General features: G+C 42.0%; 3 protein-coding genes across 10 annotated transcripts in view; 1 reads left to right on the top strand and 2 right to left on the bottom strand.

Annotated features, from left to right (window-relative positions):
• Positions 1-5,311, bottom strand: part of gsr (glutathione reductase) — a 9,571-nt gene extending 4,260 nt beyond the window's left edge. The window contains exons 1-8 of one of the 2 annotated variants that reach the window (XM_055927191.1): positions 4,905-5,311; positions 4,210-4,369; positions 3,119-3,145; positions 2,809-2,897; positions 1,684-1,753; positions 1,363-1,510; positions 132-186; position 1 (exon numbers count right to left, since the gene is read on the bottom strand). The exon at position 1 is cut by the window's left edge and continues 99 nt beyond it. In XM_055927191.1, the coding sequence (XP_055783166.1) occupies position 1; positions 132-186; positions 1,363-1,510; positions 1,684-1,753; positions 2,809-2,897; positions 3,119-3,145; positions 4,210-4,369; positions 4,905-4,978 (624 nt within the window). In that variant the 5' untranslated portion in view covers positions 4,979-5,311. Of the gene's footprint in view, positions 2-131; positions 187-1,362; positions 1,511-1,683; positions 1,754-2,808; positions 2,898-3,118; positions 3,146-4,209; positions 4,486-4,904 lie in introns of those variants that run through there. The other variant, XM_055927190.1, reaches the window with a different exon arrangement.
• A 2,048-nt stretch (positions 5,312-7,359) lies between these two features.
• On the top strand, positions 7,360-12,392 carry LOC129858168 (uncharacterized). Of its 2 annotated transcripts, none has more exons than XM_055927187.1 (2): positions 7,360-7,575; positions 8,735-12,392. In XM_055927187.1, the coding sequence occupies exons 1-2, from the start codon at positions 7,545-7,547 to the stop codon at positions 10,987-10,989; spliced, it is 2,286 nt and encodes a 761-aa protein (XP_055783162.1). In that variant the 5' UTR covers positions 7,360-7,544; the 3' UTR covers positions 10,990-12,392. The 2 variants fall into 2 exon arrangements, with proteins under 2 accessions (XP_055783162.1, XP_055783161.1); XM_055927186.1 differs by lacking the exon at positions 7,360-7,575 and adding an exon at positions 8,399-8,537.
• A 19,592-nt stretch (positions 12,393-31,984) lies between these two features.
• Positions 31,985-58,997, bottom strand: LOC129858166 (cytokine-dependent hematopoietic cell linker). 6 transcript variants are annotated; one of them, XM_055927183.1, is made up of 16 exons: positions 58,808-58,997; positions 39,345-39,498; positions 37,219-37,271; positions 37,031-37,088; positions 35,245-35,307; positions 34,781-34,815; positions 34,595-34,614; positions 34,402-34,476; positions 34,186-34,207; positions 33,961-33,985; positions 33,798-33,867; positions 33,671-33,696; positions 33,439-33,536; positions 33,180-33,257; positions 32,625-32,792; positions 31,985-32,242 (listed from the first exon to the last, which is right to left on the bottom strand). In XM_055927183.1, exons 1-16 carry the CDS (start codon positions 58,868-58,870, stop codon positions 32,090-32,092), a joined length of 1,161 nt encoding a protein of 386 aa, XP_055783158.1. In that variant the 5' UTR covers positions 58,871-58,997; the 3' UTR covers positions 31,985-32,089. The 6 variants fall into 6 exon arrangements, with proteins under 6 accessions (XP_055783158.1, XP_055783155.1, XP_055783156.1 ...); XM_055927180.1 differs by having other exon boundaries at positions 33,798-33,879; positions 58,808-58,996; XM_055927181.1 differs by having other exon boundaries at positions 33,798-33,879; positions 34,186-34,204; positions 58,808-58,996.
• Positions 58,998-72,089: the final 13,092 nt, after the last annotated feature.

The raw sequence follows: 72,089 nt of genomic DNA, 5'->3' as shown, positions 1-72,089 counted from the left end.
CCTGTTGGGAGGAAACATTTAAAAGGATGAAACACACACTTACACTGCACACAACACAATCTGTCAAACAGTCAAGCCAAGATATCAATATCTCTGATGGAAATTATTGTCTTTAACAACATTAAACTTACTTAGGAAGGCTTTCAAGTTCAAAAAAGCCATCACTGGTGATGCCAAGACTTGCCCCTGGAATTATATGAAAAGTTAAAGCTAGAATCCTTAAAGGATCTCTCCACCCGTTTCACTAAAAAGCTACGGGTTGGGCCTGAGAAATGTATGCACTTTCAAATCATAGACAGCTGTTTGCAAGGGCTGACCGTCCTTAGTGTCACAACTATCGTTTTAACCATGTTTTGAGGCTATACAGTGTTTGTTGACATTTACTTTGTTTACAAACATTGGAGTAAACAAGCTTATATTTTGGGTTCTGACCATTACGGCAGTTAAACTAAGCTCATGAGGCATTTATAAGTTATATTCTTCAAGAATGAATGGGTTTCATTATCATTCATTTATAAGTCCAAAAATGGATGCAGCAAATAAGGATTCTAACTTTAACCAAGCTTATTATTTCATTTTATATTTGAAAAGCACGATTTCTTCAGGATAAATAAAAATTCTGTGAAAATAATTTGATAAAATAAAAAGAATGATCAATGTATACAATTTGAACAGCAACAATGAGCATATAGCAAACGTTTAGGTATAGCAATTTTACATTGTAGACTGCAATACCTTAATCGAAAGATCAGTTATACTTTAAAGCTACAATATGTAACTTCTTGGGGGACCCGACCAAATTCACATAGAAATTTAAGTTATAGATCTGTAATTCTCATTGAAAGCAAGTCTACAAAGCGGTAGATCTTTTCAGTGCTTCCCGTTCTTAAGTTTCATTTTAGCATCTTTTACCAGCTTCAAACAGCTGAAAATACAATATTTAGCGTTATGGAAAATATATTTCACAGCGGTTTAGATGGTAAAAGGATTCTCTACACTACGCTTGCTTGTTTTGTCACAAACTGAAATTTGGCGAACTATTCACATTTTTTAGCAACCAGGAAATGGCAGAGAGATTTCTGCATAGTGCATCTTTAAACTAAACATAACTTTTCAAACTTAACGAAGACTTCATTAACCCTTTCTGAAGATTAAATAGACACAAATTACATGCTAGATAAAGAATGGCAAAAGGGTTGTCACTTTTCACAAATAACTTTTTTAGGTTGTTGTTCATTTAAATATGCACCCTAGGTCATACCGTAATGTTGAGGGAGCGAGCACACAAGGCATTTCGCTGCACCTTTTATACCTGCTGTAAACTGTGTACGTGACAAATACAATTTAATTGTGTAGTCTTACCTGGCACATCATCGTCACTCAAGACAGAAGGGAACCCTCCTGTGGCAATGAGGATATGAGGCGCGGTGTACTTCTTCCCATTCACCTCAACAGTGGGGTCAGGGCCGTCAATGAACCTGGCGTGACCCTGAATCGTTTGAATTTTAGCCTGTGGGAGATGACCAGTTACCATTCCGTTCCAGGTGCAAACATGTGAATAAAAACACAATTGTCATAAATATAGGCTATTATGGTGTATGTCTATGCATGTCAAAACCTGTTTTATGGATGATGAGGGAAAGCTAAATATACACTACAGTCAGTGAACTGGTTTAAGCTTACCTTGTCAAGATTGTTGCGATAGATGTGATTAAGCCGACTAACATATGCATCTCTTTTGGTCTTAATAGTTCTGCACACAAAAGAAAAAAGGAATGATTACAGAACTGGAGACATTTTCCTTTTAATTTGGGCTCTCGAGTGGCGCAGCAATTATGATCAATTACCCCAGTCAAAACTGATATTAATGGATGACATCATTGGTGATAATAATTACTGATGTGCTCCCGAGTGGCGCAGCGGTCTAAGGCACTGCATCTCAGTGCTAGAGGTGTCACTACAGAACCTGGTTCAATTCCAGGCTGTATCACAACCGGCCGTGATTGGGAGTCCCGTAGGGACAATTGGCCCAGCGTCATCCGGGTTAGTGTTTGGCCGTCATTGTAAATAAGAATTTGTTCTTAACGGACTTGACTAGTTAAATAAAAATATATAACTCATTAATTCATTTTATAAACACAAATTTCTAAATATGTTCCAATGTTGCACATAATGTCAAAATGTAAATTTGGCGCGCTCACAGAAAAGCTTGATGGCATAATAATAATTGAAAAACAGCATGTTATGTTGCACATGACGAATTAAATGATATCAGTTTTAACTGGTTGTGGCCACTTCCTTAGTCTACCCTATCAATCCCAGTCACCTGGGTAACAGAATCTGTGTGGAGTTAGTTGCCAAATAGATTAACGCAAAGGAAGGCTAAAGTTGGGCAACACACTGCTATGTAAACTGAGAACTGGATGGGGAACAAAAGGAGCATGACTTGCAGATAGTTCAAATAACAACATCTTAACAAAGCCTCTGACTGTTATCTTAAAGGTCAGTTCATGAAAAATCTGCAATGTCTCATCATGAATCTGCCATTTCACATCAATAGAAATGTGTGGTACCCTTTCACACGCACACCCATGCAAGCACACAAACACCCCCACATGAAAGAATGAGGAACCAAAGAAAAGGCTTGGCTTGTGCAAGAATATCACATTAACACGTCAATGCAAAAAGAAACAAGAAATGGCGTGGGGTCTAACTAAGTTGACAGGATGCAGTAATTTAAGGTGTGAGAGGAAAGGCTGATTTCAGAACAAGTCCGTCAACTGTGGCCACTTCAAGTCAGATACTTACTCCCAGCTGAAGCGAACGTGTCCGCCGTCAAAACCATAGTCAGAGTGATCATGGAGATATTCTGCATGAACTGCAGCATTCCACATAACCTGAGACCAAAAACAAACACTTAATTGCGGGATCACATTCTTCTGGACCTTTTTATTACTGTACCCTACAAATACCCATAAATCGTGTGTGTGTTTAATAAATGTGTATTTAATATTCCACACACACAGCACAAAACTTACTCTACTAACAGTGCCTAGGCTACTTACACATGCCCCCCCCCCCCCCCCCCCCCACCAAGAGGCTGACTATAAAACAATACCTTCTTAGGTACACAGCCGACATTGACCTAAAGAAGAAAAGGACAAAAAGGCGACAAACATGAGCATGACTAAAAATCAAGCGAACACAGATTGGAGAGGTTCTGGTATGTTGTGTGGGAGAGCAATACTTTATACCAGGGACGGGCAACTGGCAGCTTTTGTAGGACTTTTAAAATATTTTTTATATACATGCTTTTGGGGGAAGGGACTCAGTCGGGGTCTCTGCTTACTGTTGAGAGTTAGAATACACAAGATTACATTTTGACATTTGGTTGTGCATCAGCAGTTACTTAATTAGCCCATGTCAGCTAACATTTTTTAGATTGGTAAATTAGTCAAGCTATCTAAACTTGTAGTAAGCATGGTCAAATCTATTGATCGGCAGTTATCATATTCATACACATGGCAAAATGTGTAGAATGGCAGGAAATTAGCTGTAAAACTGCCATTTTTTTCTCTACAACCCATGGCAAAATGAGTGGAATAGTATGAAATGTGTTTAAAATTGCGAAATATTCTCTCCGCCCCATGGTAAAATGGTAGAATTGCAGGAAATGAACTTGAAATTAAAGTTTTCTCTTTGCTGTCACAGTGGAGCTGCTAAAATGTTTTCCTTGTGGCCCCCACCACCATCAAAGTTGCCCATTCCTGCATTATACACTTTAGCTCAAAAGATTGTACAATTCCTTAGAGCTATATAAGGTAGACCAGGCTTTGTAGATGTCAGACATGTTAACTATAATAGCTTATCTTCCATAAACTGAAATGTGGAGAAGGGGGTGATGAACACCTGTGGCCATAACTCTAGTACTGTTAAACAAAATTATTATGTACCAGTAGAATGCTCGTGCGCTGGATCGGTGCCCACTGCTTTTAACTCTAACAAACCACAACATTGTGCACAAAAACATCCCACAAAAAGAGTATGGTCTCGAGGCTTCGCAATGAATCCGTTAACTACACGTGACAACTTTACAGAATATCAGAGACTGAACCGTGGAAATTAGGCCTATGCGATGTCATTTCAGAGTTGCTTTTGGAACTATTCATATAAGTACAGTGGCTATAACCAGGATAACTTTTTACTCACACAGGTACCTCCGAGTTTGTGACTCTCGACCACCGCGGCATTGGCCCCGAGCTCCGCTGCCCTGCGTGCACCGGCTAGACCCCCAGATCCACCTCCAATCACTAGAAAATCGAACCGGGTTGTCGCATCTGAGGCCATACTCCGACGGATAAGTTTGTGTCTGTAGGAGGGTGAAAGCAATCGCCGGAGTGAGAAAAGAAGAACTTGCATCCGGGCAAACGGTATTATTATTGCCATAACCAGGAAGCCCACACACCACCGGACGCAGTTGTTTTGGGCGAATGGGAGGGTCAATCCCCGAAGTGAAAGCTAGTGCTTAGTCATTGTGAATTGCAACAATGGTCTGTAAATCCCAGAAACAATTTTAACATAGTCATGGTGATGTGCAGTCTGTTAGCCTACAATGATAGGCTAATCTCACAATATGTGATATGAGGAGCACTGACAGAATGAATGGCAAAATATAGGCCTACAGTCTACCCTTTTTAATGGAAGGATAATACCTATATAATGTCAGCAGTGAATTCATCCTAAGGGCTATCTTATATGAATAGCTAAAGCCACCACATGGGGGACACAACTTCATTTTCTTTTTGATCATGCACGGGGATGGCTGACAAGTTATTAGTCAACTAACGTTATTCAATGATTCATAGAAAAACAGTTCAAGTTGATTTAGAGAAAAAGAGACTCACCTAGACAGTGCCACTGTCAAAGTCGTGTTCACAGTGCTTGAAAGCGACTGTCTGCATATTTTGACCCACTGCATGTTTCACGGTCTGTAGTTTATTTCATATTAACATATTTTGCTGTGTACTCAGTTGTAACGCGTCTTTAACACATTTAATGGATGGAAACAAAGTATATACAACATGCAGCTTACAAAATAAAGCTACTTCCTGAGCCGTTAGAAAGGACATTCAAAATAAAAGCTCGAAACCTCATAGGCTATAGAAAGATATGAGCAATTTGTTGCCAAGCATATGCGTGATGCTTCACTAAATATTCCTAAATTAGCTATGGAATGGCGTTTTTGGATGATAGCTCCAGTGATATTTCAACTGGATAAACGACGAAAATATAGGACGTATATGTCAATCCCGCTAGGGGTTAACTCGAGTTGATCACGCGTGACCATCGGAGCCAATCAAAATCTCTTTCGACCCGCACGCATTTCCTCCGTAGGCCTTCAGAGCTTTCTTCAACCTGAAACAGTGTTGCCATGTTTGTTTTTTTCCTGCAGGTTAGGCTACTTTGAAAACGATGTCGCGGGTGAAAATGTATTGGTTGCGGGTTTTTGGACTATTTCTAATTTACACTGCGGCCGCCATGGCATTTCTATTAAAACATTTGTATTTCACTGTGACCTGCTGCTGACTGTCAGGGGGGAGGGAGGTAGGCTATTGTGGAGTGAGTGGTGTGTGTGTGTTGAGAGAGCGCAACTGTTATTGGCTGAGTCATGTAGAGGGAGCAGCACGCGCACGTTGTGACAACTTTTTACCATTTAATGTCAGTTTCATTGAGGACTTTTCCCTATAAAGAGAACCACATGAGGGTGTTCCATAACTTCCATTTCAAATTTCCATTCGGGCAGCCCCGAGACCCAAGAACTGAGCATGCATAAATCACTTAACTTGATGCCGTTTTCTTATCTTCATTATTTATTGATGTGCACCAGTTCTAGCTTAATTCATGTTTTACGGGAAAAGGGTTGGAAATAGTTGTCTCCATATTGACAATCTAAATAGCCTACCTATAAATGTGGATAGTGATACATTTGCCTCTGTTGGCTACCCTTTGATACAAAAATCGAAAAAATAAAAACTGTCTGATCATATTCAGTGTATATATATATATATATATATATATATATACTCATTATTTAATTCAATGATTTAAATGATGACCCCAGTAGCCTATTTCAGCAGGCTATTGGGAAACACAGGCACTTCTTACCTCGAAATCGCCTCGCTAGTCATGTTGATTAAAATCGTCTGTGGTAATTTAGCAAGCTGCTACATCGTTCAGTTAACATCTTGCCTACATCTTGTCTAGGCTACTGTAGACTATCTGAAATGAGATGTAGGCCCATCATGGGATAAAGGCTAACTGTCTTTATCTAAGCAAACCATGGCAAAGTTGAATTACAATCATAAACCCAGATTTTAGTCTGTAGCCTATGTCTCTTGCAATGACAAGTCAATCTCCCAACATTTGTTTTTTTTATCTTCATCCAAGTATTTCTTGCTCAGGGATTTTGAGATCCTCTGTCCAGCTTTCATCACTCAAACTCTCCTGTCTGATTTCTCTGTAGTTAAACACATGCACAAAGGGGATTTGTTTACAATTAGTAACTGGGTGGTTCTTACTTACTGACTTTATTGTCCCCATGGGGAAATTTTGTTGCATTGTCATGCACACGTTTAAATACAAAACAAAATTGACAATACAACTTTTATAACAGTTACATACCAATAAAACATTTATTTTTTAAAGACTAGCCTGCTTGCTTTACTGAGTTGATAGGAACATTAGCCTGAGCTATTTAGGGGGGATATCACACCTGGCACAAATGATTGTCTAGTTCTGTTTGTCTAGTTCGAGCCCTGAATGCTGATTGGCTGAAAGCCGTTGTATATCAGACCATATACCATGGGTATGACAATTTTTTGTTTTGTTTTACTGTTCTAATTATGCTGGTAACCAGTTTATAATAGCAATAAGGCACTCAGGGGGTTTGTGCTATATGGCCAATTTACCACTGCTAACAAATGTACTGAGGCACTCCGTGTTGTGTCATGCTTAAGCACAGCCCTTAGCCATGGTACATACCCCTTGTGCCTTATTGCTTAATAATAGCAGTCAAACGAGTTAAGTCGACATCCATTGATGGAAAATTATCTGGCGAATTTAATAAGTTCAAATTGTATTTTCTCTTGAACATATTCAAATTCCTTTATTACATTGTCATAGCTCACATATTATTTTGAGGAAAACCGAATTTAGCTTCTCATGTCGTTACAAGTTACTACGATATGCCGCCTTAATTGGCTCGATAACGTTATGGAAAAAGGTTTTATTGTATAAATGTGCCAACTCCTGTCGTGCAAAAAAAAGGGTTCGTTTTCTGGTATTTTGTGCGGGTTTTGAGTGGTCATTGTAACTGAAATTTAACTTGACCTGGCAACATGACCTGAAAGAATGTGCAGAAAAATAACGGAGAAACGAAACATCGTAACTGCTGAAATTGTATTTGCTGTAAATGTGATTATTTCAAGCATTTGAAATCCACTCGTTGGCGTATGGAAGTCGGCGCGTCCCAAATGTAGCAGAACATGACGGCACAAAGTCAAAATGTCAACAAAGGTTTGTTCACCCAAAATTGGCACATGCTAATGTAGCTAGGCTAACGTAGCATCCTCTGTTGGTTTTAATCTCGTGGAAAACAGCCATGGGATAAACAATTCAAATTATTATTAAACATTTTCAATTCGATAAAGGGGCAATCTGCAGTTCATACAACAACAACGCGAGAAAACGCCAATTTCATGGTAAAAAGAGGGTGGGGCTGGAGAAATGTAACCACTCAAATTCATAGTTATTTCTCGATTCATTGATTTTCTACTTGCTTCCTCAAAACGCTTTGGAGAAGGTCAGCGGCAAGGGTTCTTCTCTTATAAGAGGCGAGGAGATGCCTAGGTAGCACAGAAAGATGAACCATGTTTTGAGACTATAGTTTTTGTTTACAATTACGTTGTTTACATCGTGAAACAAGCTTATCTATATGGATTGTGTGATATGTCCAGTCATCTTAATGTTGACATGTGGTTGCATGATCCCAAATCAAAATAGGCACTAGCCCAATATTAAACCTTTGATTTTAATTATTGCATTAATCTAAGGGCATTCCATAACGATTGCTTTCAAGATAACTCATGGTCCAATGCCTAGCTATTGGCAGCGTGTGTTCCCGAAGCTACATCCATAATCGGTAGACGGTTCTGAATGGAGAATTACCGTTTGCAACACAGAGCAGTGAACAAGAAACTATTCAATCCAGTTTTTAGATGCAGCCCCTGTCTGGGAGAGCACCTGGCTGTTTGGCGGGACTCATTAGCTAACAACAGACAGGTGAACCACCGACAGGTGTGTGCAAAAACAAGTAATTGGCATCCATATTCGATTTTGATTTGGGGAGGGGTAGCATCTAAAAACGGGGTTGAATAGTTTCTTATTCACAGCTCGGCAATTCAAGCTGAGATTCTCCCATCAGAACCGTCTACTGAGTATGGCTGTCGATTTGGACACGGAACACATGCTGCTAGCAGGTAAAGTCATTGGGACATGCGTTATCTCCAATGCAGTTGCTATGGAATGCCCTTAGATCTTGTCTTATAAATTAATGAAATAATTAATCATAGGTCTAATATTGGGCACACATATTTAGAGTACAGTCGTTGTTACTAATAATGTATTTTTGGGGCATAAATCAACACCAATTTCTATTATTCTGTTCTCCACACAGGAAGGAAGAAGACAGCCCAACCTGGAGTAGCAGGTCTGAACAACCTATCAAATGGGAATCCTGCAAATCAAAACACTCACAATTCATTTGTGCAGGATTCAAGAAGGCCAGATGAGTTTGACTTTGAGTGTGTGGTAAATTCCAAATTCAAAAACTCAAAAGTGTGGTTTTGTGAGAAATGTCGCTTTTTGACCACAGATTTTGATGATTACAGCAGCCATATTATGGAGCATGCGGTAATGAGGTTTTACTGCTTCTATTGTAACCATGTCTCATACAGCGAGGCCGAATTAAACCACCATGTAGAACAGCACACCAGAGTACACCCCTTCAAGTGTCAGTTCTGTGATTATAGAGCTGTGAAGAAAGACTATGTTGAAATGCATATGAAGCGAATACACAATGCGCCTCCTGAGAAAGTATCCAGTGCTTTGCCCAGAGGTCCCAAACCGGCCTCTCTCCCCAGTGCTCTGCCCAGAGATCCCACATTATCAGGGATCTTAAATACAAGGGTCGCACCTTTGCGCACTAAGAATATTACAACCAGAGTGGATGAAGGAAGACCTATGGATGGGACACTGGATGCAAACATATTGCCCAAAGTAGAGGTGGAGCTGTTGGCACCTTTAAATGAACCAATTCAACACAACAGGCCTTTGACTGTCTCTTTCCCTGAAGTGGGGACCATCCCCCCTGGCTGCCTTGTTGAACTTGTTGAGGTGAAAACAGTTAATGGGACCAAAGAACTAAAGTTGAGACTTGTCTCACAACAATCTAATGGGTCTGTAATGAAAGCCTGTCGGACCACAACCTCACAAAATGCCACTTTGTGTAAATCATCTATGTCCAACGCCACTCCAACTAGAGAAAAGCCAGTGAAGAAGAGAACTTGCACAGGCAACATATCAACCCGACAAATAAATGACCAGAAACAAAAGGATTTAACAACTGCCCCCTCCACAAATGGCATACAACTGAAAAAACACTCTGAAGAATTGCTGGTGATGGTGAAAGATGTAAATCAGCCATTTGAGATAAAGAAAGAGGAAGTGAAGGAAGAGAACTGTGATTCTGTGCAAAAATCTGAACGCTTGCATTCATTTACAGCTGTCTCGAGTGTGTCCATGATGGGAAACGTCAATGGCACCAAATCACCCTTTGTTGCACCTGCTGCAATGTCGTCTTTTGTATTGTGCAACCCTAGAAGTAGCACCCTGGTCATTCCCACTCCAACAAACCAACCTAAAGAGGATGAGACTTGTCATGTGGCTGACTCAATCACCTCTGGTTGGACTCAATCTGAGAATCCATTAGTAGATGACGTGCCAGGGCCAAAAGGTTTCCCAGTCATTTCAGCTGTATTTTCTCTAAGTAGCCCTCAGCTCTTGGCGGTGGCTCTTCGGACCATAGCTTTGGGTAATAATTCACCCTCTGCAACGGGAGAGCAAGGAAATGTCAAGAATTCTTTGATCCTCACACCTGCTAAGACAACAGCAGTGTGCAAAGGGCATGAACACAAGATAAACCCAGGAAACACTGACATGGCCCCCGAGTGTTTGTCCTCTGTTCATGCACCTCAAATGATTCCAAAAACCTGTCACCAGGTGCAGAGTGCTCAATGTTCTAGACACACCCAATCACTAACAAGTAATCCCTTGAGCACCAAGGGGGAAAATAACAGTGTTACAATAAAGCTTCACAAGAAAACAGTTTTGAATATGAAAAAAAGTCCTCCAAAGGTGGCCAAAAAAACAGTAAACACACGGGACAGTTGGATTGGCCAAATTGACACTGAAAAAGGGTCAGTCCCCAGACACTGGAAAAGTTCAGCAAACAAGCGGGACATTTCTGGCAGACTCTCTTCCTGCCTGAAGCTCTCATTGAAAAGGATACGAGTAGAAGAGGAAAGTAGCCTTCAACGTTGCACACCTGAGTTGAACCAACGAAGGAAGAAAAGAAGACGACGAGACATGGTATCTGGGTCAAAGACTTTCACCCACCTGTTAGATACCACAGGTGACAGGGTTATTATCTGCCCAACTCCACTGAAAGAAGACCAGCTGGTGAAGCAACCAGGCCCAAACCAACCTGTTGTGGTTCTCAACCATCCCAAGCCTCTGGTTCTGAGAGGGAGGTTAGGAATGGAGACGATTCCAGACATTGGTCCAACATGTCACATAATGAAAATGAAGTTGAGCAAAGTAATGGGACATACGTATGAGGTGATTGGATGTACCGTTAAGGCCTCTCCTTAGGGTGATGGCAAATTGTTATGGAAAATGATAGATTTACTTGCTGGGGACAGAACACTAAACATTGAGTTATCAAGAGTCTGATGCATTGCGCCATTAAGGGTTGGCTTGCACTCATTTCCAGGGTCCCTAGATGAGCTTCAGATTAATAATGGATAGACATTTCATACAATTTGTTACTTCATCGATGATGAAAGACTGAACCCCATTGAGAGAAACAAGTGGGCATTCAGGCAGGCATCATATTTTCTTTTTTTTACAATTAGCATTTTTGCTGCAGTATCATTGGTAGCACAGATCTGTGTAAATATGATTGTATATTTGAATGAACTGACATTGCAATTTTTTTCTGATGGACGAACAACTGCTTAAATTAAATGAATGTCAATTATTTTGAATGCATTTTGAATAAAATAATATGTAACCCCCTGGTTACTTTTAGCCGGACTGCATTGAATTACTGTGTTCAACACAAGGCAACAGTCGGACACGAGGGAGAATAGAACACCAGCAATGTTGCTAATTTGATGTTTTGAGTATTTAAGTTGATAACTCACTCTTTAATTAACTAGATAGCTACACAAAAATAGTGTATAGAATGATAGCCATGAGGACAGCAAGGGATTTTTTTTTTTTCAACTGTCATCGTAAGACCAGATCAGGCACATCTCTCTGCCGTTGTCTCTGAAAAAAGCAATTGTAGCTAGAGCTGCCACCCGATACCAGTGTTTTAACATCAAAATATAAATAGTTGTCAATCCTACTACAGAACTCTGAAAATGTTACCACATAGTGAATAGAATGTTCATGCTAAACCTCTTTCCAATGATCACTGACTTTTTGTATTGTAGCTCTGAAAAAAGTTTGGTTATATTATCCAACCTCATCATTCCTGTTTTATATTTTGCATTTATTATGGTTGACTGACTTGACATTAACATTTTAAGTTCCTAGTGGAACAAAGTAACTCAGTGCTACTCTATTGAACCCTTTTCTAGACTTTTACATTTTTAACCATAATTCCAGGTGGTTCCTGCCATCTTTAGCCCTTGTTTTCTTTGGACTTTTTGTCATGGGTTACTGCTGTATATTGCTAGAAGTGTTTGAACTGCTCCCTCAATCATCTGTTTTTCTGTATTTTTTATGTAAAAGTATCAGAGAAAATATTGAGTTGTTTTAGGTTTGACCATAACAATATATTTATCAAAATATAGCTCTTGTTTAGATGTGGTGCAGATCTTTAAATGTACATGTATTTTGGTTTCCTTTGAAATTTCTCTCATCTTTTTAAATGGGAGTTATTTGCATAACAATTATAGTTGTCGTTCTCATGTTGTCAGTGTTTTCTGTCCTCTATATTATGTATTATCTTAATGTGCCATTTTGAATAAAGATCTTTTTTCATACATTCGCATTGCTGTATTTACATGTACAGGGCCTAAAAAAAGTCTACACCCCCTTGAACCTTTTTCACATTTTGTTGGTTTACAAAATGTGATTAAAATTAATTTAGTTGTACTTTTTTTTGTCAACGATCTACTGAAAATACTCTGTCAAAGTCGAGTAAAAATTCTAACATTTCTTTTTAAAGATTAATAAAAAAAATCTAACACTAATATACCTTTATTGGACAAGCATTCACACCCCTGAGTAAATAGATGTTAGAAACACCTTTGGCAGCTATTACAGCTGTGACTCTTCTTGGTTAAGTCTCCTAAGAGATTTGGACACCTGTATTGTGCAAAATTTGCATTTTCTTTTAAAAATTATTCAAGCTCTGTCAAGGTGTTGTGGTTCATAGCTACATGGCAATTTTCAAACCTTGCCATAGATTTTAAAGCAGATTTAAGACAAAACTAACTTGGCCACAGGAACATTCACTGTCTTCTTGGTAAGAAACTCCAGTGTAGATTTGGCTTTGTTGTAGGTTATTGTCCTGCTGAAAGGTGAATTCCTCTCCCAGTCTCTGGTATAAAGCAGACTGAAGCACATTTTCTTCTAGGATTTTGCCTGTGCTCAGCTCCATCCTGTTCCTTTTTGTCCTGAAAAGCACCCTAGTCTTTGCTGATGTCAAGCATACCCATAAGTATGATGCAGCCACCACCATGCTTGAAAATAAGGAGGTTGTTACTCAGTGATGTTGTGTTTGATTTGCCCCAAACATAAGGCTTTGCATTTAGGCCCAAAAACGTATTCCTTTGCTATGTTTTTTTTCTTCTCCAGAATTACTTTAGTGCCTTGTTGCATACATATATGAATGTATTCTGTATATTCTTCTTTTTGGTGCAGCAGGTAGCCTAGTGGTTAGAGCGTTGGACTAGTAACCAAATGTTGCAAGATCGAATCCCCGAGCTGACAAGGTAAAAATCTGTCGTTCTGCCCCTGAACAAGGCAGTTAACCCACTGTTCCTAGGCCGTCATTGAAAATAAGAATTTGTTCTTAACTGACTTGCCTAGTTAAATAAAGGTTAAAATAAATACACATTTCACTGCCATTTGGATCACATATGTTTATTTGATGCAGATTTATGACAACTCAGCAACACAATGGTAGGGATTATCTGAGCTGGTCTTGGGTCATTGATAAGTCATTGTCTCAAAGCAGCCTTGAAATGCGTTTCAATTATGCTGTGGATCATGTATTAAACAACCCGGACACATCAAAGATGCACTTGTCCTGAACGGAGCTGCAGGACAGGAAGGAAACTGCTGAAGGATGTCACCATGAGGCCTTTGGTGATTTTGAAACAGCTACACAGTCCAATGGCTGATGGGAGAAAACTGAGGATGGATCCAAAATAATGAGGTCAGCTGGAGGACAGGAAGGAAACTGTTAAAGGATGTCACCATGAGGCCTTTGGTGATTTTAAAACAGCTACAAAGTTCAATGGCTGATGGGAGAAAACTGAGGTCATTATTGTGGATCCATCCTCAGTTTTCTCCCATCAGAAGGACAAGTGCATCTTTGATGTGTCCGGGTTGTTTAATACATGATCTACAGCATAATTAAAACGCATTTCAAGGCTGCGTTGAGACAATGACTTATCAATGACTTCAATAGATCCGTCCTCAGTTTTCTCCCATCAGCCATTGAACTTTGTAGCTGTTGGGCCACGGGTGTGAAAGATTCAGCAGGCTACTGGCATTACACACCTGGCTAAAAGATTACTGTAGCTCTGTTGGAATAACTTTTATAGATACATTCGACACCTTCTGGAAAAAGAAAATACTCTACAGGAATTACGGAGTCCATCCAAGTCATTTTAGCTCCTGGACTCTGTCCACACATTTCAAGGCTGCGTTGAGCCAATGACTTACAGTATCAATGACACAAGAACAGCTCAGTTAATCCCTACCATTGTCACTGAGTTGTCATAATGCTGCATCAAATATACATTATCCCAGAGGCATTGGTAGACACAATGTAAGTAACTTAATGTATGTCCCCCTAACTGCCCTGAATACTTCTGTTGATCCTACAGCTATTGTATGCAGCAATCATGTGCCTATGAACCAGACTTATACTGTTAGCACTGAGGCGGTGTGCCCTAGTAGGAAGTCCACTGTGTGCATCTCACCCTGCACAATCAGAGGCACTATAAATAACATGAGCAAGTCTACTTCTGATAAGCTTCCCAGTAAAGCATTAAAAACAATCAAGCAACCCAGAAAAGTACATATGTAACCTAAGAAACAAGATTCATGAAGTCAATCACTTGCTTGTAACAGATGACATTCATATTCTGACTATCTCTGAAACTCATTAAGATAATACCGTTGACGATACAGTGGTAGCAATAGATGGTTATAACACCGAAAAGACAGAAATACCAATGGGGCGGTGTTGCAGTCTATATTCAGAACCACATTCCTGTAAAGCTTAGAGAGGATCTCATGTTAAATACTGTTGAAGTAATATGGCTACAGGTTAATCTGCCTCACAGAAAGCCCATTCTTGTAGGAAGCTGCTATTGACCACCAAGTGCTAACAGTCAGTATCTGGATAATATGTGAGAAATACTTGATAATGTATGTGATATCAACAGAGAGGTATATTTTCTGGGTGATTTAAATATTGACTGGCTTCAATCAAGCTGCCCACTCAAGAAAAAGCTCCAAACTGTAACCAGTTCCTGTAACCTGGTTCAGGTTATCAGTCAACCAAGTAGTTACGAACAGCACAGGAATTAAATCATCAACATGTATATATCATATCTTCACTAATGCTGCAGAAATGTGCTTGAAAGCAGTATCCAGAGCCATCGGATGTAGTGATCACAATATTGTAACCATATCTAGGAAAACCAAAGTTCCAAAGGCTGGGCCTAATATAGTGTATAAGAGGTCATACAAGAAGTTTTGCAGTGATTCTTATGTTCATGATGTAAAGAATATTTGCTGGTCTGTGGTATGTAATGAGGAGCAACCAGATGCTGCACTTGACACATTTATGAAATGTTTTATTCCAGTTACTAATAAGCAACGTACCCATTAAGAAAATGACTGTAAAAACTGTTAAATCCCCTTGGATTGATGAGGAATTTAAAAATTGTATGGTTGAGAGGGATGAGGCGAAAGGTATGGCAAATAAGTCTGGCAACACAACCGATTGGCAAATGTACTGCAAGTTGAGAAATCATGCGACTTAACTAAATAAAAAGAAGAAGAAACAATACTATGCAACACCGCCCCCATTGGTATTTCCATCGAGGTCATTCTGACTGGTTGCATCACTGTCTGGTAAGGCAACTGCTCGTCCTCCGACCGCAAGGCACTACAGAGGGTTGTGCGTACGGCCCAGTACATCACTGGGGCAAAGCTTCCCGCCATCCAGGACCTCTACATCAGGTGGTGTCAGAGGAAGGCCCTATAAATTGTCAAAGACCCCTGCCACCCTATTCATAGACTCTTCTCTCTGCTACTGCACGGCAAGTGGTACCGGAGTGCCAAGTCTAGGTCCAAAAGGCTTCTTAACAGCTTCTACCCCCAAGCCATAAGACTCCTGAACAGCTAATCAAATGGCTACCCAGACCCCTCTTTTACGCTGCTGCTACTGTTTATTATCTATGCATGGTCACTTTAACTCTACCTACATGTACATATTACCTCGATCAACCGGTGCCTCCGCACATTGACTATGTACCAGTACCCCCTGTATATAGCCTCTGTATTGTTATTTTACTGCTGCTGTTTAATTATTTGTTACTCTTATTTTATTGAATTTTTTTAACTTATCAATTTTTTTACTTAACACATTTTTCTTCTTAATTAACTTCTTAAAGCATTGTTGGTTAAGGGCTTGTAAGTAAGCATTTCACTGTAAGGTCTGTTGTATTCGGCACAAGTGGCAAATCATGTGATAAATTATATAAAGAATGATAGTAAAACGCTTTGGAGGACCTTAAATTAAATGTTGGTTAAAAAGGCAAACTCAGCTCCATCATTAATTGAATCATATCACGTTCCTGACCTGTTTTATGTTATTTTTGTTTGTGTTTAGTTGGTCAGGGCGTGAGTTGGGGTGGGCATTATATGTTTTGTGTTTCTATGTTTAGGTCACTTGTAATTAGCCTTATATGGTTCTCAATCAGGGACAGGTGTTTGACGTTTTCCTCTGATTGAGAACCATATATAGGTTGGCTGTTCACACTGTTTGTTTGTGGGTGATTGTCTTCCGTGTCTGTGTCTATGCAGCACACGGGACTGTTTCGGTTTGTTTGTTCGTTAGTTGTAGTCTGTACCTGTTCGTGCGTTCTTCATGTTTTATGTAAGTTCTCATGTTTTAGGTCAGTCTATGTCGTTTTGTTGTTTTGTAATTTTCCAAGTGTTTTTCGTGTTCGTCTTCGTCTTTCAATAAATTCATTATGTATTCACAACCCGCTGCATTTTGGTCCTCCGATCCTTCTCTCCTCTCCTCGTCCGAGGAGGAGGAAGAAGTAGACAATCGTGACAGAATCACCCACCAACCTAGGACCAAGCGGCGGGGGAGAGCTCAACAGCGAAACCAGGACTCGTGGACTTGGGAGCAGATATTGAATGGAGAAGGACCCTGGGCTAAGGCAGGAGAGAATCGTCGCTCTCAGGAAGAGAGGGAGGCAGCTAAAGCCCAGGAGCGGTGGTTTGAGGAGGTAGCAAGGAGACGTGGCTGGAAGCCCGAAAAGCCTGTGAGTAAACCCCAAACATTTCTTGGGGGGGGGGGGCTAGAAGGGAGAGTGGCGAAGTCAGGTAGGAGACCTGCGCCCACTCCCTGTACTTACCGTGGAGAGCGAGAGTACGGGCAGACACCATGTTACGCAGTAGAGCGCATGGTGTCTCCTGTACGTGTGCACAGCCCGGTGCGGTACATACCAGCTCCTCGTATCGGCCGGGCCAGATTGAGTATTGAGCCGGATGTCATGAAGCCGGCCCTACATATCTGGCCACCAGTACGTCTCCTCGGGCCGGCTTACATGGCACCAGCCTTACGCATGGTGTCCCCGGTTCGCCTACATAGCCCGGTGCGGGTTATTCCACCTCCCCGCACTGGTCGGGCGACGGGGAGCATACAACCAGGTAAGGTTGGGCAGGCTCAGTGCTCAAGGGAGCCAGTACGCCTGCACGTCCGGTATTTCCGGCGCCACCTCCTCGCTCCAGGCCAGTACCACCAGTGCCTACACCACGCACCAGGTTTCCAGTGCGTCTCCAGAGCCCTGTTCCTCCTCCACACACTCTCCCTGTGGTGTGTGTATCCAGCCCAGTGCCTCCAGTTCCGGCACCACGCACCAAGCCTCATGTGCGTATCCAGAGCCCTGTACGCACTGAGTTTTCTCCCCGCACTTGTTCTGAGGTGCGTGCCCTCAGCCCGGTACCACCAGTCCCGGTACCACGCACCAGGCCTATAGTACGTTTTGAGAGTCCAGTGTGCCCTGTTGTTGTTCCCCGCACTAGCCCGAAGGTGCGTAGCTTTAGCCCGGTACCTCCAGTTCCGGCACCACGCACCAGGCCTACAGTGCGTCTCAGCCGGCCAGAGTCTGCCGTCTGCCTAACGGCGCCTGAACTGCCCGTCTGCCCAACGGCACCTGAACTGCCCGTCTGCCCAACGGCACCTGAACTGCCCGTCTGCCCAACGGTACCTGAACTGCCCGTCTGCCCAACGCCGTCTGAACTGTCCGTCTGCCCAACGCCGTCTGAACTGTCCGTCTGTCAAGCGCCGCATGAACTGCCCGTCTGTACTGAGCCTTCAAATCCACCCGTCTGTACTGAGCCTGCAAAGCCGCCCGTCTGCCATGAGCCTTCAGAGCCGTCCGCCAGACAGGAGCCGCTAGAGCCTTCCGCCAGACAGGAGCCGCTAGAGCCTTCCGCTAGACAGGAGCCGCTAGAGCCTTCCGCCAGACAGAAGCCGCTAGAGCCTTCCGCCAGACAGGATCAGCCAGAGCCTTCCGCCAGACAAGATCAGCCAGAGCCTTCCGCCAGACAGGATCAGCCAGAGCCTTCCGCGAGCCATGACCAGCCAGAGCCGTCAGCGAGCCATGACCAGCCAGAGCCGTCATCCAGCCATGACCAGCCAGAGCCGTCATCCAGCCATGACCAGCCAGAGCCGTCATCCAGCCATGATCAGCCAGAGCCGTCATCCAGCCATGACCAGCCAGAGCCGTCATCCAGCCATGACCAGCCAGAGCCGTCATCCAGCCATGACCAGCCAGAGCCAGCCTGCCAGGATCCGCCAGAACCAGCCAGCCAGGATCCGCCAGAGCCAGCCAGCCAGGATCCGCCCCTCAGTCTGGTGTTGCCCCTCATTCTGGTGTTGCCCCTCATTCTGGTGTTGCCCCTCATTCTGGTGTTGCCCCTCATTCCGGTGTTGCCCCTCATTCCGGTGCTGCTCCTTATCCTGGTGATGCCCCTTAATTTAGGTGGGGTTATTTGGAGGGTGGTCATTGTGAGGTGGATAAAGAAGCGGAGATTTATTATGGTGGGATGGGAACCACGCCCAGAGCCTGAGCCACCACCGTGGACAGATGCCAACCCAGACCCTCCCCTAGACTTTTGGTGGTGCGTCCGGAGTTCGCACCTTGAGGTGGGGGTTCTGTCACGTTCCTGACCTGTTTTATATTATTTTTGTATGTGTTTAGTTGGTCAGGGCGTGAGTTGGGGTGGGCATTCTATGTTTTGTGTTTCTATGTTTAGGTCACTTGTAATTAGCCTTATATGGTTCTCAATCAGGGACAGGTGTTTGACGTTTTCCTCTGATTGAGAACCATATATAGGTTGGCTGTTCACACTGTTTGTTTGTGGGTGATTGTCTTCCGTGTCTGTGTCTATGCACCACACGGGACTGTTTCGGTTTGTTCGTTCGTTAGTTGTAGTCTGTACCTGTTCGTGCGTTCTTCATGTTTTATGTAAGTTCTCATGTTTTAGGTCAGTCTACGTCGTTTTGTTGTTTTGTAATTTTCCAAGTGTTTTTCGTGTTCGTCTTCATCTTTCAATAAATTCATTATGTATTCACAACCCGCTGCATTTTGGTCCTCCGATCCTTCTCTCCTCTCCTCGTCAGAGGAGGAAGAAGTAGAAAATCGTGACAAATCAGATGGCTCATTCATCACAAAAACCACTGATATTGCTAAATACTTTGTTTGTTTCATCCTCAAGATTAGCAAATTTAGGCATGACATGCCAGCAACAAACGCTGACACTACACATCCAAGTATATCTGAACAAATTATGAAAGACAAGCGTTGTACTTTGAATTCTGTAAAGGTAGTGTGGAAGAGGTGAAAAAATTATTGTTATCTATCAACAATGACCAGACACCGGGGTGTGACAACCTAGACGGAAAATTACTGAGGATAATTGCCACTCCTATTTGCCATATCTTCAATTTAAGCCTACTAGAAAGTGTGTGCCCTCAGGCCTGGAGGGAAGCAAAAGACATTCCGCTACCAAAGTATAGTAAAGCCCCCTGGCTCAAATAGCTGACCGATCAGCCTGTTACCAACCCGTAGTAAACTTTTGCAAGCAATGGTGTTTGACCAGATACAATGCTATTTTACAGTAAACAAATTGACAATAGACTTTCAGCACACTTATAGGAAAGGACATTCAACACGTACTGTACTTGCACATATTACTGATCATTGGCGGAGATAAATTGATGATAAAAATATTGTGGGGGATTTTTTGTTAGACTTCAGTGCGGCTTTGACATTATGGAGTAAAGCCAGTGTGTCTATGTATGCAGATGACTCAACACTAGACACGTCAGCTACTACAACGACTGAAATGACTGCAACACTTAACAAAGAGCTGCAGTTAGTTTCAGAATAGGTGGCAAGGAATAAGTTAGTCTTAAATATTTTTTAAAAATTCAATCATTGTATTTGGGACAAATCATTCACTAAACCATAAACCTCAATTAAATCTTGTAATGAATAATGTGGAAATTGAGCAAGTTGAGGAGACTAAACTGCTTGGAGTAACCCTGGATTGTAAACTGTCATGGTCAAAACATATTGATATAACAGTAGCTAAGATGGGGAGAAGTCTGTCCATAATAAAGCACTGCTCTGCCTTCTTAACAACATTATCAACAAGGCAGGTCATACAGGCCCTAGTTTTGTCACACCTGGACTACTGTTCAGCCGTGTGGTCAGTTGCCACAAAGAGGGACTTAGGAAAATTCCAATTGGCTCAGAACAGGGCAGCACGGCTGGCCCTTAAAAGTACACGGGGAGCTAACATTAATGACATGCATGTCAATCTCTCGTGGATCAAATTGGAAGAGAGATTGACTTCATCACTACTTGTTTTTGTAAGAAGGGTTGACATGCTGAATGTTCTAAGCTGTCTGTTTAATCTACTAGCACACAGCTCGGACACCCATGCATACCCCACAAGACATGCCACCAGAGGTCTGTTTAATCTACTAGCACACAGCTCGGACACCCATGCATACCCCACAAGACATGCCACCAGAGGTCTGTTTAATCTACTAGCACACAGCTCGGACACTCATGCATACCCCACAAGACATGCCACCAGAGGTCTGTTTAATCTACTAGCACACAGCTCGGACACCCATGCATACCCCAAAAGACATGCCACCAGAGGTCTGTTTAATCTACTAGCACACAGCTCGGACACCTATGCATACCCCACAAGACATGCCACCAGAGGTCTCTTCACAATCCCCAAGTCCAGAACAGACTATGGGAAGCGCACAGTACAACATAGAGCCATGACTACATGGAACTCTATTCCACATTAGGTATCTGATGAAAGTGGTAGAATCAGATAAAACAAACAGGTAAAAATAGACCTTATGGAACAAAGGGGACTGTGAAGAGACACACACAAAGGTACAGACACACGTATACTCACACAAGCGCTAGCACACGCACTCTACACACACGTACATTTTAATATTGTTGTATGGCTGTATTATAGATTTTGTATTGTTGATATGTAGTGGTGTAATAATGTTATATGATGTACTGTTTTATCTTTTGTTTTATAAGTAATGTAAGTGCCTTAACGTGTTTGGACCACAGGAAGAGTAGCTGCTGCCTTGCCAACAGCTAATGGGTATCCCTAATAAATACAATTACAAAAGTCAGTAAAATCTTTGAAATTGTTTATATTTTTGTTCAGTATAACTTAGGCTTGCCTAAAGAAAGGGGGTGAATACTTATGCAACGACTATATTTTAGTTATTTAATTTGTAGAATTTTCTTTTCACTGACATTATGGAGTATTTTGTGTAGATCAATGACAAACAAAATACAATTAAATCTATTTCAATCCCACTTTGTAACGCAACAAAATGTGAAAAATAGTTGAAGGGGGTGTAGACTTTCTATAGGCCCTGATAGTACAGACCAGGAAGACCACTTATCTACACGAACAGGCAAACACAGAACCTTGAAGGGGGAACACATTTTCTAGAGCAAATATGTTTACTCTTCAGTTAACCTTTCTGTTACCAAGCTCATAGTTACTATCCATGTAGTAACTATAGTAACTATCCATGGAAAAGCCACCATAGATTGTAACAGACAAACTGTGGGAGAGGCAGTCTTTATATCTGAATTATGTGATGTTAATCCCCATAGAAGGCCCACAAGGAGCTTTGGCTGCAGTTTCTCCTCTCCAATGCAGAAAGCCTGGAGGACAGATCCTAATGGTCGGAGAAAAGGATCTGACTTTTTGTATTAGAATGCTAACATTAGCTTGGTTCTATGTAGCCAACTCCAGTCATTCTAGGTTTCTCCGGAAAGTTTCTCAAGACATTATCCAACAAGATTACAATTTTGAGGTCTGGTGGTCCTGTGAGAAGTTGTTTTCTGTTTTCTGTTCTCCATACCCCCATAATATTAACCACTAGAGGAGGTCAGTTCATAACTTGTTGGTACCAGCACCCATCCTGTGAAGAGAGAGGAATAAGGCACTGAGTTAAAGGCCCTAAAGAACTCATCATCTCCACCAGTACCTGTTAGCTCTGTTTTATGCACAGTGCTCCACTAAACAATGTTGCAAGTCGTATTTGGACAATATATCATACTTTTTCCGCACATGAATGCACTCACATGAATGCACAGTGGAATTATAGATAGAATTAGCGGCATTCTTTGGTGTCCATTTTCTTCATGGTGAAAAAGATTTGACCAAGAGTTGTAAGACTGGTTACCTGGACACAGATTACACCTATAGTCCTGGGCCTGGTTTCCCATCCCAAAAGCATTTTAAAGCTAAGTTCATCGTTAGAACCTTAGTAGGAATATCGTTAAATCTCCAAGCTGTTTCCCAAAAACATTGCTATTAACGTTGCACTGAAACTCTTGCAAACTAACGCCTGCCTCAGACCACTCGTAGAACAGCTAAGTGCGTTGTTAGATGCTTTTTTGCTCTCCAGCACCACTTTATACACAGAAGATCTCCACTAGACATAGATTCACTGTGTTTATCCATCTCTTTGACCACAATAACATCAAAATTAAGTTGACTACAAATACAAAGTTGCCTTACAAACAAGCAAAGGATAAAAACATGCTTCAAATAATAATGAAGATGACTGCATTAAAATATAAATGTTCTACCTACAGTATATGCCTATATATAATTCAATTTAGTTTTATTTAGCTATTTGTCTAATGTCCAATTTTTGCCTTAATATATTTCATGATGTGTAGCCTAACATGAGAAATTATGTGCCAAATATTGATGTAGTGCAGTATAGAGTAAGCACTAGAATAAGCAGCCTCAATGTTTGCAGCCATAGGTGATATCACTCTAGGAGCTGATTGGTCCCTGCTGAACCCCCCCCCCCCCCAGCATAGACCAGCATACATTTCAAACTGGTCCATGCTGGTAAGATGCTGGTCAAGCTGGTCTGTCAGAACAGTTCACAATAAAACATTTTTGAACAGTGCTTGGGCATAACAATGAGGACATTGATGAAAGAATGGGAATGAGGAAATACAGAGGTAAGGTAGTGGCAGAAAGGCACTAAACCACTCTTTTTAAAGGTGTTTAATAACCAAGTCATATGTTTCCAGGTTTTTATTTTGCAACTTTGTATTACAGGCTATATAACCATCACAGCATTACATACAATACACTGTTTTTGACTTCTCTAAAACTGATTAACATGGTTAAATTTAGCTGACAATGTCAAGGAGCTGTTGGCCAAGGCCAGGAGGTCCACACTTGAAATTAGGTACCAAATACCTTATCCCTGTATTCACTGCTTCTAAGAGACTTTATTGCATGTTACAAATAGCTGAAGTAAAAATGTATTTTCTGTACAGCACTTCGAGATATTATCTGATGTACGAAGGGCTATATAAAATAAAATTGATTGATTGATTGATTGATCTTTACAATGTAATAATTAAGGTTTCACTGTAGAAACATAATGTAAATGGATTCCTTCTCCTGATGAAAGAAAAATAAACTGCAAAAATAAGCACTTTGTTGTCGTGCGCTACCCTGAAATCTCCCTAATGATGATTTATTAAACTTCTATGGCTGCTTTTCATAACAGAAAGACATCTCAAAGTGCTTACCCTCCTAGGCCCTTAACACTCTACTTTCTCACAGGCTAATGTTAGCAAGTTTAAGAGAGCTGGTGGGAATGTTTTGTGATTTCAAAATCATAAAAAAACACAGTATTTGATTTAAAGACATATCGCACACACATACCAAAACAATGAAACAATAAAAATCTCACTAGAAACTAGAAATCACGAAACCTGTGATTAACAACAGTTGCACACTGTAAATCCAGGTGTTTACATAACTTAACACATAACTAAAAAAAAATCTGTAACACTTTAAACACTTCAAGGTATTTATCATTTCAATAAAAAATGCACAGTGTTTAGATTGTAAACACCAGAACATATTTATTTGCTAAAACACTTTTTAAACAAATTAACACAATATTTTAACACTGCAGGGTTCGTGTAAAGCCGTACCTGTATATTTCCCAGTATGCCTTAAAAGTGAATATGAGTGACACCCACCCATGCCTATGTTTGTTAGTGGCATAGTTAAGATTGATGTGTTCAAGAACTTCCAATACTTAAATGTTTCTGACTTTACTGTTTTATCAATTAAAGGCGAACCCCTTTTTGACCATGTTATACATTTCATAAGGCCTTTAGTTATGGCCTAGTTATCCTCGACATTGTGGTCTGAAAATCCTGTCTCATGGGCCAGATCAGACCTGCAAGTCACAATACACTGATTTATGAAATGATTTACTTCTTCTTATTTGAATCCAACCAGAATTTCCAACAATTAGACCATTTTATCACCCACAACCTGCACTCAAAATGAATGCTATAGTGAAAGACCTACAGTTGAAGTCGGAAGTTTACATACACCTTAGCCAAATACATATAAACTCAGTTTTTCACAATTCCTGATATTTCATCCTAGTAAAAATTCCCTGTCTTAGGTCAGTTAGGATCACCACTTTATTTTAAGAATGTGAAATGTCAGAATAATAGTAGAGAGAATGATTCATTTAAGCTTTTATTTCTTTCATCACATTCCCAGGGGGTCAGAAGTTTACATACACTCAATTAGTATTTGGTAGCATTGCCTTTAAGTTCGTTTAACTTGGGTCAAGCGTTTTGGGTAGCCTTCCACAAGCTTCCCACAATAAGTTGGGTGAATTTTGGCCCATTCCTCCTGACAGAGCTGGTGTAACTGAGTCAGGTTTGTAGGCCTCCTTGCTTGCACACGCTTTTACAGTTCTGCCTACAAATTTTCTATAGGATGAGGTCAGGGCTTTGTGATGGCCACTCCAATACCTTGACTTTGTTGTCCTTAAACCATTTTTCCACAACTTTGGAAGTATGCTTGGGGCCATTGTCCATTTTGAAGACCCATTTGCGACCAAGCTTTAACTTCATGACTGATGTTTTGAGATGTTGCTTCAATATATCCACATAATTTTCCTACCTCATGATGCCATCTACTTTGTGAAGTGCACCAGTCCCTCCTGCAGCAAAGCACCCCCACAACATGATACTGCCACCCCCGTGTTTCATGGTTAGGATGGTGTTCTTCGGCTTGCACGCCTCCCCCTTTTCCCTCCAAACATAACGATGGTTATTATGGCCTATTTTTGTTTCATCAGACCAGAGAACATTTCTCCAAAAAGTACGATCTTTGTCCCAATGTGCAGTTACAAACCGTAGTCTTTTTTTATGGCGGTTTTGGAGCAGTGGCTTCTTCTTTGCTGAGCGACCTTTCAGGTTATGTCGATATAAGACTCGTTTTACTGTGGATATAGATACTTTTGTACCCGTATCCCCCAGCATCTTCAAAAGGTCTGTTGCTGTTGTTCTTAGATTGATTTGCACTTTTCGCACCAAAGTACATTCATCTCTAGGAGACAGAATACATCTCCTTCCTGAGCGGGATGACGGCTGCGTGGCCCCATGGTGTTTATACTTGTGTACTATTGTTTGTACAGATGAACATGGTACCTTCAGGCATTTGGAAATTGCTCCCAAGGATGAACCAGACATGTGGAGGTCTACCATTTTTTGTCTAAGGTCTTGGCTGATTTCTTGATTTTCCCATGATGTCAAGCAAAGAGGCACTGAATTTGAAGGTAGGCCTTGAAATACATCCACAGGTACACTTCCAATTGACTCAAATGATGTGAATTAGCCTATCAGAAGCTTCTAAAGCCATGACATAATTTTCTGGAATTTTCCAAGCTGTTTAAAGGCACAGTCAACTTAGTGGTTGTAAACTTCTGACCCACTGGAATTGTTATATAGTGAATTATAAGTGAAATAATCTGTCTGTGAACAATTGTTGGAAAAATGACTTGTGTCATGCACAAAGTAGATGTCCTAACCTACTTCCCAAATCTATAGTTTGTTAACAAGAAATTTGTGGAATGGTTGAAAAGCAAGTTTTATTGACTCCAACCTAAGTGTATGTATACTTCTGACTTCAACTGTATAATGCAACACTACCTAAATTATCTAAACTGGAACAACAATCTCAGTAAAGGGTGGAAGAAATATAACCCCTTATAGATTGGATTCGTTTTGAAAAATGTACGTTATTTATATAGTATAAGATCAATTAATCAATCAATGTGCATGAGGTGTCACGCCCTGGCCTTAGTATTATTTGTTTTCTTTATTATTTTAGTTAGGTCAGGGTGTGACATGGGGAATGTTTGTGTTTTATAGGTTTTGGGTGGTTATATGGTAAAGGGGGTGTTGGGTGTGGTGTATGGGTTTGTGTTGAGTGCATGTGTCTAGTTGTGTCTATGTTGGTGTAGTTGTCTAGGAGAGTCTATGGTTACCTGAATGGGTTCCCAATTAGAGACAGCTGATTTCTGTTGTCTCTGATTGGGAGCCATATTTAGGGTGGCCATGGGCTTTCATTTGATGTGGGTAATTGTCTATGTTATACGTTTGTAGCCTGTATGTGCACTTCGTTCATAGCTTCACGATCGTTTTCTTGTTTTGTTAGTGTGTAAGTGTTTCTGTTTCGTTTTTGCCTTCGTATTCATTAAAAGGAATATGGCTTATTTTCCTACTGCTGCGTTTTGGTCCGTCAATCCTCCACACGATCGTGACAGAATTACCCACCAATATAGGACCAAGCGGCATGTAAAGCGGCAACAGGACCCACCTACACAGGATTCTTGGACATGGGAGGAGATACTGGATGGTAAGGGGCCGTGGGCACAACCGGGAGAATATCGCCTTCCTCGTGAAGAGCTGGAGGCAGCTAAAGCCGAGAGGAGGCGATATGAGGAGGCAGCACGGAGACAAGGCTGGAAGCCCGTGAGTACAACCCAAAAATTTCTTGGGGGGGGCCTTAAAGGGAGTGTGGCGAAGTCAGGTAGGAAACCTGCGCCTACTCCCTGTACTTACCGTGGAGAGCGAGAGTACGGGCAGACACCGTGTTACGCAGTAGAGCGCACGGTGTCTCCTGTATGCGTGCATAGCCTGGTTCGGTACATTTCAGCTCCACGTATCGGCCGGGCTAGACTGAGCGTTGAGCCGTATGTCATGAAGCCGGCCCAACGCATCTGGTCACCAGTGCGTCTCCTCGGGGGGCCGGCGTACATGGCACCAGCCTTGCATGGTGTCCCGGTTCGCCTACATAGGCCGGTGCGGGTTATTCCACCTCCCCGCACTGGTCAGGCGACGGGGAGCATACAACCAGGTAAGGTTGGGCAGGCTCGGCGCTCAAGGGAGCCAGTACGCATGCACGGTCCGGTATTTCCGGCGCCACCTCCCCGCCCCTACCCAGTACCACCAGTGCCTCCTCCACGCACTAGCCCTATGGTGCGTGTCTCCAGCCCTTTACCACCAGTGCATAAACCACGCACCAAGCCTCCTGTGTGTCCCCAGAGTCCTGTGCGTCCTGTTGCTGCTCCCCGCACTAGCCCTGAGATGCGTGTCCCCAGTCCGGTACCACCAGTTCCGGCACCACGCACTAGGCCTAATGTGCGCTCCCAGGGTCCAGTATGCCCTGTTCCTGCTCCCCGCACTAGCCCTGAGATGCGTGTCCCCAGCCCGGTACCACCAGTCCCGGCACCACGCACCAGGCCTACAGTGCGCCTCAGCCGGCAAGAGTCTGCCGTCTGCACAGCGATGCCTGAACTGCTCGTCTACCCAGCGCCATCTGAGCCATCCGTCTACCCAGCGCCATCTGAGCCATCCGTCTACCCAGCGCCATCTGAGCCATCCGTCTACCCAGCGCCATCTGAGCCATCCGTCTACCCAGCGCCATCTGAGCCATCCGTCTACCCAGCGCCATCTGAGCCATCCGTCTACCCAGCGCCATCTGAGCCATCCGTCTACCCAGCGCCATCTGAGCCATCCGTCTGCCCCGAGCTGTTAGAGCCGCCCGTCTGTCCCGAGCCGTCAGAGCCGCCCGTCAGACAGGATCTGCCAGAGCCGCCAACCAGACAGGATCTGCCAGAGCCGCCAACCAGACAGGATCTGCCAGAGCCGCCAACCAGACAGGATCTGCCAGAGCCGCCAACCAGACAGGATCTGCCAGAGCCGCCAACCAGACAGGATCTGCCAGAGCCGCCAACCAGACAGGATCTGCCAGAGCCGCCAACCAGACAGGATCTGCCAGAGCCGCCAACCAGACAGGATCTGCCAGAGCCGCCAACCAGACAGGATCTGCCAGAGCCGCCAACCAGACAGGATCTGCCAGATCCGCCAGCCAGCCATGAGCAGCCAGATCCGCCAGCCAGCCATGAGCAGCCAGATCCGCCAGCCAGCCATGAGCAGCCAGATCCGCCAGCCAGCCATGAGCAGCCAGATCCGCCAGCCAGCCATGAGCAGCCAGATCCGCCAGCCAGCCATGAGCAGCCAGATCCGTCAGCCAGCCATGAGCAGCCAGATCCGTCAGCCAGCCATGAGCAGCCAGATCCGTCAGCCAGCCATGAGCAGCCAGATCCGTCAGCCAGCCATGAGCAGCCAGATCCGTCAGCCAGCCATGAGCAGCCAGATCCGTCAGCCAGCCATGAGCAGCCAGATCCGTCAGCCAGCCATGAGCAGCCAGATCCGTCAGCCAGCCATGAGCAGCCAGATCCGTCAGCCAGCCATGAGCAGCCAGATCCGTCAGCCAGCCATGAGCAGCCAGATCCGTCAGCCAGCCATGAGCAGCCAGATCCGTCAGCCAGCCATGAGCAGCCAGATCCGTCAGCCAGCCATGAGCAGCCAGATCCGTCAGCCAGCCATGAGCAGCCAGATCCGTCAGCCAGCCATGAGCAGCCAGATCCGTCAGCCAGCCATGAGCAGCCAGATCCGTCAGCCAGCCATGAGCAGCCAGATCCGTCAGCCAGCCATGAGCAGCCAGATCCGTCAGCCAGCCATGAGCAGCCAGATCCGTCAGCCAGCCATGGGCCGTCCCGTAGTCCGGAGCTGCAGTCCCTCAGTCCGGAGCTGCAGTCCCTCAGTCCGGAGCTGCAGTCCCTCAGTCCGGAGCTGCAGTCCCTCAGTCCGGAGCTGCCGTCCCTCAGTCCGGAGCTGCCGTCCCTCAGTCCGGAGCTGCCGTCCCTCAGTCCGGAACTGCCGTCCCTCAGTCCGGAGCTGCCGTTCCTCAGTCCGGAGCTGCCGTTCCTCAGTCCGGAGCTGCCGTTCCTCAGTCCGGAGCTGCCGTTCCTCAGTCCGGAGCTGCCGTTCCTCAGTCCGGAGCTGCCCCTTAATTCAGTGGGGTTAATGTGGAGGGGGGTCATTTGGAGGAAGCTAAGGAGGCGGTTAGTGACTATGGTGGGGTGGGGACCACGACCAGTGCCGGAGCCGCCACCGTGGAAGGAAGCCCACCCAGACCCTCCCCTAGACTGTGTAATGGTGCGCCCGGAGTTCGCACCTTAAGGGGGGGGTTATGTCACGCCCTGGCCTTAGTATTATTTGTTTTCTTTATTATTTTAGTTAGGTCAGGGTGTGACATGGGGAATGTTTGTGTTTTATAGGTTTTGGGTGGTTATATGGTAAAGGGGGTGTTGGGTGTAGTGTATGGGTTTGTGTTGAGTGCATGTGTCTAGTTGTGTCTATGTTGGTGTAGTTGTCTAGGAGAGTCTATGGTTACCTGAATGGGTTCCCAATTAGAGACAGCTGATTTCTGTTGTCTCTGATTGGGAGCCATATTTAGGGTGGCCATGGGCTTTCATTTGATGTGGGTAATTGTCTATGTTATACGTTTGTAGCCTGTATGTGCACTTCGTTCATAGCTTCACGATCGTTTTCTTGTTTTGTTAGTGTGTAAGTGTTTCTGTTTCGTTTTTGCCTTCGTATTCATTAAAAGGTATATGGCTTATTTTCCTATTGCTGCGTTTTGGTCCGTCAATCCTCCACACGATCGTGACATGAGGAAACATTTAGTTGAATTCGGAAGTTCAAAAAGCCAAATACTATTGGCTTATATTGGGATAGTCACATTTAAGCCGCTCATTTAAATACACAGACGGTAACATCTTATTCTCTTACCAAATGTAGGGCTCTATTCAATCTGTATCACTGGTGTTACAGATAGAATGCTAGAAATGTGAAGGTCATTTCCAATTGAGCTGACACCTGCAGTGGATTGAATAGAGCCCTTACATAAGCCTTAACCATAATCAAATGTTCACATGGTGTTGTTTACACAGGTAGCTAGTCTACTGGTGCTAAGAACTGTCAGTCAAGGCAAGCTTTTGACTGGAAATGTAATTATCACATTATAATGCTTTATGAAGCACATGGGTTTAGTGTTCTATAGCAGGTTTTCTCAAACTCTGCCCTGCCCCCCCCCCCCCCCACCCCCTGGGTGCATGTTTTTTTTCTTCCTCCTAGCACTACACAGATGGTTTCAAATAATCAACTCATCATCAAGCTTAGATTATTTGAATCAGCTGTGTAGTGCTCGGACAAAAACCAAAACATGCACCCGAGGACTGAGTTTGGAGAACCCTGCTCTATAGTAGGTTCTCATTAGGAAACTCTAATTCCACTGTGCACCATTTTATGCTCACATGTGCAGAACTCTGAAGAATTCTGGGATTTGGTTATACCCCTCTCGACATTAATAGTAGAATGACCCAAGATAATGAAATGAGAATAATATTTAGAATTGTGCGGAGGTGTAAACTGCTCCAGTGAGAATCAGTAGAATCACGGAGTAGTTCATCTCTGAACTCATCTTTGTGTTTGAGAGAGCACTGCAAATTCTAAGTCACTAGGACTCTTAGTCCAAGTGATGCAGCCAATCAGGATATTCATTTTATTCTTACATGACTGTGGCCAAGTAGACCAGTGTTTCCCAAACACTGGGGTGTGCCACAGCCCCAAAACATGTTTATATATATACACGGAACTCAGTCCAGCTTTAAATGTACTCTTGAATGTTGAAATAGTAGATGCACAAGCTGCAATTTCAAAATTGGGTAGTGCATCATCAGTTCCTCTTGTCATGTTAGCCATTGCATTACTTACAGTGCTATTTATAACTTGTTTGATATGTCCAGATCAACAAGCCCATGTCAGCGAACGTTTTTTTTTTATTTTGGTTTTTCAGGCCATAGATATTGTTTTAATTTTAGTCACTCAAATATCACATTAATACACATTAGACATGGTAAAATGTATAGAATTGCAAGAAAATTTGCTTTAAAACAATCAAATGTTCTTTGCACGCCATGACAAAATGTGTAGAATTGCAGGAAATAAGCTTTAAACCTGCAAAGTTCTCTCCACCAACAAGAGGGGCGTGAAAAATTTGTGTCATGAACAGTGCTTGTGCCCATAGAAATAGACGTGGTGGGTGCTCAGTTGATGAGGCTGGTAACTCATCAACTGAATGGACCTGTTGGTATTCATGCATAAATCTTTGTTAGATATCTATTGATTTGTTCTTCACACAGAAGTGTGACACAGAGCAATTGCCTTCCTGGTCTGTATTAGCAGTGACTCCTTGATTTATACTTGAATTATCTGTTCTACTTTTGCAACATAAAAAATAATTTCTACGTCAGTCTCAATGCTTCCTTAAAACCTTTTATTTAGGCAAGTTTACATAATGTCTATACAGTACATGTACTCAGATGCAAGACAAATGTGATAGTTATTGCTTGGGCACAGTAGGCCTTTCATTCCAACAGTTGGTTGACAACCTCTTTTGTGATTGGGTATGTCAACACACAGTTCCCCTGATATCTATTAGCTAATTGGTTCCTCCCATTGATCATGACTACAGGGAATATGGAGTGAAATCTGACGATGTCTGCCACAGAATCAAACATCTAGGGAGAAAATAAAGCATTAATGAAAGCCATGTAAGGATAAGCTTGATACTAAAAGTGTGATAGAGTGATACTTAAAGAAACAATCCATATTGGTGAAACTGCCACGTCCGTTTGCAGTATTACAACAACAAAGATGTTACTTTAAAACAACAAACACAGTTTTTGTTCATTGCAAGTGGGGTAGAACAGCAGGGTATATAGGCCTACTACCATGTTTTTTTTACTGTGATGCTGGAGGCTCATTTCCTCAAAATAAAAACAATAACAAAGCTGCCTGGGGCGGCCAGTGGCGCTGTTTCGGCCATGGCTGATCTCTGCTTTAAAGTAAAGTAAAATCTATTCAAGTAAAGTCTACTTTAAGTAAAGTACTCTTTCTTACTTGTCTACTCACATCATTGGCACTTTGCCCAGTCCCAAGGACGTACTTGGAGGTGCTATCAATGAACCGAATTTTAACGTTGAAAACTCTCTTGTCATGAAACACTGCTAAGACAAAGGGTTCGCTCTTCGTGTTCCTTGAGCAATTCCGCACCAAAAATGCCCCATCCTGTTAGGGAGACATTTGGGTAAGATTTTATTTAAAGAGTACATATACAAGGACTTCATAACACAGTTACAACCCATACATAACACATTCATAAGCAGTACGTAATAATTTTATATAGATTGTATCATTAATATTACTTAATTACTACTGTACATTAAAATATACAGTGCTCACTAGGATCACATCCATTAATACTTAAAGAAATACCTTGTAACTCTGCTGTTGGGATTGTTCTAGCTCTTTGCATTTCCATTCATTAAGATGATTTCATATTATAAACTGGGTGGTTCAAGCCCTGAATGCTGACTGGCTGACAGCCATGGTATATAGGCCATATACCACACCCCTTTGGGCCTCATTACTTAAATAACACCTCACATTACAAACCTTATTCACCAGGTGTAAGGCATGTTCAGCCTCTGCTCGATCACAAGCTCCTATGTACCAGTCTTGTTCATTGTACGTCTGGAAAAAAATTAAGCATATTGTAATTTCATAAACGGGCCAATCATGTAAGCTACAGTACATTGGCATTTTCTGTCATAGTTTTGGTTCTTTCATCACTTCCAAGTAATCTTCAAGCACATCATTGTCCTGGTGGATATCACCCATTTGGAGATGTACCTGGTGTATTCAGGCTGCATACCTGACAAGGTCTTTCCTTGGGGACAAAGTCATGCTGCTCCACGTCATCTTTGGTTTGAGGCCACTCATGGTGTTGTTGACGCTTCACTGAGGACTCTTCTACATGGCATAAAATAAGACAGGCTTTCAATTGCATTCATCATACTCGACACAGAAGTTTATTTTCTATAGGTAAATTGGAGATCAATGCAATTAAACTATACAAAATGTTGAGATGGCAAGGTCTTATTTACCTGGGGTATTGTGGCTTTGTTGTAACCTAATTCAAGAAACAAATAATGTGTTATCATAAATATAGAAAAATACTCATGAACTATTGTAGTGGTTTTAAAGAACTTCACAAAAATTCCTCCCATGTACCTTATGTCTGTGTTGAGTTGAGATTCAAGGTCCAGTGAATATCTTTGGCTTTGGATAGTTTGCTCTCTCCCTAAACAATTACCTAAAATATGTTAACATTTCTATTATTATTACAACCTTAGAATGTTTAGTTTCTTAAATATGGAATTTAAATAGTACTCACTATTTGAGGGTGTATTGCATTCCACCTATAATTAATATGAAGCATACGTTATACGTGATGAACTTGAAGCAAACATCCTTAGTAGCTATTCATTTACTGTTTCTGTTACTCAGTTTTAGCAAGAACGTTTCATGGACCGCTAACACTGCATCCATGTTGATAGATTCACCCAAAGATAGACGTTTAGCAAAAATTAGGCATACAATATGTGATTCAACCTCTTACATTTTGTTGTCTTCTCTGTCTGCTGGAGGGGAAAAGAGACAGACCCATTTTACAATTCTCTTTCAATTGGAAATATAACTATAGGTGAACGTAATTTCTGAGATGGGTCATGGTGGAATCACATTCAACCAACAGGTGGCACTAATACTCCATACAACATTGCATTAGTGTCCCTTTAATGTCCCTATGGTGTTAGGTAGATGGACAATAACTCACTCTCTCCTGCAGGGCCTCTGGAGGTCCAGCCCAGACAGCTTGTTCATTAGGTCCTTAGGTAAGGACGGTGGGGACCTGGAACCAAACAATATTAAAGTCTCAACAAAGGTTTCAAAACGAACATACTGGACTTAGAAACATAGTACTAATACCAGTGTCATGAAATGTATAAAGAGATTAGAGGGACTATTACCTTGGTGGGACTAGCATGTTCTGGAAAGAGGAATATCAAGAGGAATATATTTTACATTTGGCACTCTTTTCCAGTTTGGAAAATGTTTTTTGTTTGTAAATCTTAAGTGTCAGCCTCTTGGTCTTTCCCAGAGCTTTTGTTTGAAAAGCTGAATAGTATTATTTTTTAACAGTGTAAAACATTTACCTGTTTTGTAGTCTCCATGACTTGTGCTCTCTCATCTGTAAAACAACAACTCTTGAACTGGATTACCTTTGCTGTGCTATATCACCATCTTGACATCATCATGTTTATGAATTGGAATAAATGCAGTCATTTTCTGCATACACCGATTAGGATCAATTATCCCAATCAAAACTGATATTAATAGATTACATTATTATCACCAATGATTACTGATGTGCCCCGGAGTGGCGCAGCAGTCTAAGGCACTGCATTTCAGGGCAAGAGGTGACACTCCAGTCCCTGGTTTGAATCCAGGCTGAATCACATCCCACCGTGATTGGGAGTCCCATAGGGCGGTGCACAATTGGCCCAGCGTCATCTGGGTTTGGCTGGGGTAGGCCGTCATTGTAAATAAGAATTTGTTCTTAACTGACTTGCCTAGTTAAAAAAAGATAAAATGACAATTCCTGTTTGGTGATTATTACCTAACTGGGTCCTCCTTGGTTTTCTGGGCTTCAGTTGGCGGTTGACAGAAGGTCTGGTATTTCCTATTCAAAACAATGCCATGGATCCATTGACCAAACTTGAAACATGACCAAGGAGTGTCTGTATTGGAACTCTCTACCAACTCTTATACAGTGGGGCAAAAAAGTATTTAGTCAGCCACCAATGGTGCAAATTCTCCCACTTAAAAAGATGAGAGAGGCCTGTAATTTTCATCATAGGTACACATCAACTATGACAGACAAAATGAGAAAAAGAAATCCAGAAAATCATATTGTAGGATTTTTAATGAATTTATTTGCAAATTATGGTGGAAAATAAGTATTTGGTCACCTACAAACAAGCAAGATTTCTGGCTCTCACAGACCTGTAACTTCTTCTTTAAGAGGCTCCTCTGTCCTCCACTCGTTACCTGTACTAATGCCACCTGTTTGAACTTGTTATCAGTATAAAAGACACCTGTCCACAACCTCAAACAGTCACACTCCAAACTCCACTATGGCCAAGACCAAAGAGCTGTCAAAGGACACCAGAAACAAAATTGTAGACCTGCACCAGGCTGGGAAGACTGAATCTGCAATAGGTAAGCAGCTTGGTTTGAAGAAATCAACTGTGGGAGCAATTATTAGGAAATGGAAGACATACAAGACCACTGATAATCTCCCTCGATCTGGGGCTCCACGCAAGATCTCACCCCGTGGGGTCAAAATGATCACAAGAACGGTGAGCAAAAATCCCAGAACCCCACGGGGGGACCTAGTGAATGACCTGTAGAGAGCTGGGACCAAAGTAACAAAGCCTACCATCAGTAACACACTACGTCGCCAGGGACTCAAATCCTGCAGTGCCAGACGTGTCCCCCTGCTTAAGCCAGTACATGTCCAGGCCCGTCTGAAGTTTGCTAGAGAGCATTTGGATGATCCAGAAGAAGATTGGGAGAATGTCATATGGTCAGATGAAACCAAAATATAACTTTTTGGTAAAACCTCAACTCGTCGTGTTTGGAGGACAAAGAATGCTGAGTTCCATCCAAAGAACACCATACCTACTGTGAAGCATGGGGGTGGAAACATCATGCTTTGGGGCTGTTTTTCTGCAAAGGGAACAGGACGACTGATCCGTGTAAAGGACAGAATGAATGGGGCCATGTATCGTGAGATTTTGAGTGAAAACCTCCTTCCATCAGCAAGGGCATTGAAGATGAAATGTGGCTGGGTCTTTCAGCATGACAATGATCCCAAACACACCGCCCGGGCAACGAAGGACTGGCTTCGTAAGAAGCATTTCAGGGTCCTGGAGTGGCCTAGCCAGTCTCCAGATCTCAACCCCATAGAAAATCTTTGGAGGGAGTTGAAAGTCCGTGTTGCCCAGCAACAGCCCCAAAACATCACTGCTCTAGAGGAGATCTGCATGGAGGAATGGGCCAAAATACCAGCAACAGTGTGTGAAAACCTTGTGAAGACTTACAGAAAACGTTTGACCTCTGTCATTGCCAACAAAGGGTATATAACAAACTATTGAGATAAACTTTTGCTATTGACCAAATACTTATTTTCCACCATAATTTGCAAATAAATTCATTACAAATCCTACAATGTGATTTTCTGGATTTTTTTTTCTCATTTAGTCTGTCATAGTACCTATGATGAAAATTATAGGCCTCTCTCATCTTTTTAAGTGGGAGAACTTGCACAATTGGTGGCTGACTAAATACTTTTTTGCCCCACTGTATATGCTTCAATCAGTAATTGTTTGGGTTTCAGTTACCTGGAGAGGTACAAGGGAGGCCTCTTATGGGATGCCGTGGGGGTATGATAGGGCTGCTCTACAAGCAAGACAAAACATGGTAATAAACATTAATATCATGTTTAAATAATGGCTTTTAAACTCACGGTGATTGGATGTAAACTGGCAAATTGTGTGATGTAAAAGAAGAACTGAGGAAAATCACGTACACTTGAAGTGGAGCTGATACTCTGAGCGTAGGAGGATCTGGAAATGTCCCTATCTTTAAAGAAAGAATATAATTATTATTAATCTCAATAGTTTTGGTTGATGTGGCAATTGCAAGTTGTTCTAGTAGATGGAAGTATAGAGTGTTATTCCACATACACAACAAAAAACATCTTACCGTATCCATAGTAACACAGCCGCTGGGGCGGCAGTGTAGCCTAGTGGTTAGGGCGCTGGACTAGTAACCGAAAGGTTGAAAGATCAAATCCCAGAGCTGACATGGTACAAATCTGTCGTTCTGCCCCTGAACAATGCAGTTAACCCACTGTTCCTAGGCCGCCATTGAAAATAAGAATTTGTTCTTAACTGACTTGCCTGGTAAAATAAAATAATAAAATAAATAAAAATAAAAAGTAGAGCAGCTGTGGGGCCCCTGACTGTAATATTACAATATAGCAGCTGTGGGGGCCCTGACTGTGGTATTACAATATAGCAGCTGTGGGGCCCCTGTGCTATTACTACAGAAAAGCTTTGGTGCCCCTGACTGTGGTATTACTACAGAGCATCTGTGGGGCCCCAGACTGTAATATTACTACAGAGCAGCTGTGGGGCCCCTGACTGTGGTATTACCACAGAGCAGCTGTGGGGCCCCAGACTGTAATATTACAATATAGTAGCTGTGGGGCCCCTGACTGTAATATTACAATATAGCAGCTGTGGGGCCCCTGACTGTGGTATTACAATATAGCAGCTGTGGGGCCCCTGTGGTATTACTACAGAGAAGCTGTGGTGCCCCTGACTGTGGTATTACTACAGAGCATCTGTGGGGCCCCAGACTGTAATATTACCACAGAGCAGCTGTGGGGCCCCAGACTGTGGTATTACTACAGAGCATCTGTGGGGCCCCAGACTGTAATATTACAATATAGCAGCTGTGGGACCCCTGACTGTCATATTACTACAGCACAGCTGTGGGGCCCCTGACTGTAATATTACCACAGAGCAGCTGTGGGGCACCTGACTGTAATATTACCACAGAGCAGCTGTGGGGCACCTGACTGTAATATTACAATATAGTAGCTGTGGGGCCCCTGACTGTAATATTACAATATAGCAGCTGTGGGGCCCCTGACTGTGGTATTACAATATAGCAGCTGTGGGGCCCCTGTGGTATTACTACAGAGAAGCTGTGGTGCCCCTGACTGTGGTATTACTACAGAGCATCTGTGGGGCCCCAGACTGTAATATTACCACAGAGCAGCTGTGGGGCCCCTGACTGTGGTATTACCACAGAGCATCTGTGGGGCCCCAGACTGTAATATTACAATATAGCAGCTGTGGGACCCCTGACTGTCATATTACTACAGCACAGCTGTGGGGCCCCTGACTGTAATATTACCACAGAGCAGCTGTGGGGCACCTGACTGTAATATTACCACAGAGCAGCTGTGGGGCCCCAGACTGTAATATTACCACAGAGCAGCTGTGGGACCCCTGACTGTCATATTACTACAGCGCAGCTGTGGGGCCCCTGACTGTAATATTACCACAGAGCAGCTGTGGGGCACCTGACTGTAGTATTACTACAGACCAGCCATAATCCATGAGGAGTTTACTCACACAACTCATGCTATTCTCTCCCCCTTCATTTCAGGATAATTGTATCTCTCCCACAGTGTGGATTTGATTGGCCTACAGATGGCTCTCGAGCTCGACACAGAGGCCTCTCTCAGCAGCATGAGATCTCACTTACAGCTCCGCTTTCTGTTTCACATTGGGTTTGGATGTCACACTTGTTCTTGCCTACACTTTATTTTCTTCCTTCTAATTAGACTGGTGCACAATGGAGCTTCTAATATAGTATAAATCTACTTTGTGCTTGAATGTCTTAAAACGTCTCGTAAAATACACAATGCAAAGTAAACATTTTTTTTTTTTTACATATTACATTTTAAGTTTAATTATAGATATACAGTATGTTAATTATAGGTACTTTGTATTTGTCATGTGTGGATAGCTAATCATACTTTTAATACAAGATGGAAGAGCAACTTCTCTGTTTTGTACTTTTTACCTGCTATAATACTATAATTCTATCTAATAGATTGTCAGGGACTAGAGTTCGTACCTGCATAGTCTCTGTCTGACTCAGGGGCTCTGGCAGGAAGGATGTGCACCAAGAACTCTTCTTCATGGTTATCAGGGACATGATACTCATCCTTCTCCATGTTGCTATAGCGACCATATCTCTGTTTGGTCATGTTGCCTCTCTTCCAAGGTTCCTGTGGAGAATGAGAAGGAGCTACTTCAATGTGAGATTCGCACACACTGTAGACTTCACACAAACTGCATGAAACTGGTGACTCGTTACCTAATAGTTTGTTTTTGTCTGGTGTATATTAGAGTCATCATTAGCTCCACATAAAGTACCATCAGGATGTTTCCCCTGAAATCAGTAAAACCTTTGCACTCTAATCAGCAATGTCTCAGAAACTTCATTATTCATTTACTGTAACTGAGTCTACTGTGGTGTGAGTGCTGGTGCTGGGCCATGTTTTAAAATGAATGTACTGCAACCCAGAAAGAGACAATGCCCTCTTCACGCGGCCCACCACATTAATGCCACAATGCTAAACTAGCCACAATGTGACAGATGGTGGAACTGGCAGCGTGGGTGGTGGAGGGTTGGAGGGCAATGGACATTAACAGAATTTGAGAGCCCTTGACCGACAATACAGTGGTATCTCTCACACGTCTGAAAATACATGTCTGAAATGAAATGGGACTAGACAGACAGACAGACAGACAGTTGGTAAGAGCGACAGACTGACTGACAGGAGAGAAGAGATGCATAAGGGAATTTACACTATACATTCACTCTCAAAAGTTGTTGAATGTAGTACTTCACTGAGGACCTATCAGTAAAGACCTACAGCTGAAGTCGGAAGTTTACATTCACAGCCAAATACATTTAAACGCAATTTTTCACAATTCCTGACATTTAATTAATCCGAGTAAAAATTCCCTGTCTTGGGCCAGTTAGGATCACCATTTTATTTTAAGAATGTGAAATGTCAGAATAATAGTAGAGAGAATGATTTATATCAGCTTTTATTTCTTTCATCACATTCCCAGTGGGTCAGAAGTTTACATACACTCAATTGGTATTTGGTAGCATTGCCTTTGAATTGTAACTTGGGTTAAACGTTTCGGGTAGCCTTCCACAAGCTTCCCACAATAAGTTAATTGTGAAGGCTTGGTCGCAAATGGGTCTTCCAAATGGACAATGACCCCAAGCATACTTCCAAAGTTGTGGCAAAATGGCTTAAGGACAACAAAGTCAAGGTATTGGAGTGCCCATCACAAAGCCCTGACCTCAATCCTATAGAATATTTGTGGGCAGAACTGAAAAAGCGTGTGCGAGCAAGGAGGCCTACAAACCTGACTCAGTTACACCAGCTCTGTCAGGAGGAATGGGCCAAAATTCACCCAACTTATTGTAGGAAGCTTGTGGAAGGCTACCTGAAACGTTTGACCTAAGTTAAACAATTTAAAGGCAATGCTACCAAATACTAATTGAGTGTATGTAAACTTCTGACCCACTGGGAATGTGATGAAATAAATATAAGCTGAAATAAATCATTCTCTCTACTATTATTCTGACATTTCACATTCTTAAAATAAAGGGATGATCCTAACTGACCTAAAACAGGGAATTTTTACTCGGATTAAATGTCAGGAATTGTTGAAAACTGAGTTTAAATGTATTTGGCTAAGGTGTATGTAAACTTACAACTTCAACTGTATGTTTTATAGGCTCCTCAGTACTAGACTAAGCCAATTTGAGCATCATTCCCATTTGCCAACGCTAAAATTAATGTAACCTATATACATTGTTTTTGCAAGCTTGCGTCATAATTTTGTCTCACATGCCGAAAACGCAGCCTTGTTGATTAGATTTTACACTTCGCGGCCACCGGAGTTTAACATGTGACTCCAGTTTGCATTGAATTGTGGGTCATATCAGCCCCACTAGTGATCAAAGTTCTTCACTCGCTCCCTCGACCCGAGTGGGCAACGTTTGTGAATTGGACCTCTACTTAAGATGGCAATCAAACTGCATCCGGTTTTGACGTGGATTCCCCAGAGGGAAAGTTGCTTACGCAAGGGCTGAGGAGGTAAAATTAAAGTGTTTGGACTATTGCCCTAATAACAGGAAGGGTTGCAAGCTCTAAAACTGCCCACCCCCCTCCCAGGTTCATTGAAGTGGAACCAACAGGTCAGCCATTACTAACCATAATCACAGCAGACTCATAGCTGGTCCCTCTCTTCAGCTAACGTTGAGGCCAAACACATAATTAGCTTGGCATTTAACACAAGGCTGCACGTTCCAGAACAGCCGGTCCTTGGAACCTTTCATCCACTGACCACATGCAGAAGTACTGTCGGTATGTCCCAAATGGCACCCGCACTATAGAGGGAATAGGGTGCCTTTTGGAACGTATTATTTATGTTTGAAAGAGGACTTTCATAGGCCTCGTGCGTGTTTCATACCATCTTACATTCCATACCTTTATTCTCTGTATAAATTCCAAACGACAGACACTCCGCCCTATGGTGTGTAAGTGGTTTGACAAGTTAAGAAATTAGCATGAGCACCTTGAAGTGGGGCTCCTGATGGAATAAAATAGGTGACACAATGGCTGGCAAGACCATTTCAGAGAACACAAATATATATTTATTGTGATATTAAGCAATGTTCAGATGGAGATGATATTAGTAGATGTACATCACAACAGACACAGTCGACTGAAGGCTACAGAGCTGGTCTGATCAGATAAGAGGCACTATACCATTAAATGTTATAATTCAACCATGTAAAAAAATATATACATTTGTAATATTAGTTTTTTTTTGTTTTCGGTTGGGTAATAATTACTATAACAAATGCATGAGTAAAGCACTGCAAATGCTTTATAAAATGATTTATTAACACATACTGTAACGGGCTTCCTCCTTCTCCTCATCCGAAGAGGAGTAGCAAGGATTAGACCAAAATGCAGCGTTGTGATAAGACATGATTTTTAATAAACAAAACAGAAAACACGACGAACACTTGAATAATTACAAAACAACAAAACGACGTAGACAGACCTGGACGACGAACTTACATGAAACACGAAGAACGCATGAACAGGAAAACTGACTACATAAAACGAACGAACAAACAAAACCGAAACAGTCCCGTGTGGCGTAACATACACTGACACAGGAGACAACCACCCACAAACAAACAGTGTGAAAACACCTACCTTAATATGGCTCTCAATCATAGGAAATGAAAACCACCTGCCTCTAATTGAGAGCCATATCAGGTCACCCTATTACCAACATAGAAACACATAACATAGACTACCCACCCAAACTCACGCCCTGACCGTCAAACACATACAAAATAACAGAAAACCGGTCAGGAACGTGACACATACAAATAGGTATAAGCAAAACAACTCAGAGGAGTTTGCAAACACATTTTTAAAAAACAACTATGGGTCTTACAGTAAACATTTCACTGGCATATTTTGCATAGCACTCACATACTGTAGATGTCAGAGCATTTGCTTTCCAGTTAACAAAAAAGTTAAGGATGACATTGCTCAGATATTTCCAGTCACGTTTGGTATCAACAAGCGATCACTCAATAAATCTGGCTTCCTGCGCACTGAAATAAACCCTAATCACCTGACATGGAGTTCATTGAATGGGGAACAGATGACCGCTACATTACAGCCTTGTTTTTTTTTACTTTCGTCGCTAACCTCAAGGGAGAAAACAAACAAATAAAAGGTGTAGCTAGTTGAGAGTTAGACCTTCACTGGGCAACCTCAATTTGAGTTGCAGAGATTTGGTCATAAAAAAACATTACCTGGAATGTTCAACAATTAGGACAGAAATAAATACATTTGTGTGTTTTATTTGATCTTCACTCGCCGTAATTCATAAAAGGTCAGTATCTGTTCCTCATAATTCCTCATCATGTGCTAATATGCTTTTTCTGAAGCTAATACAATAAACAAGTGACTTATCATTTTTTAAAGAGCAAAATATAGAAATAGCCAGTGGTGCATCCTCCAACAGTGCTATCATCAATCATCAACCAAACAGAGGATAAAGTATGCATAACCATTGGCAAAATAATCTCACTAAATATCAGTCACAGCCAAATCCCCATGAAGGGATGAACCAGAGCATGTTTGCTTATATAGTACAGGTGATTGAGATGCTACATCCACATCACACTAGAAAATTGCATACGGAGGGAAAAACACAGCCATTTAAAAACAAGCAACACTTTCAGGAGATCTTGGCTACTAGGCTCTTAGAGTCATGTGTTTTCAAAGCCTGCCTGTTCTCTTTGTTTTCACATTTATTTTCGACTCGAGCCTATCAATTATCTTTGGCTACTGATGCTGTTGCTTTTTGCATGTTCACCAACTGAGACAGATGCTGAAATGAGAAACAGAGAAGAGAGTGGATGCCATGCATTTACTCTCAAAGACAAACTACCTTGTCAACATGTTTATGCCACAATTGTAGAACAAGCCCAATAAGGGTTTCACAGACTTGTTACTACTCTGTAACCAGTAACATTTAGTACCCACCAATGTTTTTTTTATGTGGTATTACCACCATTCCTTTAGTTTTTCCCGGATGTCATTGCACAGAAGTCTACTTGGCTAATTTTAGCCTTGCAACAACCAAAAATGACTTCCTGTGTTGGTGAGCAATGAGCATCAGCTACAGCTACAGCAGACCACCCATGGCTTTCTGACTTCTTCTTCAAGCGATTGTGGTCTGGCTAGAGAGATTTGGCCTCAATAGTGTCAGCTCAGAGAACAAACATCTGCACAAACATACATAAATGCCCTATGAGTATTCAAACTGAAAATACAGATTTATTTGCTTTTGACCTGACATTTGACTATCTGATTGATCTTCCATTTTGGTGAAGTAGCTTCAGTTAGACATGTTCTCCACTTGTTTGATGTGGATGTGGACTTGAACTGGTATAAATAAATTCAGGTATGTGCTTGTTCCTTTTACATCCCTTTTCATGTGCAGTATTCTCATCATGCTGCCGCCCACAGCGGAGTTTCATGGTTGCAAAATTGCACATTGAAAGTAACTGTGGAGCACCAATAACAGGGCTAGATCGACAATCTGTGAAACCAATTTACCATCTGAAACAGAAGCCGGGGAGACATGTTTTCTACAGGGAGGATTATTCTCCACTCATACATTTCTCAGATGATATTTCTCATCACACAGAACATTCAGTAATTTGGGTTAAAAATAAATGGCCTGCAGAAGCCTTCTCTTAACAGGTATTGCTCTTAATTTAAGCCTGAGCATCGTGACATTTCAACATCTGCTCTCCAAAGTGCAAGGGTGGTGTTGTGACATTTACTTTTTTCTCATTAGATTAACTCTCCATCTGTGCCTACGTCTATTTCAGGAGCGTCAACTCGCACCCATTTATGAAGAATAGTATATTCAAGCCCGGAGATGAACTGCTTGTAGGAACGGGATTAAAGTCTTGCAAAAGTGTTTGTAAGCAGGAATTGTAGGTTTAAATTTAGCTCATAAATACAAGTTCCCACATACAAATCTGGGTTAACTTTTTACATAAAGGTACCAAAAATAAATAGGCTGATCTTCCAATCAAATGGCTTTATTGTTTATGCCTCCATCTTAAAGAGAAACCAGGAAGGTGTTACAGAAATGCTTACCTTATAAGTAGAACGCAAAATATTGCGCCTTTGTCCACCCACAGTACAATCCAGGCCTCAGTATGGATACTTTAGAACTTTTTGGCCCTGTTTTTGATGAGAACAGTTTTAGGACACCACCATGTCTCTGTGTCTGTCTGCAGTGTAACCCGAAAGCTCTGCAGCAGCAGTACAGGTGCACAAGGTCAGCCTCTTTCCTGTGGTTTCCTTTGCGATGGTATAGTCTCATTTCCTCTAAAACGATTACCATCTGGCCTCTCATATTCTCACTGATGCTTATCTGTGATCTGTGAGCTACACCTCCTCCCTCCTCCACGACACACACCACCCTCATCTCCCTGTCAATCTGGCACCTCATCCTTGTGCCAAGAACCCCCCCCCCCCCCACCGTGCTCCGAACCTGTCACTGATACAGAAGATTCAGTTACCCAGCCTGGGAGGGGCTGAGGTGGTGGAGGGGGGTGACGGGATGGGACAGGGGACGGGGGGGTGGTGGAAGGGGGTGAGGTGATGGAGGGGGGTGAGGTGGTGGAGGGGGGTGGGGGTGAGATGGTGGAGGAGGGGTGAGGTGTTGAAGGGGTGTGAAGTGGTGGAGGGGGGGTGAGGTGCTGGAGGGTGGTGAGGTGTTGAAGGGGTGTGAGGTGGTGGAGGGGGGGTGAGGGGGTGGAGGGGGGGTGAGGGGTGGAGGGGGGGTGAGGGGTGGAGGGGGGGTGAGGGGTTGGAGGGGGGTGAGTGGTGAAGGGGTGTGAGGTGGTGGAGGTGGGTGAGGTGGTGGAGGGCTTATGCATGATACCACTCTATCAGGCTGTTACAACTCAACAGGATACACTGGATGTGTTTGATGAAGGTGATAAAATACACGCACCAATTGAAGATGAATGTATAGATATGCAGAGACTTCTTAAGAGTACCAGCTCAACTCTGTGGACTCACAACAAGTGAGTTAAGGGCTGGTTGTCAATTAAATTGATGCAAGGAGGATGTGTAATTGAGCTGACATTTCAGTAACATTTACAGTGTATGCATGCTTTGGTCGCTTTGGATAAAAGCGTCTGCTAAATGGCATATATTATTATATTATAGATTTATTAAAGAATCCAGGAATACTGCTTTATAACTTGTTATAAACCGGGTGGTTTGAGCCCTGAATGTTGATTGGCTGAAAGCCGTGATATACAGTTAAAGTCGGAAGTTAACATACACCTTAGCCAAATACAATTAAACTCAGTTTTTCACAATTCCTGACATTTAATCCTAGTAAAAATTGTGTCTTAGGTCAGTTAGGATCACCACTTTATTTTAAGAATGTGAAATGTCAGAATAATAGTAGAGAGAATGATTTATTTCAGCTTTTAGTTATTTCATCACATTCCCAGTAGGTCAGAAGTTTACATACACTCAATTGGTATTTGGTAGCATTGCCTTTAAATTGTTTAACTTGGGTCAAACATTTTGGGTAGCCTTCCACAAGCTTCCCACAATAAGTTGGGTGAATTTTGGCCCATTCCTCCTGACAGAGCTGGTGTAACTGAGTCAGGTTTGTAGGCCTCCTTGCTCGCACACACTTTTTCAGTTCCGCCCACACATACAGGTTTGAGGTCAGGGCTTTGTGATGGGCACTCCAATACCTTGACTTTGTTGTCCTTAAGCCATTTTGCCACAACTTTGGCAGTATGCTTGGGGTCATTGTCCATTTGGAAGACCCATTTGCGACCAAGCTTTAACTTCCTGACTGATGTCTTAAGATGTACCTTCAATATATCCACATCATTTTCCTACCTCATGATTCCATTTATTTTGTGAAGTGCACCAGTCCCTCCTGTAGCAAAGCACCCCCGTGCTTCACGGTTGGGATGGTGTTCTTTGGCTTATAAGCCTCCCCCTTTTTCCTCCAAACATAACGATGGTCATTATGGCCAAACAGTTCTATTATTGTTTAATCAGACCAGAGGACATTTCTCCAAAAAGTACAATCTTTGTCCCCATGTGCAGTTGCAAACCGTAGTCTGGCTTTTTTTATGGCGGTTTGGAGCAGTGGCTTCCTCCTTGCTGAGTGGCCTTTCAGGTTATGTCGATATAGGACTCGTTTTACTGTGGATATAGATACTTTAGTACCTGTTTCCTCCAGTATCTTCACAAGGTCCTTTGCTGTTGTTCTGGGATTGATTTGCACTTTTCGCACCAAAGTACATTAATCTCTAGGAGACAGAACGCGTCTCCTTCCTGAGCGGTATGACGGCTGCGTGGTCCCATGGTGTTTATACTTGCGTACTGTTGTTTGCACAGATGAACGTGGTACCTTCAGGCGTTTGGAAATTGCTCCCAAGGATGAACCAGACATGTGGAAGTCTACAATTTTTTTCTGAGGTCTTGGCTGATTTCTTTTGATTTTCCCATGATGTCAAGCAAAGAGGCACTGAGTTTGAAGGTAGGCCTTGAAATACATACGCAAGTACACCTCCAATTGACTCAAATTATTTCAATTAGCCTATCAGAAGCTTCTAAAGCCATGACATCATATTCTGGAATTTTCCAAGCTGTTTAAAGGCACAGTCAACTTAGTGTATGTAAACTTCTGACCCACGGAAATTGTTATACAGTGAGTCATAAGTGAAATAATATGTCTGTAAACAATTGTTGGAAAAACTACTTGTGTCATGCACAAAGTAGATGTCCTAACTGACTTGCCTAAACTATAGTTTGTTAACAAGAAATTTGTGGAGTGGTTGAAAAACGAGTTTTATAGACTCCAACCTAAGTGTATGTAATCTTCCGATTTCAAATGTATTAGACCGTATACCACGGGTATGAAGAAAATTGCTTTTTAATTACTGTTCTAATTACTTTGGTAAGAAGTTTATAAAAGCAATAGCCATACTGTACAACACACCTTCTAGGGCCTTACTGCTCAAATTACAGCATGTAGGAGCCGTCATAATGTCTTAAATTGAGGCTTACGATATGTTTATCATTGTGTTTCTTAATGTACCGTTTCAACTATCTAAAACTTGCTGTTATTTAGTCGAATCATAATGAGATGGTTACAAGACATTATAAAGGGGTCAAGACTTACAATGTGTTACAACTGCATCATGATCCATTATGCCTGGATGTTTTATGTAAAGTGTTACAGACCCACACTGTAAACATGTATCTTAAACGTGTGCCTCAAGTTGCTGGGACTTGGCTTGTGTAAAAAGGTTTGTGTGAAAATGACAGTTAAGTCCCACAGGAAACTTGGGGTTGCTAGTGAGGTGACGTGTCACAGGTGGGAGAGGTATCATTTTTACCTTACAAGCTGTCCAGAAGCCCTCTATTCCCCACTCCATCGCACTCTGAGAGAGAAATTAGTTTGGATGTGTGTGTGTGTGTGTGTGTGTGTGTGTGTGTGTGTGTGTGTGTGTGTGTGTGTGTGTGTGTGTGTGTGTGTGTGTGTGTGTGTGTGTGTGTGTGTGTGTGTGTGTGTGTGTGTGTGAGAACCGGGCAGGGAGTCTGGCCAGTGGGTTATCTCCCTGATAAGACTATTTGATTCAGCAGCGTTAATAATTAACGCTGTGGAGATAGAGATCTGTAGACAACGGGCAGGAGGCTGTTGGACGGATAACAGGGAGGGGGTGGTGGTTGTGGCTGGAGCAGCATTACTCTGACCTTTAGTTAGATAGCAGGAAATTCTTTGTGAATATCTGCAAGAGATATTGTTGCTATCGTTTGTATGTTTATGAGGTCCGAGATCGTTATTGTAATCATGGTTTCACACAATAAAGAATTCAGCATTCAGATTGGTTTTTCATCAAAGTAAAAAATAAAACCGTCTAGGATTGAGGGTCTGAGGTAATTGGATCGAAGGTTTCAGGTAAAAGTGCACTTCCCCTGTGCCAGGGCGTGGCTGTTGTTGTGGAGGCCATACTTCAGGAGGAAATATCCCATATCCTGCTGAACTGTAAAGTGGTACCTGGATTCAGTGTTTGAAATGATGTGGTCCTTTCCGTCAAAAGGTAGTAGTAAAAACTGGCAGTAAAAGCTACTATGTTACTCCTGTGTTCAGACGCATACCTCATTTAGCTGTCTGAAAGCACCGTGAACGTGTGGGTGAATGACTCAGGGTAGCTAAGGTATCATATTTTACACAACAACAGACTTGCTCTCTACCCATGGACAACAGACTTGAGCTTTAGCCCTATCCCATCTGGACAAGAGGAATACCAATGTAAAAATGCTGTTTATTGACTATAGCTCAGCATTCAATACCTTCCAAGCTCATCATTAATCTTGAGACTCTGGGTCTGAACCCCACCCTGTGCAACTGGTTCCTGGACTTCCTGACGGGCCGGCCCTTGCGGTGAAGGTAGGAAACATCACAAGGGTGCATGCTCAGACCCCTCCTGTACTCCCTGTTCACCCATAACTGCGTGGCCAAGCACACAAGAACTCAATCATCAAGTTTGCAGGCAACACAACAGTAGTAGCCTTGATTACCAACGATGACGAGACAGCCTACAGGGAGGAGGTGAGGGCTCTGGGAGTGTGATGCCTGGAAAACAACCTCTCACTCAACATCAACAAAACAAAGGAGATGATCGTGGACTTATCTAGCTTACCCCCTATTTACAACGACGGGACCGCAGTGGAGAAGGTGGAAAGCTTCAAGTTCCTTGACATACACATCACTGACAAACTGAAATGGACAACCCACAAAGACAGTGTGGTGAAAAAGGCGCAACAGAGCCTCTTCAACCTCAGGAGGCAAAAGAAATGTGACTTGTCACCTAAAACCCTCACAAACTTTTACAAATTCACAATTGAAAGCATCCTGTCGGGCTGTATCACCACCTGGTACGGCAAATGCACCGCCGGCAACCCAAAGGCTCTCCAGAGGGTGGTGCAGTCTGCCCAACGCATTACCGGGGGAAAACTACCCGCCCTCCAGGACATCTACAGCACCCGATGTCACAGGAAGGCCAAAACGATTATCAAATCAAATCAAATTTATTTATATAGCCCTTCTTAGATCAGCTGATATCTCAAAGTTCTGTACAGAAACTCAGCCTAAAACCCCAAACAGCAAGCAATGCAGGTGTAGAAGCACGGTGGCTAGGAAAAACTCCCTAGAAAGGCCAAAACCTAGGAAGAAACCTAGAGAGGAACCAGGCTATGTGAGGTTGCCAGTCCTCTTCTGGCTGTGCCAGGTGGAGATTATAACAGAACATGGCCAAGATGTTCAAATGTTCATAAATGACCAGCATGGTCAAATAATAAGTAGTTGTCGAGGGTGCAGCATGTCAGCACCTCAGGAGTAAATGTCAGTTGGCTTTTCATAGCCGATCATTAAGAGTATCTCTACCGTTCCTGCGGTCTCTAGAGAGTTGAAAACAGCAGGTCTGGGACAGGTAGCACGTCCGGTGAACAGATCAGGGTTCCATAGCCGCAGGCAGAACAGTTGAAACTGGAGCAGCAGCACGGCCAGGTGGACCGGGGACAGCAAGGAGTCATCATGCCAGGTAGTCCTGAGGCAGGGTCAGGTCCTCCGAGAGAGAGAAAGAAAGAGAAAATTAGAGAGAGCATACTTAAATTCACACAGGACACCGGATAAGACAGGAGAAGTACTCCAGATATAACAAACTGACCCTAGTCCCCCGACACATAAACTACTGCAGCATAAATACTGGAGGCTGAGACAGGATGGGTCAGGAGACACTGTGGCGCCATCCGATGATACCCCCGGACAGGGCCAAACAGGAAGGATATAACCCCACCCACTTTGCCAAAGGACAGCCCCCACAACACTAGAGGGATATCTTATCAAGGACATGGTTGATGTCCTTATTATCAAGGACATCAACTACCCGAGCCACTGCCTGTTCACCACGCTATCATCCAGAAGGCGAGGTCAGTACAGGTGCATCAAAGCTGGGAGCGAGAGACTGAAAAACAGCTTCTATCTCAAGGCCATCAGACTGTTAAATAGCCATCACTAGCACATTAGAGGCTGCTGCCTATAGGCATAGACTAGAAATCACTGGCCCCTTTAAGGAATGGAACACTAGTCACTTTACAGTTTTTTCCAACTGCCTACACACAAAATCTTTTCATGTCACACGATTTTTGAAACCTCTCACTCAAAGTGCAAAACTACACACCAAATATCCAATACCATAAGCAATTTCTCAGCCTTTGACTCAATTGTCAATTGCATAAAACACTTTTTTCAAAACACTACACACAATTCTCTACCTAAAACACAAAAATCTAACAGGAAGTGACTTGCTTTCCTTTTCCAAACACAACCAATCAAAATGCTACACTTATTCACCAGGTCACAAACACTAACTGCTTTACTGTAGTATAGGCCTATAAATAGGTCAAAGGTCAGATTACCTGTTTTGAACAATGGATGCCAACAATGGACAGAGAGCAAGAGGAGTAGGAGGGAGAGGAAGAGGAAGAAGAGGACGATGGCAAAGAAGAGAAGGAAGGAGAGCCATCTCTGATGAGATTAGGGCAACACTTGTTGATCATGTGATCAACCACGGTTTGACCATGAGAGAGGCTGGATTGAGAGTCCAGCCCAACTTGAGTCGATTTACAGTGGCGTCCATAATTCGAACCTTCAGAAATGAGAACAGGTATGCAACTATCTAATGACTATTTTAGCATTACAGTAATGTACTGTAAAATACGTATGACTGCATAGTATTGCATAAACATTTGTAACTCTAAGCCATCCATTTACTGCACTGCATTGAATGAATGAGGTTGGTTATCATGCTGTACTACATTTTTTGTACATTGTTTACAGTTCCTATGCTGAACACATACTGTGTTTGAATTCTGTACAGAGTGGAAAGACAAAGACATCATGGAGGACGAGGACGCTTGTTTACAGATGTAAAAGAGACTGCAATTATAAATATGGTTTTGGCCAACAATGCAATTAGGATTCGAGAGATAAGAGAGCATATCTTGAATAATGACACCATATTTAACAACATCAATGCTGTAAGCCTGTCGACCATACAACGCATCCTCCAACGGCACCGAGTGACGATGAAACAACTTTACAAGGTGCCATTTGAGAGAAACTCTGACAGAGTCAAGAATATGCGACATGACTTTGTAGAGGTATGTATGCAACACTACTTCCAGTACTTCAGACATACCATATTTACTCATCTGTATATCTTTTTGTCTGTTACAGAGAGTATTGGAGCTGGATGCCCATGTAACTCGCCATGAATTTATTTATGTGGATGAGGTTGGCTTCAACCTCACCAAAACCAGGCGCCGCAGAAGAAATGTAATAGGACAGAGGGCAATTACCAATGTCCCTGGACAGCGTTGGGGTAATATATATAACTATGTGTGCTACCATCACTCAAAACGGGGTCCTCCATCACAATGCCACACTGGGTCCGTACAACACCAGCCATATGCTCACTTTTCTGGATGCAATTTACACAATGCTTGTCCCTGATCCAGATCAGGAGCCTGCTAGATTTGTGGTTTTATGGGACAATGTTAGTTTTCACCGGGCTGTTCTGGTCCAAAACTGGTTTGCCACCTATCCACAATTTGTAGTTTTGTACCTACCCCCATATTCACCTTTTCTAAATCTCATAGAGGAATTATTCTCAGCCTGGCGCTGGAAAGTGTATGATCGCCAACCCTATGCCTGCATGCTTCTTCTCCAGGTAACGGAGGACGCATGTGGGGACATAGAGGTTGCCTCTGTCCAAGGTTGAATACGCCATGTTAGGAGATACTTCCCTCGATGTTTGGCAAGAGAAAACGTATCTTGTGATGTGGACAAAGTATTGTGGCCAGACCCAGGCCGGAGAAGAGATGGCGCGTAGCTTAGCACTGGTGACTGCCCCCCCCCCCCCTCCTCCCCCCCCCTACCAATTCCTGGACTGCCCCCCCCCGGGACCCCACACACACAATTGTGTTCTTTACTGTATTCTAAAGAATATACTTTTGGTTTACATATGTTTATGGTTTTGTTGTATGCTACTGTATACAACAGTAATGTTTGGCCTAATAAATATTTTCTGTTTCTACATTGCATTGGTGTTTACAGTGTACTTGTTACCCCTCAGCAGATTACTTTCACTGTAGAACATTGTATTGAAATGTAGATATAAGCCTATGAAAGACCAAAGAGCTTTAGATTTAGAACAACAGTGTTTACATGGTATATCCAAAAATGTACTATTATGAAAGCAGTGTTTGCCATTTGATGCAAATGCTTCATTCTGACATGAGTTTATGGCATTTTGAATGCAGTGTTACATTTTGAAGGAGATGTGAGGTATTTTGCATTTTGTGTGTGCAGTTTTGGGAATTGTGTGTAGAGTTTTGAAAAAAGGAGACAGTTTTGAAACCGTGTGTAAGCAGTTGGAAAAAACTGTAATAATGTTTACATATCTTGCATTACTCATCTCATATTTATATACTGTTTTCTATACTATTCTGCTGTATCTTAGTCCATTCCGCTCTGACATCGCTCATCCAGAGGTACAGTATATAGTTTTAATTCATTCCTACTTAGATTTGTGTGTATTGGGTATATGTTGTGCAATTTGTTAGATATTACTTGTTAGATTTTACTGCACTGTTGGAGCTAGATGCACAAGCATTTCGCTACACCCGCAATAACATCTGCTAATCACGTGTATGTGACCAATAACATTTTATTTTATTTAGCCATGGACAACAGACTTGACCTCTAGCCATAGACAACTGACTTGACCTCTAGCCATGGACAACAGACTTGACCTCTAGCCATAGACAACTGACTTGACCTCTAGCCATGGACAACAGACTTGACCTCTAGCCATGGACAACAGACTTGACCTCTAGCCATGGACAACTGACTTGACCTCTAGCCATGGACAACTGACTTGACCTCTAGCCATGGACAACAGACTTGACCTCTAGCTATGGACAACAAACTTGACCTCTAGCCATGGACAACAGACTTGACCTCTAGCCATGGACAACTGACTTGACCTCTAGCCATGGACAACAGACTTGACCTCTAGCCATGGACAACAGACTTGACCTCTAGCCATGGACAACTGACTTGACCTCTAGCCATGGACAACAGACTTGACCTCTAGCCATGGACAACAGACTTGACCTCTAGCCATGGGCAACTGACTTGACCTCTAGCCATAGACAACTGACTTGACCTCTAGCCATGGACAACAGATTTGACCTCTAGCCATGGACAACAGACTTGACCTCTAGCCATGGACAACAGACTTGACCTCTAGCCATGGACAACAAACTTGACCTCTAGCCATGGACAATAAAAAAAACCTCCAACTGCACCTGCTCCACATAAAAAAAACACATGGACCTTAACACATGGAAACTAGCATTCTATTCAACATTTATCCCACAACACATGCATACTCAGGCGTCGCCATACAGTGCAGGGCCTACTACACCATTCGTCATTGTGGTGGGGGCATTGTGGTGGAAGCCTACACGCCAGTGAGGGAGCCTGAATTCAGGTCAGATCGCAGTCAGAGAAGTCTCCCAGATTATGCTTTGTTTACCCCAATCATTCCTCCCGCTGTGGCGCGGAGTCCCTGGAAGATGTGCCTGGGAAGAGCCAAGCTAATGATGTGAATGCTTTACTGCTGATTACTAGCAGGATAGTGTGATCTACGCTAAATGTTAGCACTCATTTAAATATTATGCTTAAGCGTCTGACTTAGCTAGCGCCTCGAGGCTAACATCTAAACTAATCTCAGTGTAATGCTAACTGTTAGCACTCATTCAAATCAAATTTAGAGTATCTCACTTGGCCTTATGTCAGCGCTAGCTGAATTTAAAGGTCTGATGCAGCCGTTTTTATCTCAATATCAATCATTTCTGGGTAACAATTATGCACCTTACTGTGATTGTTTTCAGTTAAAATGGTCAGAAAGAAACAAAAATAGCTTCTTAGCAAAGATACATTTCTCAAGCAAGAATTGCGCTAGTACTAGCTATTATTGACAGAGAGGTTTGGAACTCTACTTTCTTATTGAGGTCTATTAACTAATTTACCGCCTGGTGAGGTCACCAGGCAGGCCAAAACTCCATACCGCCAAAACAGGCTGAAATTTCAGGCAGGCTTTTCAAACAGCTCTTACACTAAAAGGGCATTAATATAATTTTCACAATTTCACAGTATTATTCCAACTTCATAGTATGAAAATATGTATACAACACATGAATTCATGTGTTTGACTGCACTGGGCCTTTATTGCTAATGCAAGCTAGCTTTCCATAAATGGTTTGTGTTTATCATATCACCTGGTGCCCGAAGGTCAGCTCCAAGGCTGAAAGGGTATGCTTTCAGCACCAACAAAGTAAGCTAATTGACAGAGAAAGGAGATGTCTAGACTGTAAAATGTCAAATGCATCTCTGGAGGAAATGCACAAGGTTTTGTTATGACAGAGTTTAATTTCCTCTCTCTGCACTTAAAAAGATGGGACTTGAGTAACAATAGATACATACATTCAAAATGTTAAGCTTGCTATGCTGGGCAGAGATGTCAGCAGGATCTGGTTTTCGGAGCTTCAGCCCCCAATGATTTTGTGTCAGCCCTGAATCTTTTGCGTTGCTGGAATGGTGTAAAAAAAGTGTCCTCTGAAAGCGTTGCTTAGTTCATAGAGCTGTGGTTACCTGAAACTCCCAAAGTCATCCAAGCAGCGTACTGCCACTTACACGTTCTTGGAATGGTGCTATGTCTTGCAAGATCACTTTATAATTAATTAGTAATCTACAAAACAAATTTAATATAATAGCATGGATAATGTTAGGCTACTGTTATACCAAAAACAGTACGTCATTTATTATGACAATTTAGGATGATTGTTCTGAAATATAGCATTTTTTTTCTCATGTGGCCAGAACTCAACAGCAGGTGTCATATGTCTAAAATATGCTGTGATTAAGTGGCTGTGTTGAACTCCATCTGCTCTAACATTAGATTAAACAAGTAGTTAGACTACTTAGCCTACATCATTCAAGAAGATTGAAATGCATATTCCCATGAAACTGATTGGGATCAAACGGTTGGCATGCATGCAGCATGGACGTTTCAGCTGTAAAATGTGAATAATTATCATTCACAATTGACAGCGATGGCCTAATTTACAATAAGGCAGGCCTAATTTGGTGTTTTAGGATTAAAAAAAATATAACATTTTCATTGAGCCACTTATGTGTAGGCATAGGCAACTGTGCAATTTTAATGATACATTGTACGTATATTCAAAAATTATTTTATACACTAGGCTACATGTTGGTACCAACTTTCATTCAGAAATGAAGTAATAATAATAAAAAAAATGGTGCTATGGTAGGCTACCTAAACAAACAGCACTTCACCACTGGTTAGAATAAGTGGAAAGCATTTGCCATTTGTAGTCATCTGATAATTCCAGCTCTGTTTGATTGAGCCAGTGTCATTGTGCTGCAATGAACAAGCACTGGAACTAGTCTTGATAAATCAATCAATGTCAGATTTTTGTTTTGAATGAATCTCCGTTTGGATATTTGGTTACAATTAGGCTAGGAAATGTTAAGGTGAGTGGTCATGATCATTAGTCTAGCAATTGAAAGCAATGCAGATCTTCTCTATCCGCAAACATGTTAGGCATATAGCTTACCTGATGAGCTTCCCTGATGAGCTTACCCGATGAGCTTCCCTGATGAACTTACCTGATGAGCTTACCTGATGAGCTTACCTGATGAGCTTCCCTGATTTTTTTCTGAACTTTCCAATACATTTCTGATGCAAATTCACATGTTTACACTCTTCCCATAGGCTATTCAAGTCATTTGACATATTTTCTTATCAGTTAAAAAGGTCATAAGGCCTACATTGTTTCAATAACAATATAGCTGAAACCACTAGCCTATTGGCTTCATTGAATTACTGAATTTATTCTCTTGTAATTTTATTATTTAAAATATTATTGTAACAGTAGGCCTACCTACACAATAACCTCATATGGGGTTACTGACTAAAATCCATTTGAATTAATAATACGAAGTTTTGATTATTTGGCCTTGGGGAGAGCACAGTGCATGGAAGAAAACATAACACAAAAAAAGATTTGCCAAGTTATATAATTACTAATGTATCTATAGAAATAAATGAAATATTTGAAAATACTACACCAGAGAGCATATTTTATCCACAGAGGATCAATAGCTTATGAAAAAATTTGCTGTAGATTGTGTTTTGTCACATTAGGAGCGTATAGGCCTACAGTTGGGAATCCCGCAATTGGGGAGCCTGCACGGCAAATATCAAACAGCTGATTGTTGAGTTGTGGCTGTCAATGAACAGAAGGAGAAGCTAAAAGGTATTTTGCAATATCACTGAAAAGCTGGTGGACTATAATTTCCTCATATTGTAGGCCTAAGATCTGTGTATCCCCACTTTCATTGGCCTATGCTATTGGTTGCATTTAAGACATGGATCGTTCATTTTATTGATCTCAGTATGTCAATGTCAGAGTAGCTTGTCATTTTGTGTGGTATAAAAAAATATTATTTTAATTTCTCCAGTCATGTAAAATGAAGTAGAATTGCAGGAAATGATTTTCTCAGACACGCCAACACCTCAGCTCCTGGTATTCAGCACTGAGCCCAGAATGTTATGACATTCTGGTGAAGGCCCTGATGCTAGGTCAAGTTGATTCCATCTGTGGTTCTTTAAAATAGAAAATAGGGACTCGGAGTGAGGCTCTCTGAAAGTGGGGAAACAAACCAACAAACCAAACCTTAAGAAGAAAAGATCCACTTCCCAAAACAGCTTTTTCGGAGGCAAGCAAGCCCTGTTCTGTTTTAAACATTTATATCCTCCTTTGCATGCAGTACTTGGTAAACAGCTTTTGAGTTAATTTTTTTTCTACTCAAATTGAGTAAGCAGAGACATAATCAGCTGAATAGCTCTAAATAGGGGAAAACAGTCAACAGATTTGCACAGAAAGAGAGAGAGAGATATACAAAGCTAAATGATAGCATTGTGAATACTCAAACAAACAAAGCTCTCGTACATTATTCAACCATAAACACAGCATGTACCCACGCACTTCCCTATCCAGCCATCACTATCCACTTGTCCCACATGAAAAAATACTATAGTATACTACGGTATAAATACTATAGTATTCACTGTAGGGTTTTTGCAGACTTTACTGTAGTACATACACTGTAATGTTTTTGCAGACTAAAGTCAGCAAAAACACTACAGTGAATGCTGTAGTATTTACCATAGTATACTGTAGTATTTACAGTTAACTATAGTATAAATACTGTAGTAAAATAAAACTGTTGTATATACTATAATCATTAATGTATTGTTTTTAGGATTGTAGTATACTGTAGCAATTACTGTAGTGTATTTGCAGAGAGAACTGTAGTATTTACTATTGTCACGAATCCCGTTTCCTGAGTCTGGTTTTTGCCTGTGTTCTGTTCTGGAGTGTTTTTCCGGTGTCCTGGAACGCACCCTGTCTGGTTGCCGGGCGTTTTAGCTAGTTGGGAGATCTCAGATTACCCGCACCTGTTTCCCATCAGCTATCTGTGCACCTGGTCCTGATCATCATCTCTCCTCTTCATAAGCCCGGACCTGACATCCATTCCCTGCCGGATCGTTAGCCATGAACAGTATGTCGTGCCAGCGTATCAGCCTCCTGTTTGATAGAATTTGTTTTGTTGTTTTGTACGTCTTGCTTGCCTTAAACTTACCTCCGTTTGTTCTGTCTTCAGTTATTCACCCGGATCACTTACCCCATTCCTGCCTGGTCGTCGGAGGTTTCCGCTACTCCCTTGGATCCACCTATTCACTCCCATCAACTCACCGCCGCTGCCCGCTACGCCACCTGGATATTTCTACCTCTACATATTCACTTGTAAATAAATACTCACCTTCTTCCTACTCTCCTTGTCCTGGTCTGCTTCTGGGTTTGATTTTGAAAGAACGTGACAACTATAGTGTTTTTATTTTATTATCTTTGACATAGAAGTGGAGGCTTTCTCCTTCAGGAAACCTACTGGAGAAAAACTAAAAAAGCTATTTTTCCATGACCTGTAGGAACGGATATCTCATTACTTACAGTATACTACAGTAACGTACTATACTATAGTAAATTGTAATATGTTTTCATGTGGGGTGAGTGACCTGCTAAAATAATAGTCAAGTAGAGAGTGCTCAGCTTCAGTGGCTTCCAATGAACAGATATCAGCTGTAATTGATGGAGTCTGAGGCCCAGGTTAATTACTTAAGATGCATCCCAAATGGCACCCTATTCCTTTTGTAGTGCACAGATCTCTATGGCCCTGGTCAAAAATAGTGCACTCCTAAGGGAATATAGGCTGCCATTTGAGAAACTCTATAGTACCTGGACCGTTCCACTCTGGTCTTTACCAGCCTGACCACATCCCCCCTGGGCTTTACCAGCTTGACCATCTCTGGTCTTTACCAGCCTGACCACCTCCACTCTGGTCTTTACCAGCCTGACCACCTCCACTCTGGTCTTTACCAGCCTGACCACCTCCACTCTGGTCTTTACCAGCCTGACCACCTCCACTCTGGTCTTTACCAGCCTGAACACCTCCACTCTGGTCTTTACCAGCCTGACCACCTCCACTCTGGTCTTTACCAGCCTGACCACCTCCACTATGGCCTTTACCAGCCTGAACACCTCCACTCTGGCCTTTACCAGCCTGAACACCTCCACTCTGGCCTTTACCAGCCTGAACACCTCCACTCTGGCCTTTACCAGCCTGACCAACTCCACTCTGGTCTTTACCAGCCTGACCAACTCCACTCTGGTCTTTACCAGCTTGACCACCTCCACTCTGGTCTTTACCAGCCTGACCACATCCCCCCTGGGCTTTACCAGCTTGACCACCTCCACTCTGGTCTTTACCAGCCTGACCACACCCCCCCCTGGGCTTTACCAGCTTGACCACCTCCACTTTGGTCTTTACCAGTCTAACCACATCCACTCTGGTCTTTACCAGCCTGACCACATCCCCCCTGGTCTTTACCAGCTTGACCACCTCCACTCTGGTCTTTACCAGCCTGACCACTTCCACTCTGGTCTTTACCAGCCTGACTACCTCCACTCTGGTCACATGTTAAATTGACTGTGGGGAGTTAGTTATCTGTCTCCCGACGGTGTTGTGTTCCAGCTCTCAGACTCTACTGTAGCATCCAGTATAAGTACCACTGCATCACTCTGGTCCCAATCCATCCACATTATCTTCAGCAGGGAGAACTTCTTTCATCACCACTCAGTGTCTGAGAGCAGGACAACCATTCAATCCACATAATCAATGGTTTCATTATGGGTGGCCCTATTTAGTGTACTGTAGTATGTACACCTCTAAGAAGGAGAGGGTATTAGAGAATATAAATGAATGGTTAGGAATGTGCTTTTAATTCAACAGGCATAAGATGGAGGGTAGCCATTTGTGGGATGTACAGTGTATTACAATAATAATTTGTGAAATTACATATTGACTTAACAGTGATAAATGAAGTCTCAAAGAAAGTCACGGTTGGCAGTATGCCCTGGAACGTTTGTAGGGCACAGACACCTGGGCTGGAAGTGTCTCTTAAGATGTATTCTATCAGATCTGGCCAGAGAACATCCTCTGACAGGTAATATTTATCAGGATCCTGTTAAATCATGTAACACCATAGAAATAGAATAACTAGAAGCGCCAAAGCCCCTCAACCACGGCAATCTGAACGCTAAACTTCCTGCATTTATTTCCTGCTTTACTCCTATGGGCACAATAAATATATCTGCCAGTCCACCTATCACAGAAATGTACTGTAAGCTGTGATCATATCTGAAGACCTTCTCCATGATTGTAGGCTGAATAGTGAGAGAGAGGGGTTAGGCTGAGCAGACTCACTCAACTTCATCACTGTAATGAGATGCGGTATCTTGAAAGAAGCTTGGACAGTGGCATTGTTTGATCTCGCGTTGGTTCACTACTCCCTACTACCACTGGGTGGTGTTCATTTACAAGTCACTATTCCTTCAGTTTTCCTTGTCATAAAAGGGGAAAGTCTTATTTTGGCAACATTTTGACAGACATAAATATTTAGATGTGGTCGTAGTAGACATACTTATCCTACTGATATGTCTGTTTCAAACATTCCAAAGCATTCCATCAGAATTCTGAGGCTGAAGCCTTGAGCTACCATACAAAAGGATATTTGTTGAAGTTTGGTACAAAGCTAAAATCGAACATTATAAAGGTGGACAACACAGGGTGATAATGACATAAAGCTCTTGTAGAAAAAAAATATGCCATAGTGGGTCAATTTAGGGCTTATGGATTTTAGGAAGCTACAGGCACATGTGTGTCTTCCTCCCCAGGCTTTGTCTGTCTCAACATGATGAGAAAACAATTCAACTCCCACAATTCACCCTATTACAGTTGAATTACATAGAACCCTGACCGTAAGCCTCCAAAGTCATATAGACAAACGTTAAGAATGTCCCATTTGAACCAGGCTGTTGTGAGGTTTTGTAAGCCAGGATGAGGCCTTCTTTGAATTGTGGTGTTCAGAGTAAATTGTGATGAAGAGACTCTTCCCCTGGAAGAAGAAGAATGGCTTGTGGTGAGCACCATTAGATGGGGCAAACACACACACACACACACACACACACACACACACACACACACACACACACACACACACACACACACACACACACACACACACACACACACACACACACACACATACACACACACACACACACACACACACACACACACACACACACACACACACACACACACACACACACACACACACACAAAAAACTGGAAAAGAAGTTCGAACTTTTTTGCCCTTACCGACAGTTTTGTCAACTTTGAACAAGGTGATGTATTTGGAGCGCTATTGTGATTTCACAATGGAAATGTTTTGGTGTATTTTCCCTTTTCTCTGTAGTCTCCTGTGGCACAACTCAACCACAAAGTTTAGATGGATATGTCTAAAACCAAAGAATATTAATACTTTGAACTAAGCCCAGTCTTGGATGCTCTGCCACCCTAGGCAAGACAAAAAATCACTGCAAAACTGGTATAGTGTATAATGTCAGCAAACCAAGCAATTTTATGAATGCCCATCAATGTGGTACCGTTTGTAAAACATGCATTTGCATTGGCTTTATTAGTTGTGATTCCTGACAAAGGCTTAAGACTGATCAATTTGGCTATTTAAGACCTGAATATCAGATACCCACATTTATCAGGAGTTATCTTGACCCTATTTGCAATGAGAGTCAATGTGTTTATACAGCGGGAAATGCAGAAATATTATCGTCTTCGGTATGATCTGCTCGTCCAAAATGTACAAATACAAACTTGAGATCACTGATTATCATGACAATTTAGCACAGAGTGAAACTCCTGGAAACCAGTCGTGGGTAACCTAATTTCATTCCATATTGTCCATGTCATTTTGACCTGTCCTGTTTTTATGATATGGTGTTAGTTAACATGCTAAGTCATATTTCCATTGAAGTGCATTTTTATTTGATAGGATACCATTTAGGCCAGAGATCATCAATTAAACGGATGGTATGGGGGCCAAAACAATAATTGCAAATAATTTGGTGGGCCGCCAGTTGGGGAACCCTGATTTAGGCTATTTGATCAGAGACAAGTGCATGATGTAAAAACTGTCTGTCTCATTACATTATCATAAATTTGGTCTCCAGTCTGAATGGCTACAGAAAAAACACACACTGAAGGCTACTACTCTTTCTATTGTAGGCCTATAGGATTCATTATTTATGTTAGATGACTTTGACGGATCATTGGTGGAGGCGCGTGGCAACTGGACATGGATAAGCTAAATATTTAGCGCCCCTGCAGAACTGCTTATAATGTCGAGCCATCAGTGCTCACCTAAATAGCCCATATCCCAATGGGTGAGAGAAGTTATCATTGTTTTTAGGCAGAATAATGTGAGGTGTTATGTGCTGTTGGAGGTGCATCTTGGTCAGTTTAGCTCGGAAAATGCCGCCCTCATCAATTTGCCGCCCTGCGCGGAAGTCTAATTCTTCATAATCCTGCCCTGTTTTTAACGCGGATCATTACAATCTTCAACTCTTACCCAAATAACTACTATCCCACTCAATATTCCAAATGTAGCCACCTTCTATACTTCTATACAAGTCAACTGTTAAAGTTTGAGACTTATATAACATGGCGGCATCACAAAAGCTATAAATGGTACACTACATTTGATACACAAAGCTACACTTTTTTCCAACTTCTTTGATCCTGAAAATGTACATGGTTTCATAGACCTACAATGGACAAATTAAACGCTCTTCATTTATCTTGCTTGTTGTTGCATGTCTGAAAATACCATGTCATTTTACTGAGATGTACAACATGGTATGTGAGAGAAGGATGGGTTTTGAGGCTATACAGATAGTGAGGGTTTCCAAGCATAACATTATCCTTTCAATTTGAATCCTCTCGGAGCAGAACTGTGAAATTATTACATCAAGTTTAATGCATTTGAAAAACATACAGTGAACACGCTTATGTTGAAGGAACCATTAAATGATAATGCCCTTTCGTTCCAGTACATGTCATAATACATATTGCCTCATCCCGTGCTTCAATGATTATTGGATGTATCTATGATCATATTCTTGAGGCCTCACTCATTCAAAAGGTCGAAGGTTACCACCACAAAAATATAATTATTGGAATGTCGAACATCCTGCTTGTCTTCCCTAAATACGCCTCCCACCTATCACAGAACATTGACTTGAATGGGAATGTCCATTCTAGTAATTCTGTTTCTATGGTTACTGCAACAACACCTCCCCTTTTATAACAATTCAATATTTACATTGAGTCATAGCTCATATAGACACTCAACAGCATGGATCTCCGACTCTTGTCCTGGAGAGTTACTGGGCAGGCTTTTTATTCCATCCCGGCACTAATCTTAGCCTCAACAACCAAATCTTGTGTGCACCCACGGCAGCTATTCAATTCATATGTCACAAGAGGCTATGCCAGAACTAACACACCTGTTTCAAATCATCAACTATTGATGGTCTCCAGTAGCTGTCCAAGACCAGAGTTGGAGATACCTGCTCTAGTTGGGGGGAGACCCCTGCTTTACAGTCTGACTCTGGTCTGGTTACATTCAGTTCTAACACACAGCAGAAGTAGAAGCACTGCTAAACTACGGAATGGTAAAAATGTGAATCTTTGAAAGGAGAAAAGCGAAGACTTTAACAGAGCTCTCCCTAACTCCCTCTGCTTTCTTAATCCAGAGACCCCGGCCTTTCATCTCCACTCCCCATCACAGTACCACTGGAATTCCAAATAGGTATGAATTTTTATCCGCCCGCTTTTCTCTCAGTGGAGTATTAACAATCGCGCCCCGTGTCGCAAATGGCATCTCCGAGGTTGGCGCGGACCTTAATTCCTCTGCGAAGGGCACACGAAGTAAATCCATTTCTCTGGCGACGCGGTTCACTGAATAACAAATCACGGGGGCAGACACTGCTTTCCCTCCTGTTAAAGAAGCCGATTGCAAGGAGCTTCTCCCCTCACAGGAGGCTGGGCCTGTAACAGTGTGGTTTATCACTGGGAGAAAGAGAACACAAACACAGGGGTCATGCTGCCTGAGGGGACAGAAAGAAACATGCACACACGCACACACATGCATACACACGTGCACACACACACCTTTGCATTCCAATATGCTCCCACTTACGCTTTGGTTAAATATATGGGTATTTGCACACCGTGAAGTCACATATACACCAAAAATCTTCAACTGAATAAACTGGAGATGCTTCTGATGGGAGAACATGTTAATTTCACCATTCAACATCATCATGACCTTGACATTTTCTCAGTATCATCAGGGAAAACTCCCAACACTACTTCCTCCTCATATCTCAGAGTGCAAAAAATATAAATTTCCTTCTGTCTCTATCTAAACCAAATTATTTTGATGGAATACCAGCCACTTGTCAGAACCTGTGAAGGCAGTTCATATTTTTATAAAAACAGCTTATCTGGTTACATGACCAGCGTAATGTTATTTATACCCTGCAAACAAAATGACTACGGTGTTTTCGATCCTGATAAGGGCTTCTCTTCCAAGGAAATAGTGACAGAAACCTTATTACAACACTGTGATTTACCTTATTTATTACTATGACCTAGAAAAAGTGGTGTTTCAATCCACTGTGCTGTTCCATGCACAGACAATTTGATTTACTATGTTATCTGCAATGGAGTGAATGTTCCTAATGCATCACCGTATGGTTCTCTTCCCTGTATGGGTCTGGGTGGATTTTCCCAACAGGTAATACAAACAAACAACACCCTGCCGGATCTGAGAAGGAAATGCCAATCATCGCATGATAATGTAAAGTAGCTCGAGTGCCATTCTCTCGCTGCGTTGGCAAAGTCTTTTGTTGATGTTGTCGAGCCAAACAATTTTGACTTTGGCAAGGCAGCGATGTAGAGTGGTCGACTGCTGGAACAGTCATGCACTCAGGATAATCACGGAGTCTGTTAGTAACATTCTCATAGGGTTATCAAATCTCCCACTTTGGTGAGAAATCAAGGCAAAACTCTATTATTTTTTTTGAGCGAGGTGACCATGTTTTCTGTCTGAAACCTGAAAAGTGTGTGAGACTAAATACGTAATGGAATAGTGGAGGACTATTGATTGGAAGGCTGAGCACACGTGGGACGATGAGGTGCTAAGAGCCTTTTAGAGAGTTGCTGGATACTCTCTGTATCTTTCTTTCTCTCTCACATGAACACACACACACACACAAACACACACTTCCAGGGAAATCGGGAAATATGCTCTTTCGCAGACATTGCAGTGACACACACACACAGCGGAAGGCGGACACGCACACATGGTCACATGAACAAGGAAAGATAAATGGATGACTTAGAATGGCTCACACATCCGATTATTAAATAAGAATGGCTGTGAACGGGTCACACATCAAATTAATAATTAAGGATGACTGAGAACGGGTCACACATCAGATTATTAAATAAGAATGACTGAGAACGGGTCACACATCAAATTAATAAATAAGGATCACTGAGAATTGGTCACACATCCGATAATTAAATAAGGATGACTGAGAATGGGTCACACATCAGATGATTAAATAAGGATGACTGAGAATGGGTCCCACATCAGATGATTAAATAAGGATGACTGAGAATGGGTCACACATCAGATGATTAAATAAGGATGACTGAGAACGGGTCACACATCCGATTATTAAATAAGGATGACTGAGAGCGGGTCACACATCAGATTATTAAATAAGGCTGAGTGAGAATGGGTCACACATCACATTATTCAATAAGTGGCGGGGTAGAGATCATACACGGATGACTGAGAACGGGTCGCACATCAGATCATTAATTAAGTGGCAGGGTCGAGATCATACACAGTGAAATGAAGCAGCTAGGAGGACTTAAAGTCCTTTGTTGTTGTTGTCGAGCCAAACAATTTTGACTTTGGCAAGGGAGCGATGTAGAGTGGTCGACTGCTGGAACAGTCATGCACTCAGGATAATCACGGAGTCTGTTAGTAACATTCTCATAGGGTTATCAAATCTCCCACTTTGGTGGGAAATCAAGGCAATACTCGATTATTTTTTTGAGCGAGGTGACCATGTTTTCTGTCTGAAACCTGAAAAGTGTGTGAGACTAAATACGTAATGGAATAGTGGAGGACTATTGATTGGAAGGCTGAGCACACGTGGGACGATGAGGTGCTAAGAGCCTTTTAGAGAGTTGCTGGATACTCTCTGTATCTTACTTTCTCTCTCACATGAACACACACACACACACACACACACACAAACACACACTTCCTGGGAAATTGGGAAATATGCTCTTTCGCAGACATTGCAGTGACACACACACAGCGGCAGGCGGACACGCACACATGGTCGCATGAACAAGGAAAGATAAATGGATGACTGAGAATGGGTCACACATCAGATTATTAAATAAGGATGACTAAGAACGGGTCACACATCAGATTATTAAATAAGAATGACTGAGAACGGGTCACACATCAGATTATTAAATAAGAATGACTGAGAACGGGTCACACATCAGATTGTTAATTAAGTGGCTGGGTAGAGATCATACATGGATGACTGAGAACGGGTCGCACATCAGATTATTAAATAAGAATGACTGAGAACGGGTCACACATCAGATTATTAATTAAGTGGCTGGGTAGAGATCATACATCGATGACTGAGAACGGGTCGCACATCAGATTATTAATTAAGTGGCAGGGTAGAGATCATACACAGTGAAATGAAGCAGCTAGGAGGACTTAACACCCTAGCACCAGCGCCTGCAGTGTTGGTGAAAAACCAAGCCCTTCATAAGCAGTCAGTCACTGGGCCGACTCAACAGTGTGTGAAATTAAGAGGGGAATAGAAGTGGACAGACATTAAGTCACTCTGTGACTCCCCCTCACCCAGTTCTCACAGACCAGACAGCAGCTAATGCTTCCCCGGAGCCCAGGGACTGCTATCACACAACAACAGGGCTGGAGTTCCACATCTGGTCATTTAGTGAAGCTATACAATAGACACCAGAAGACATGGAGACCCATGTAGAGTGAGCTCCTTTCTCAGCACTTCTACAATGAGACACTGGAGACTGGTTAGAGTTTACTGAAGTTCTTGACCCTTGCAAGATCATGTCTATTTTTAATTTGACCTTCATTTAACTATTCAAAACATTGGTCACAATTTACAGTATATATAGCAACATTATGCCAATGACGTAATTGCAGTGTCGGTATTGTTATGTTGCAAATTATGTACCAGGTAGTTTGGGCAATATACCACGGCAAAGTGCTGTATCCAGGCAATCCGCCTTATGTCGTGCCTAAGAACAGCCCTTAGCCATGGTATATTCTTATGCAATAAGGCCAAGGGGGGTGTGGTATATGGCCAATATACCACGGCTAAGGGACACAGGCCTTAGCCGTGGTATATTAGCCATATACTACAAACCCCCGAGGTGCCTTATTGCTATTATAAACTGATTACCAATGTAATTACAGCAGTTAAAAAAAATGTTTCGTCATACCTGTGTTACATGGTCTGATATACCACCGCTGTTAACCAATCAGCATTCAGGGCTTAAACCATTCAGTTTATAAGGGCCAATATAAGACACCCCCCCCCGGGCCTAATTGCTTAATTATACTATGCTCTTCCATATAAACAATTGACGTAACTGTGCAATCTAAACAATAATTGCAGGGGTAAGGGAAGGTTATTGACAAATTAAGAGATGTATAGGTAATAAAAGTGCAATGAGGTTATGGATCAAGCATTTCACTGCCAAGAAATGGTAAGATTAAAACATATACTATTTTCCAACAAACTGTTTCACTCACATCAGATTGATTGCAGACATACTGTAACCAGGTGTTCTTCTCGAAGTTTCTTTAAGAGGTGCAAAAACCAATAAATCAATATGACAGCAGAGAGTTACAGTTGAGCAAGATTAACTCAATTTCTAACTTCTAAAAGTGAAGTTTGTAGACTCCCGCTAACACACTAACACAGTGGTAGTTCTCAACCAGATTGCCACTGTTGACTATAGCCAACTTCCATTGTAGAGGAGTGGTGGTGGGTTGTAAAAAGCATCTTTAACGTATTACAACTGTATACTGTAAATCTATTTCTAATTCAATAAAATTAAAGTTATTGGTATTATACAATAAGCTATACTGAAATAGTAAAAGGCAACTTTTGATAAAATGTAGACAGCGAAGACGTTAAGAATGCCTTCAGAAAGTATTCACACCCCTTGACTTTATCTGCATTTCGTTGTGTTACAGCCTGAATTTAAAATGGATTCAATTGAAATGTTCCACAATCCAGGTGTGGAAAGCTCTTAGAAACTTACCCGGAAAGACTGTAATCGCTAACAAAGGTGCTTCTACAAAGTATTAACTCAGGGGTGTGAATACTTACGTAAATAAAATACTTCTGTATTTCATTTTCAATACATTTGCAAAAATGTCTAAAAACATGTTTTCACTTTGTCATTATGAGGTATTGCGTGTAGATAAGTGAGAAAAAAAAATGTTTAATTCATTTTGAATTCAGGCTGTAACGCAAAAAAGTCAAGGGGTATGAATACTTTCTGAAGGTATTGTATACTACTTCTTGCTAGCAGCTAAGTATGTTAATATGTGGGTATGTTTGTGAGTTAATATGGGGGTGTGTTTGAGTTAATATGTTAATATATTAATATGGGGGTATGTTTGAGTTAATATATTAATATTGGGTATGTTTTGTTAATATGTTGGTATGTTTGAGTGAATATGTTAATATATTGATATGTGGGTCTGTTTTGTTAATATGAGGGTATGTGTGTGAGTTGCAAACAAAATCCCTCTTTCTGAGACCCTAACTTTGTCAATGCAGGGAGGAGCCAGATTTACATACGAAACGTTGAGGATAGAGTGACACTATTATTAAGGAAATTCTGTTCATTACACTAATGATAAAAGCCTCAGTTGCCAAGGTAATATGTAAAATAGTCTCTTTATACTCTAGAACTGTGAGAGCAAGAGCAATTTACAAACTGGAAGTAAGAAAGTAGAAAGTTGGACTTGGATTCACATACTGTCAGTGAATCATACATATGATGGTAGGAAATTAATATTGTGTGTACAATTCAATAAGTCAATTCTGTTTAAGTAATGGATTCAAAGTGAAATATTTTGATCTGCAAATTTAAAAAAATCTGTTCTTGTGTGCAGTAGGTGTCAAATAAAAGTGAACATTTATGAGAATACTCATGGGTTGTTCAACCAATTCAGTGTATCTTAGTCAAAAACAACTTTTGATTTCACATAATTTTAACATTCTGTCATAAAGAGCAAATGTTAATCTTCATAAAAACACATATGAAGGTAAGACCTAGATGCAGACCACATTGAATAAACAATAGTTTAATAATTCAACATGGGCAGGTGATAGACAGGTCAAGATAGGCAAAGGTACAGGTCGGCAGGCAGGCTCAGTGTCAGGGGCAGGCAGAGAGGTCAGGCAGTCGGGCTCGGAGTCAGGACAGGAAAGCGACAAAAGCAGGAGGGCGAGAAAAGAGAGACTGGAAAAAGCAGGAGCTGAGACACAAAACACTGGTTGACGCGAACAAACAAGATGAACTGGCAACAGACAAACAGAGAACACAGGTATAAATACACAGGGGATAATGGGGAAGATGGGTGACACCTGGAAGGGGGTGGAGACAATCTGAAGGGGTGTGTGTGACAACACGTGTTTAATCAAGAGATTAAATAAAACATTTACTATTGTAAGTGTCTTTTAAGTGCCAAATAAAGTAACAGGGTTAACCACAACAGAGTTGATGTTTTAATTTTAAATCAGCCATCAATCCCCTTGTGACAGGGGGAACAAAAGCTTGTTGTGTGCAACAGGGAGTGGCAATTGAATACAAGCTTCACCCAAAAAAATGCAATTGTTAAAACTTTCTAGCTTGTCTATCTATGGGTTACAGGGTTGAACTGTTATGCTCGACCCGCTCAGTTTTTCACCACAAAACACCAGAAAATGGCCAAAAAAAGTAGAATAGTTTCATCATATAAAAATGTGAGTTCAGTTCAAGTAACAGGGTTGACCTTAAAATGAGGGACAGACAGACGTAAATTAATCATTAATCACATTTAATAAATAATAATCTTCAGAAATTACTTTGTCAAAGCAACAAAATAAACAATCCTGTTGAATTTTGGCACTTTAACAAGTCTTTATTCATATAAAGAAAATCTGATTTATTGAATTCTCCACGTGTTCTATATTAAAGGGCACTTAATTAGAAACACCCTATTCCCTTAAAAAATGCAATATTGGTGCACAATTCCTCCTTAAAATATCAAAGGGATGCAAAAGGCACTCTTTTCGTGGAACGCTCACCCCTCATATTTCCACAGTGCTGATTAGATGTTTAACATCAAACAGAGACAGCAAACAGAATAGCCTGCAATCCATGGTCGTAAAAGAGGTAGACTCTGACCATCTGTAAAAGGGAGGTTTGAAATTGCAATGAGAATGTATAATGTTGATGTTTCCATAGCCCCGCCCATTATACCAGATGACGAAGCTTTGGGAGTGTCCAATGACATAAGCCCTCTGTGCAGTAAGATAACACTAGCTAGGGTGGAGACCCTAGTCCTTATCAGGGTCAGCCCAGTAACAGCAGACACAAATACTGAGCAAACAATCTACTTCCCCTCCTTTCAGTTTTCTGTCAAATGTTTTCTCTATGATATAAATCAAATCCAAGTTTATTTTTCGCGTACACAGAGTAGCAATGTTAAAGCAGGTGCAGCTACATGCTTTTGTTCCTAGCTCCAGCAGTACAGTACATTTTTAATAGTACAACACTATTACACAAATAATACCAAGACAAAAAAGAAACAAAAAAATAAGAAACAAGAGATTAAGAAATATATATACTGAAAACATGGTGTTACAGACAGAATAGAAGTAGGAAAAGGTACAGTGTGTACAGCAGTTGTTATATAGGATGAGCTACAGTATGTCAAGAATAAATTACACTTCAACAGAGTAATGTTACAGCAATGCTAATCTTATCTGTTACTAACTAAAGAAGAGATTTCAGAACAATAGACAGTATGTAAATATAATGTGTTCAATGACTATGTACAGTGCATTTGTAAAGTATTCAGACCCCTTGACTTTTTCAGCATTTTGTTATGTTACAGCCTTATTCTAAAATGTATTAAACAAAAAAATTTCCTCATCAATGAGGTCGAAGGAATTGTCCGTAGAGCGCCGAGACAGGATTGTGTCGAGGCACAGATCTTGGGAAGGGTACCAAAAAATGTCTGCAGCATTGAAGGTCCCCAACATTTTCAATGTGGCCTCCATCATGGGGAGGCAGGTAACCTAGTGGTTAGAGCGTTGGACTTGTAACCGAA

The sequence above is a fragment of the Salvelinus fontinalis genome, chromosome 6, assembly GCF_029448725.1.
Source record: "Salvelinus fontinalis isolate EN_2023a chromosome 6, ASM2944872v1, whole genome shotgun sequence".
In the NCBI taxonomy this organism is placed as follows: Eukaryota; Metazoa; Chordata; class Actinopteri; order Salmoniformes; family Salmonidae; genus Salvelinus; species Salvelinus fontinalis.
The sequence above is the reverse complement of the archived record's forward strand: the minus strand, read 5'-3'. Positions and strand labels throughout refer to the sequence as shown.

Coding starts and splice junctions, on each gene's coding strand:
- LOC129858168 (XM_055927186.1), top strand. CDS start 8,498: ATGGCTGTCGATTTGGACACGGAACACATGCTGCTAGCAG. Junction 8,538..8,734: donor GGAACACATGCTGCTAGCAG/GTAAAGTCATTG, acceptor TTCTCCACACAG/GAAGGAAGAAGACAGCCCAA.
- LOC129858166 (XM_055927180.1), bottom strand. CDS start 58,870: ATGGGAGTGAATAGGTGGATCCAAGGGAGTAGCGGAAACCTCCGACGA. Junction 33,537..33,670: donor ACAAAGCCACAATACCCCAG/GTAAATAAGACC, acceptor TATGCCATGTAG/AAGAGTCCTCAGTGAAGCGT. Junction 32,243..32,624: donor CCAATGATGTGAGTAGACAA/GTAAGAAAGAGT, acceptor TTTTCTCCCTAG/ATGTTTGATTCTGTGGCAGA.